This window comes from Olea europaea, chromosome 15 (genome assembly GCF_002742605.1).
Source record: "Olea europaea var. sylvestris chromosome 15, O_europaea_v1, whole genome shotgun sequence".
Taxonomy (NCBI): Eukaryota; Viridiplantae; Streptophyta; class Magnoliopsida; order Lamiales; family Oleaceae; genus Olea; species Olea europaea.
In genome coordinates, this window is record NC_036251.1 from 16,718,600 (window position 1) to 16,790,688 (window position 72,089).

Below are 72,089 nucleotides of genomic sequence, written 5' to 3' on the forward strand. Positions count from 1 at the left end.
GATAATTCTAGTCAAATATTTGAAGCATTGAGTGCACTGTATTTCCAAATCTGGTCACCTACAATGCACGACTACTGCATTTTTACCTTCAGATGAAGAGCGATTCTGACCAACTATTAGACAACTGTGATCAATAAAATAAATAAATATAATCAATAAATAATGTGGCTTAAAAATATGTGATTTGTAATTGTGATCTATAATTTGTATTTTTCGTGATCGATAAATAAATTGTGACCAATAAATTTTGATAATTTGTGAAGTTGAAATAAGTTGTAACCTATAATTTTTGTGATTTACAATCGAAAAATAACTTGCGACAAATTAATTTGGTAATTTGTTATTGTAATAAGTGTGACTTATAAATTTTGTAGGTTGCGATCGAAAAATAACTTGTGATCAATTAATTTGATAAATTGTGACCGTGAACTAATTTTCTGCCTATAAATTTTGTGATTTGTGACTGAGAATAAGTCGTAACAAACTAATTTGATAACTTATGACCGTGAAATAAATTAACACCTATGCATTTTGTAATTTGTGATCAAGAAGTTATGTGATTATATGTGACCAACTTTGTGTTAATAGTGACATGTGTAACCAAATATTTGTCAATCGTGGCTGTTTGTTACAAAACATGTTTACATTTAAAGTTTGTGACCATTTAGAGCATTTGTATCTAACTAAAATCACTGACTTGTGTTATCTATGTCTAATTATAACCATATTTGTATTCAATGTCACTGGTTGTGATCTTATCTATCTAATTTATGGCTGTATGTAACCAAGTCACTGTTAATTTGATCACATATAGTCACATTTAAGACGGATCGGGTCACATAGAGTCAAAAATAAAGATAAACTTGATCACAATCGATCACAATTAAGATAGATTTGACAATCACCACAAGACACATAGTCACATTTAACACAAAAGGTTTCGTTTGTACAATAAAATATCTGCTCATATATTCAAGATTTTTTTAATATATATTTTAAATAACGATTGTTAAACAAGAGTTAAAAAGGATCAAATCCAGATCAAAACCCACGTGAGCAAGAGTAAAGACCGGAACTACCAAAGGCGAATGAGAATCCACTGATCCCGGGTCGTCCTATCAAATACCAAAATCACGGTCAGCAATGGATTGGGTTGGTATAGGATCTCTAGGAAGTCAACATTATCTGACTATAAAATCCATTTCGTAGTGCTTGTTTGGATTAATTATAAGAAAAATAAGTAGTCGATATTACGAAATATAAAGATAATAAGTGTGTAGCTATTATGAATGCACGAGTGATATTAATGTTTAATTTTGACTTTATATTATAAATTAAATTTTAATTTGTAAGTGGATTTGTGTACATGCTTGTTACATAAAAAGGTTTCGTTTGTATATTTCAAATCCAGCTTTGTATTACCTCTTGTCCATCATTTGAGTGACGCCAATTTTGTCTTTCCATGACACACGAAAGACAATAATATTAATGTTATCTATGTTTCTTAAGGTACTTTAGATATACGATAATATCAAGAATAAATATGTGAATAAATAATTTTTAATTCATCATATATAGCTCCCTAGTACATCATCAAATTGACGAGAATCATAAAGCAAACTAGAAGGAAGAAAACCTCCAAACTGGTTATCCATTTGAGAGCTAAACACACTATCTATAGGCTCCAAAAATGAATCTGAACTTGTAGTTGTAGGAGATTCTCTACTATCCATGGAAGAAATCAAAGATGCATGTTCATCATCCACCGTAGACTTAGGTAGTACTCTATCATCTTCACAAACAATCTCATGAAAATCTGCATCAGCACCATTGGTCTCCATGTATCGCGATACATCGGAGTGTCTCCCCGTGAGTTCTTGCACAAGGGAACGAAACCTCGACGCGCAAGTCTTCACTTTCATGGGGCTAGATATGTACACGACTTTAAGAGAATTGCTTTTGTTATTCCTCCTAGTCTTCTTTTTGCTCTCCATCCCTCTCTGAACACTTGAAATATCCATTTCTACTTCTAGTCTCTAAACCGGGTCGGATAAAAATTTCACGCTATTTCTTTTGGGTGGCGGTGGGGTGAGAGAAACCCACAAGATGATGAAAGATTTATAAGGGTAGGGATGTGGAGATTCTTATGGTACAAGGGTGTTTCTTAGAAAGAGATAAGATTGAATGATTTGGTTGGAAAAAATGAGGGCTTGATAGAGAAATAGGAAGATTAAAGGAAATTCAGAGTAAAAGAAGATTACATAAAGGTGCTTGAATGACCCGTAAGCTCATAATTTTTCTTCGAGACCTTAGGCTAAAAAATTGACTTCTAGTGATGTTACAAGAAAAACCCATATTTTATATCACGTGCGCAGACAAAAATGACTTATAAGTTTTCTCCAAAAAGATTGTTTGTGTGCAAATGTTATTGGTGGATAGGAATAGGGTTTTTGGAATATCTTAGGTTAGAGGCGGTTAAGGATAGGAATAGAATTGGACGCTTACGGCTAATTATATTTTTTGAGGGTTTTTGTTTTTATTACAGTTTCTAGAGATGTTTAGTCAATTTTTTTCTAGAATTTCATTACATTAGATATTTAATATGTGGATGACTTTCATGGCGTTCTAAATTGTGATTTTAATTAATTAATATTCTGACTGAAGAAATTATATTAATATTTTTAGTTTGCAATGACAATTATTAGTAATCCAATGTTCTTTTTGCTAATCCAGGCAATAATATGTGTCTGTCTATCTGTCATCATTTGCGTGAAAACAAAGTTCAACAATTATTTTTATATTATTATTCTATGTATCAAATTAATTATCCATGACAATAATGGACCAAACACGTTTAATAGAGCAAGTGTTGTTATTATTGTTATTATTTTAAAGTAAAAGAGATATATTTGACCATCTATTTTCCTGTGTCAATTATTTTGGTAAGAAACCGTTAGAGATAAAATAAATCTTACCTGTGAGAGAAAAATTCAAAAATAACGACTGAAATTGTGAAATAACGGTTATTTAAATTGATTTTAATTGGCTTAAAATCTGTACCAAACAAGTGCTTAAAATTTGTTTTCCTACAAATCTCACTCAACAACAAAAGCCACTTGCATATGTCATCAACACAAAGAATTGTGTATTCTAAGAATTTCGTTTTTCTGAGAATGGTAATTTCTCTAGGACACTTATTGGAACGCCAAGAATTTGTCCTAAATCATATTTGCTTTTCCATTCATTATTCATTGCATTTTTTCTACTTTAATTGAAAGCATATCAGACTCTAAGTCAGATCTATGTCATTCTTGTTTATTTCCTTTTACTTGAAGTGTAGGATCATTTCTATGGAAGTAATAGGAGAGATCCTTTCTTTGTCTAAATTATCGTCTAGATTAGTAATGTACAATAGCTTTTTCCCATTATATTTTCACTTCACCCACCATCTAGAAGATCTTCGCCTAGCTACGATTTTGACTCTTGAATCACATAATGTAGACTTATAATAGACGGTCGATTACAATCAATTCTTAACAGACTATTGATAACACACATGAGTCGATCTATTAATTGATAAGATCGTATGTTTTTAGTCGATATTAGCATGGACAGTAGGTTAATAGACTAACGCTTAACGATGATCAATTAATTGACCGTCTATTAATAAATTGACTCTTAACAAATGGTCAATCGATCGCCTATCTCTTAAAATGTGGTCAATTAAGGGACCGTCTCTTTTACAAATCACATGATGTAAAGTTCTTTCCCATAAATTTACTCTAAAATTCAAAAATATGTCCAATAATTCACACTTACCTATCTAAAATGCTCTAAAATAAATCAGTTTAGCATTTAACAATTACAAACAAAAAACATGAAAGTGCAAATATTATTATCAATTTCAAATGTTAAAATGTGAGATGTTTGTATTGAGGTTTTGAAGACATATACTTGGAGATTAGAAATTAGTGAGGTTTTAGTTTTGGAAGAGAGATATTGGTGAATGAATAATTAAAGAGCTATTGATTTGTTTGAAATTAAATTGAATTTATTGTAATATGTTCTTATTTGTAATTAAAAGGATATTAATGTATATATTTTTAAAAGAATATATTTATTTTTATTTGTGAAGGATGCCTTTAACACTTGGCTGTTCTTGGTTAAGTTGGATCTCTGGATAGGCTCTTCAGCCTCTTTCGAGTAAGTGAAAATCACAGGATTCTCTACATTAAAAATCCACAATTCTAAAATGAGGTGGGTAGTTTCATTGTTCCAAAATATACTTCAAAAAACCCTAATTTATTCCCATTTTCATTTCCCCCCATCCTGATTCTCTCTCTCACGTCTCTCTTTCAACTGCCCAGCGACATACGATGGAGGAGCTGCACCATTGCAGCGTCACTGACCATGCTGCTGCGAAGGTCCTCATTGCAGCGTTGACATACTGATGGCGAGGGTGAGTAGATCGAGATGGAGGTGGATCTATAGTGTGCGTGCAGCGGTGGTTCAACAAACTGATGTGCGTGTGGCATGGTTGGATCTGTGGTTGGTGTGGAACGGTGGGTGTGGTGGTTACGTGTGGTGGCGCAAACTAGTGTGCGTGCCGCGGTCGATTTGTGGTGTGCGTGCGGCGGTGGTTTAACGAATTGGTGTGCGTGTGGATCTGTGGTGTGTGTGGTGGTCGTGGAATGGTGTGGGGTAGGTTTTGTTGGCTGTGGTGGCGATAGAGGAGGCGATGCTAGCTGTTGGGTGGATGCCGTGGTTGTGGAATGATTTGGGAGTGGTGCTGGCTGTGTTGGCGAAGCTGAAATTTGTTACCGTGACTGTGACTCACAATTGGATAGGTAATCTAAAAAATTGTGATCGAAGAATTAATCGTGACCAATAAATTCACTAATATTTGGATATGTGACCTAAAAATTGTGATTGTGACTCACAATTGATGAAGTTGTGATCGAAAAATTAATCATGACCAATATATCCAATAATTTACAATAAAAATAATCTATGACCTAAAAAATAATCGATTCTATGACCGATGAATAATTCGTGACCTGTAAAAAATTTTGATTTCGTGATCGATGAATAATTCGTGATCTATAAAACTTTTGGATTCGTGATCAAAAATATTTCTATGACCTATCGATTTGTGATCGAGAAATAAGATATGACCAAAAAATTTGATAAGTTGTGACTAAAATTTAATATGTGAATAATTAATGAGATAACCGTGACTAAAAATTGTGATCTCAATAGATTTAATTAATAAAATATATATTTAATAAATTAATTTATAAATAAAATTTAAAAAATCTGATTTTTGAAACTTTAATCCCTTGCTCTTAATTTTGAAAAGGGATATACTAATCTTCTTGGAATGATTTTTTCCCGTGAGTAATCCTATTACCTACTTTAATTTTTCAATTAACGGCTTCTCTTTCTTGCTCACTTAAACCTCTGCCTAAACCCTTGTCTCTCTAAAATGCCACTGACATCCATAATTTCCAAGTCCAGAAGCCCTCTCCTCGCCTGCTCATTTCTCCTTATCAAGCACCTTTCCTCTTCGAAATCTCTCATTTTGCCCAAATCATTCCTAGTTTTTCCTTCCACGACCAAGCCCACGATCGGAGATAATAATCCCCAACAATTTGGTTGCGAATGGGTTCGAGCATACCACGACGGCAGGCCCAGAGGGCCTCTGTGGAGGGGGAAGAAACTCATTGGAAAAGAGGCCCGTTTCGTTATATTGGGTTTGAAGCGATTCAAAGACGACAGCGAAAAGCTCCCGATATTCATTAAAACCCATGTGGCCAGGCTTCTTAAATTGGACATGATCGCTGTTCTCAGTGAACTCGAACGCCAACAGGAAGTTTCTCTTGCTGTTGAGGTAATTGATTAGTGGGTAAAATGGCGGAAAATAGGTTGTTGATTTTGTTTGTACCTTACTTTGCCTGTTTGATGATACTGACAATGTGATCTTGATCCAAAACAAGTGGCGCAATTGAGTGTTGGACCTTTTCCTGTAGTATCATACCTCATGTGGTGTTCTTAGCTGAATTGATGCATTTACTAGCGTATTCAATGTGTGAAATCATGTCTTTTCCCCTTAAGACTAGTGCGTATGGGTCTATTATACTACTGCATCATTCCGTGTTTCAGCAATAGTTGAGTTGTACTCTTTATGGTCAAGTGGAGATTCTACTATAGGGAATTCTGGGAATAGAGCTTGTTTAAATGTAAGCATTTTGTGCACGTAGTCATTATTTGGATTCTTGGAAGTAAACTAAAAAGGAAAGGAAGCTGTTCAATTTGAAATGAGAAAGAACATAATGTTTTTTAAGTCAATAACATCTAATGGCAATTTTTTCCTTTCTCTTTTCCCTTTTTTTTCCTTTTTTTTTTTTGGGTAAAACTCACTAATTAACGTAAAAGAATCCTCCCATAATTGAGATGTTTTGTAAATATCTTTGACGTTAAGTTTTAAGTTAGCAATTGGTCGTATAGTATATTGTTGGATTTTGATTTACGTTGATTTTGGGGGTCCAATTTATAGAGTTCGCTTCAAACTCCCACGATCACAGGACCGGCCCTGACTGTTCAGAAACCATTTCGTCCCACATTTTTGAAATGTTTGGAACAAATTTGCTACGATTTAAAGGTATCAGACCTATTTGCACTGCTTTGAAAGGTTTGGAACATTCACTATAAGTTTTCCCAGTAGAAATGTTTGTGGATTCATTCGGGTTGGATTTCAAGAACTATGGAGCGAGTCTTAGAAGAAAGTGGAACTTTCTCGAAACGATTCATTTTTTGCTTTTAAATTGACTAGAAAAAAATTAATTAATTCTGTAAAATTTTAATATAATTTACTAGTGCCTTCGTCGAATTCGAGTCCGGACTCTTCTTGTTCCTTTACTCCCAACTCAAAACTTCGCCCGCCCAAGAAGTACAGAGCTGATATGACAAAAAGGGAAGAAAATAAAAAGAAAAAAAATGAAAAAAAAAATGAAAAAAGAAAAAAGAATGAAAGGGACAGGCTTACGATGGATAATACTCAAGTATAAAATAGCAGCACTTTGCCTAGAAAGATGAATAAGGGGCAAACCCTGGCCAAGGCTTTGCAATTCTTCAAGAAAAATGTCCCCTTCACCTCAAAAAATGTGACCCACTAGACTCAAATCGGATAAATGGATTTCATTTATATTTTCTTTATATCTTTTTAATAGAATCATTTTAATTTTGTGAATTATAGTGCCATAATTAGAGAAAAATGAAATAAATAAAGTCCATGGCCACTGTTATATCTATAAGATACGTGGTATACGCGTAATGGAAGGGATCATATTGGTCGACTAGATATCGATTATTCAATTGAATTGAACCTATAAATTAAGCAATTTCGTCTTTAGCTTGAACTTGGTCCAATCTCACTAAAAATCCACTTGACTCATTTATATTTCTCTATATATATGTTAGTCCATTTCACAAAGGGGATGACATTTTAACCCTAGTCAAATCCCACTTCCGTTTTTTACACTCATTATCTCTCGTCCAATAGTTGATTTGACAATCGAAGTACAAATGATCATTGAACACTTTTCTCGATCGATAAATTTTGCCTCTTAACGAGGTGTTTCAATTTGCAGATAATACCTATGGGAAAAAGAGATTATCAAAATTCTATTGCCTGCACGTTTATGCAAAAATTAAGGTCAACAACACTCACAAATTCACAATAAATAAGAGAGATGATAAATATATATTGAACTCATACTATGCATTACAAAAACAAAATTTCGCGAGTCTACATAATTATATTTTTGAGATTGGCATTTTCTTATTTTTGAGCATATAGACGAGGGACGAGGATTACGAATAACGTGCACTTTCTAGATGTTGATGCGATTCGTGTTTAAATGCAAATTCTATTACCATTGACCAATTTTGTCTGGTCCACTTTTATTTACTATTTTCTAACCATTAAAGAATATAAAATCCACATCGAAATAAGGAAAAAAATGAAAATGACATGGACGGGGAAAAGTATAATTAAATATACTCCTTACAAGTTGCAATTTCCCAAAAAGCACCCTAATTTCCTAAAACATTTTTTTATTTGCTTATTTACATGGGGGAAAGAGTATAATCCAATGGAGTTGAACCTCATTCTAAATAGCGTTAGATGGTATATTAAATTAAATGTGAAATTAAATGAGTCTTCGATGGGGTTAAATAATATTAGGTAGTGTTTGATATGTGGTTTTTTTCCATGGATCCATTTTCCAACTTTATGGTGTTTGATAGAGTTTTATTTCCATGAAATTGCATTTTTTTGCTTGTCTTGGGAATTGATCTTTTCTTAGTTTTTAAGAAAAATCAATTCTCACCATTTCACCAAAATGGTGAGAATTGAAATTCCATGTTACTATAGCATTTTGTTTATTTTATTTTATTATTTTATTATTATTATTATTTGGTAATGAAAACAAATTCTAAGAATTATTGTAAAAAAATATTTCTCTTTAATTGACAATTTTCATGTAAAACAAAGCCAAACAAACATCAGAGATAGATGATTTTCTTGATTTTTTTTTTATTTTTTGGCAATGGAAAAAAATTTCATCTCCAATACTAGTATCTCTTTAATTTGCCAAATTTCATGTAAAATAAAATCAAACGAACACCAAAAAATCCTTTTATTTCAACATATTTCACGTGAAAAATTATATCAATCAAACACAATAATTTACAATTCTCAAGAAATCAATTTCTCATCAATTCAATTCTCTAAAATTCGTTTTCAATTTAATTCAATTCCATCTTTGCAATCAAACGGACCCTTAGTCAAAAAAAATTTGTTTTTAAACTTTTAATATTTTTTTTTCACATATTCTAATTTGCATGAATTTTTTCCCTTTAATTTTTTGTTACACATTTCTCTTGCGTCCTGAATCTCATTTTTCTTCCGATACTTAAGTTTGTCATTTTTATAAAATAATTGCCCCTTTTTACTCAGCTTATCTGTAGCAACTCGAGGATCGTCTATATTTTTCTCCACCTCAACACTAAATGCCTCTAGACCTTCAACCTACGATTTGAATCAAAACATTGGATTGGAGATTCAATGGTTGAATAATAATCTAATTGTGTATATTGATGAAAACATATGTAATAATATTGAAAGCAAAGTAATTAAACTACGACCCCAAAATATGAAAACGCGTATGCGATGTTTATAATAAGAGTATGAGTAATGATATTTTAGCCCTAATGGAGTTATAGCCAAATTCATGTGGTGTTAAGTAATAGGCTAAATAAAAAATTAAATTAAATGACTCTTTAATCATACTTATCATTTAGTGACACATTAATGCCACATAAACTGGGGTTATAACCCTGTGGGACTAAATAGAATTACTCTTATAATAAAGGTATTGAATTATTCTCATTAATATTATGTTGCTTGAGCCATTGTTTGGTCCCTATTAATTTCAAAATATATTATTTTCAATTATATATTTTTCATAAAATAATATTATACACAAATCTAAATTAGTAATCAAACTTACCTTTTGTGGAGTCTTTTTGTAGCAATAATTTTCAATCTACCATTGGCATATCATATGAATCTTTTTATGGTAGAAAGTACCAATCACCAATTCACAGGAATAAAGTTGGCGAGAAGAGGGTTTTAGGATCAGAAGTTATTGAATGGACAATTCAAGCAATAGATAAGATCAGTAATCGAATAAAAATGTTTATGTGTACAAAGACTTGATCATTGTAGTAGCTAGCAAAAAGATGATGGACGAAACGGAATTATGGGAAAATATGAGAAAGGAAGGTTTGTTCCCTGATTCTCAAACATATGCTGAAGTTATTCGTGGTTTCTTGGCATATGGGTCTCCTGCTGATGCCATGAATATTTTTGAGGACATGAAGAAGTCTCCAGATCCACCTGAGGACTTGCCATTCAGGATATTATTGAAGGGGCTACTGCCACATCCCTTGTTGAGGAATAGGGTGAAGCAGAATTTTGAGGAAATATTTCCCGATCAGCGTGTTTATGATCCTCCAGAAGAGATATTTGGATTACGATGAGAGACTGTTCTAATTATGTGGTTCCCATTGGGAAATAAACATGTCTTTCCTGGAGTAGTTAGTAGATTGTGTTTCAGCTTCGGAAAATTCTAATTTTGATGGAGAGAGAAGTTGTAATTCAATTGCTTCTAGCTGAGGTTCTCGGCTATTTAAACGAGATGAAGAAAGTTATTTCGTTAGTGAAGTTACTTCTGGAATTTTCCTTATCTGTTAGCAACACGAGCAGTTCACCATGATATTGGTTACTTGAAGAGCAGCTTTTGATCTCCCTTTTTACATTAGGTTGACACACTGCAGAAGAACTATGCACCTTTCGGGATGTGATATATTTTAGTCGTGCATTATTTACCCTTTGGAATTAGATTTGGACTTGGATAGTATAATTTTACCCGTTTGTGGGTATAGTGCATGATTTGCTATGTTTACATTTTCGCAATATGACCAATTATGATCATATTTTTTGGCTAGAGATATAAATTTGATTGAACCCCCCTCAGTGTTTACTATTTTTTATCTTTTTCATCTGCACGAACCGGATCTCATTTGGCCCGTTAGAAAAGCAAGTCGTGCAAGGCCGGTCCGGGTTGTACACCTCCAAAACTCGAGGAAATTGGCCGCCACACCCAATTCAAAATATTCTTGTTCTTCATCATTAACAGGAAATCAGAGAGAGAGAGAGAGAGAGAGAGAGAGAGTGGCGTCTACAGTGAAGTATGTTCGCGTCCCACCGAACTCGGCAAACATGGAGGCGGCGCGGAAGCGGGTGTTTGAGTTCTTCAAGACGGCGTGTAGATCCATCCCTACCTTCATGGATATCTACGTCCTCGACGACGTCGTCAAACCCTCCCAGCTTCGCTCCACCGTCGCCTCTGAGATCCGCAAGAACGCTCATGTCACTGAACCCAAGATGCCCTCCATCTAAATTACATTTCTAATATGCATGTTAAATTTACCTTTTCTTTTGGGTGTTCTTAATGTTCAATTCAGACGTTATACTTGTGTCTTTGAAAGAGATCAAACGCATCTGAATGAAGAATTCTTGGGGAGTTTTTATGAGTTGCACATTTAAATAAGATTGAATTATTTACTAGAGCTCTCATATATCTAGGTTGAGACAAGGTAAATCTTAGGAGAAAATGGCAGGCAGGATAATGGGATTTAGATGAACTGAGCTTCTTAAAGTATGGAAGACTCTACTCTTGGAACTTACCAAGCTAAAATTGAAAGAAAAGAGAAGCACATTTGCACTGTAGCAAACGATGCTGGTAAAATAACTCTAGTACCAGTGATATGTTCATTACTCAGATTTTTCGAAACAAGAAATCATAAAAGAAGTTTTGAACTAAAAATCTCTAGATGTAGAATGACTTATCTTTTGTAATCCACCCATGGCATTGAATACTTGAATGGAGGTTATAAATTGATTAATTTTACATTATTGTGGGGTTGGTTTTTCCTATAAAAGGGATGGTGATTTCATTGTTAGATAAATCACTAAAAGATACAACTTGAAAACATAAAAATAATTCGTTCATATTTCATACTATATTTCTATAGTTTTGGCAACTTGATGACAGGCTCGTTCTTTATCTCCGTATGGTCGTGCTCATAGAAGGAGAATCGACTTTGAGTCACATGAGTTTTATCATAGAGCAGTGTAGTGTCAAAAATAATAGCACGAAAGGAAGGCAAAACAACTTTAGGACGTATTCAACGTGACTCCCAAGATTTACTTTCTAAATCTCTTTTCTATTTTATGTTATATTATTGTTGAATTGTATTTGTTATTTTATTATGTTAATTGATATTTATTCTACACACAAATAATCCATTTTTTCCAACAATCTAAAGTCGTGTTGGAGTGATTTGTGCATAGAAAAAGACAGTGTTTGATCCTTTGCTCTGCTTTGAATTTTGGTTTAATAAGTGAACTACACACCGTGATGGCTTAGGAATGAGTTTCGTAATTGAAGTTAAAAGTGTTTGTACAATTCTTTGGTAAGTGTACATTGGAGTGTTCATTCTTTTGGAGTTGTATATTGGTATATTTCACGTGGCTGTAGTCAGGGGCGGAACTAGGGGGGGTTTTATAGGGGCAATTGACCCCCTAGATTTTGGGGGAAAAAAAATATTGCTTAGCTTTTTTTTTTTTTTTTTTCTTTTAGTTTTTTTGTTTTTTTTTTTTTTTTTTTTCCTTAGTTTTTTTTATTAGAAGATACCCTATAAATTTTATTTTTGCCCCCCTAAGCCAAGTTGTCTGGGTCCGCCCCTGGCTGTAGTCGATGGTGCTCGTCTTAAAATGATGATTTGACTAAATTATGTGATAACTCTATCCTTTTGGATTTCGTCGTTGATTATGAAAATGATATGGCATGCAAATACATAGTTTTAGTATCATAATTCGTTTCTATGATATTTATGTGATTATTTCTGTGGAAATGCTAAAACGTAGGGGAATAATGATTGCCTAAATGGTAAATTATATTCCCATTATACTATATTACTTGAAAACAGTGTGTGACATTTTTGTCTAATTAAAGTCAATATGAATTACTGTTAAAATGTCTTTTTAAGGGTCAAATTAGTGGTGTTTTGTTGTGTGTGAGCATCCTATTCAGTGGAGCTCAGTATAAAATTCTAATGGATGGAAGATAAAATAAGAATAAAGTTCCTTGTTTCATCTGTGTTTGCAGTAGGTGATGAGTTCTAAAAAGTGGAATTTATAATTAATGAGAACCTCATTTGTTGTTGTTAACTTTAACTAATTTCTCCCATACATGTATTATCTATGTTTACTTGTAGTAAGCTTCTTCTCTTTTGTTGATCCACCGAAATGCATTTAGCAGAAAACATGAGAGTATGTATCGAACACATATACTCCACTTGTGCTGCAGCAACCTGGTTTGCTGGACCATAATCAGATAAGATTGCCAATTTTTTGGCATTATCTCTAATTTTAATTTGGATAGTTATATTTTAGAGGTAAGACAAATTCTAGCCTATATGATGAGATATTATCACTGTATATTATAACCAAAACTAACATTTAGTCATGCTCATGAATTGGTTGAATTATATTGATTGCATGAGAATTCTATGAATTTTACTTAGAACGATTGGTTAAAAGAATTTAACCCTCAATAACGTATTTAATTAATATTTTAGAAAAGGTATATAATGATACTATCATGTAGTATGATTAATTTTTATTTAAGTTTGGAAAGCTTCAAATCTTAATGCTAAATTATTTTAAATTTTATATGATCCCCTCATAATTTTAAGTTATTAAAATGAATGAGGGTGAACGATGAATTTGGGCTATATTCTATATTTGCTAGAATTTCACGTGATTGTGTTTAATCTTCTTTTGCAATATATTTGATGTACTGTATTTGAAAATAAGTTTATGGTCTAATTAAATTATGACATGGTGTGTGAGCTAAATTGGAGTACAAAATTGTAAATATTTTGTATCTAAGGCTTATTTTATTAGTATGAAAGCATGTTTACTTAGATCAATATTGTTAAACCATATTTGATACTTTATGGTTATGTTAATTTCTTATTGGTTAATGTTTTGTGAAACATGAGCATCATTGTATTCGATCATATTATTCAAGTTGGATAATTAATGGTATATGTTTATATTTGGACTAATCACTAATCTCATAAAGTCTTGTCAAATAGATTAAGTGATAATCCATTTAATTAAATCATATTGGTTATATGGGACATTAATTTTGACCAATAATCATATACATTTAATTTTCATGTCATGCAATAGATGCCATCCTTTCTTGCTCCATGGTAAGTGACATCCTGCCTATAAGTACGAGGAAGGTAAGAAAAAAAAGGCAATTTTGGAATGTGGTAAAGAAGTTCCACAAGTTGAATATCTTTAGAGCGTGGGATGTCCGAATTTTGAGATAGATATGTTTTGAATTTTTATTATCCTTATTTGTAAAATGATTTTTGAAAAGTGTTTAAAATAAAATTGCAAAACTGCAGGCGAAATGCAAGAGTTTAATGGATGCATCAGCCCAAATGTGTTACTAAAAGTCAAAATTAGAAAGTTCACGTATTTATCTTATGTGATATTAATATTTTGAAAATTTCTTAGATAACTTTGCAAATGTGCAAGTGGAGAATAAGAGCTTGCAAATATTGATGGTACCAAATTATTTTTCAAGGACATAAAATAAATCATAGTTCGTAATGGACATAATAAATCATGAGGGGATGGGTTTAAGCACTAAGGAAGTCACATTCGGGAGTAATATAACCTATGATTGAAGATTCCATGAAGAAGGTTCAATGTAGTAAAAACAACCTGCACTGCGTGACTTGTAATCGCACTATTTTGTTTGTACTCATCCCTATAATAATATAGTGTTAATAAAATGTGATGTTAGTAATAATTTAACTCTGAATGAGTATCGAGGCAAGAATTCTCGCGAGGTGTAAGTCACACGCACCTTTGGAAGACTCACTTATGTAAGAGTTATCATGAAACCATGGCTATGGGATTGGACTATTTCCTAGACTCTTACTAGAATTAAGATTAGAGTGCATGACCATTAAGAGCGTTGCCTGCTATGAACTAGAGCCTAAATTAATACTGTGTGTGGAATGATTGCAATTTGGCCAAAGGGATCTAATTCAAGGCTTAGTCCATTATAACTTCCTCAAATGGAAATTGTTATTTCTAAGTGATGTTCAAATCCAAAAGACGCATACACCTATTACACAGTATAACGTTGCCACAATATAATATATATATTTCTTTATTTTGAAAGATTAAAACTTGTGGAGGATTGTTGGAAATTATATTAAGTTTTAACTTTCAATTATTACATTTTTAATTTTTAATTTTGGTTTATTTAAAATTTTAATGTACAATATATAATACACTTAAATATTTGAATGGAGGTTATGAATTGATTAATTTTACATTATTGTGGGGATCGGTTTTTCCTACAAAATGGATGGTGATTTCATTGTTATATGGATCATAAAAAGATACAACTTAAAAATATAAAAATAATTCCTTTATTTTTCATAGTATATGTTTTATAGTTTTCGCAATTCGATGAGAATCTCGTTCTTTATCTTTCTATGGTTGTGCCCATAGAACGAGAATTTGTTGTGTCACATGAATTTTATCTTGGAACCATGTAGTGTCGAAAGTACAAGTATGAAGGGAAGACAACATGACTTTGCGACGGCGTTTTCATCGTGACTCCCAAAGCTTGTCTTCTGAATCTCTTCTCTATTTTATGTTATATTATTGTTGAATTGTACTTGTTATTTTGTTGTGTTAATTGATAATCAATCTACACGCAAATCACCCATTTTTCCCAATAGTATTGTGGGTATAACTGTATTTTCTTTGTAAACGGGTGAAAAAGCGTTACTCTCTGTTTTGTTTCTGCGTTGTGACTCGGAGTACGACATTGAATAAGGGAGGAGCTAGCATCTAAAAACTGGAATCTGTATTGGACTAATATCCATGCCTTTTGATGTAAAAGTTCACATTATACATTCTATGAGATTGACCACCTTTGGTTCGAATCTGAAACAAGGATTAACAGAGATTAATGTTTACCTGAAACAAGGAAATGATAGTTACCAAAGTAAAAGTGTTTACAGATTCAAGCCTTACAGCAAACCAATAGTGTACTTCTAAGATAAGATTCAAATGAGGGCTATACTGCTCAGTGTCTTAGCTTTGGATACTTCTCAATTTTATCCGTTTAATCAGTTTCTGTTGAGACGAAATTAGAATTAGATTTTAAAGTAAATTAACATTTAGAGTATGACTGAACATGGATTATTGAAGTGAGCTAATTCTATGCACAGAAACTTCTACTTCTACGCTTGAATCCTTCTTTAAAACCTTGCACGATAGGTGGATGTCTTCACCTAATCCACTCCCTCGTGTGAAGGAGTATTTTACTCGAAGTTCAAAAGAAGGCATGTCCCAATTGACATTTCTCTAGATTTATTAGATAAATTTGCTTTGTGTAGTACATCGTTAATAATTACATGAGTCATGACTGTATTTAACAAGATGAAGCTCTCTCTAAAGTAAGCGATCTATTTTATCCCAAGCTAAAGACCGAAGATTGATATTCCTCAATGCAAGCTTCAAGTATTGTGTTTTTATGGAGATTGTAATCAAATCCTCTTAGGGTAGTCTTAGCATTCGAAATAGAACCAAAATTTATTTTTTCCGCTCTTCAAAAGATTCTCTACTGAAGGAGTGGAGTAAAATAGGTAATGATTTGTATATCCGTAACTCGAGAATACAATTTACCGAGAAATAGGTATCCAATGCGTAGAGTGAAAGTTATTAAGAATGTGTTTGATACTCATTTTTATGAAAAAATGAATATTAGAATAGTAAATTGATGGAGAATGTGTGGATGAAAAAATAAGAAAAAGTTTTTTATTTTCATGTAATATTATTTTAATAAAGAAAGAGTGGTTAAAAAGAATAGAAAATTTGTATTTTGATAAAAACGAGAATCAAATGGGCCTTTAGTTTGAATTTAGGGGGTGTATTCAATTGAGATTTTTGAATAATTTGATGAACTTTTTTTAAGTGATGATTTTTATGAATTTCGTGAATTTTTTAAAAATTTGTATGGAATTAGTGGAATTTTTTGTAGACTTCTATGAATTTTCATTTTAAAATTTTTATAGACTTTTGTGAAATTCAAAAGACTTTTGAAAACTTTTATTTGATATAGAATTCATATAGATTTGATGTGAAATTCTCACATACGAGGTTTTAGTTCCCATAATTCCCCTTTTCCATCCTCCTTCTTCTTCCCATATAACAAAAAAATTTTTTTGAAAAAATAAAAATTTAAGACCTTAATTAAATAATTAATAATCAAAATTATACATACATATATGATTCAATATTTTTAGAATAATATACTTTTAAAAATAAATAAAAATCAATATATTTAAATTTAGTTATAAATTTTTATAATTTACTAAAAAATAAATATTTTTCACAAAAATGAATAAAAAAGAAAAAATTTTATAAGAATTCAATTTAATTTTTTTAATAGAAAATAGAGATAAATAATAAGAAAGATAAAGAAAAATAAATGGAATATAATAAATAGAAAAAAAATTAATTTTATTTATACATGTCTATAGAAGGTTAAAGGAAAGAAAGATTGAAAAAAAAAATTTGGTGACAATTTCCCAAAATCTCATGATTAATGAGAAACAAATTTTAAGATATTATATGAGTACTTTCTGCTTAAAAGTTAGTACTCCAGAAAAAAAGTTTCTGGAAGTCATTAAAATTTGAATACTCCAAAATTTATAAAGATTTCTAAAAAGTTTTAATTGAATACATCGTAACTTTTAGAGACTTTTTAAAAGTTTATAAAAATCTTAATTGAATACACTGTGATTTTTAAAGAGTATCAAAAAGTTTCAATTGAACACTCTTAAACTTTTTAAATCCCAAAAAATTATTAAAAGTTTCAATTAAATACACCTCTTAATAAGCTTTTTTTATTTTTATTTTTTTCCCTTTGATTTAGTTAACAATTATGTTTTTAGTATATTTTTGAAAATGATTTTGAAGGGGAAAAAAAAAATCGACATCTTCGAATTTATTAACGTTTTAGGCGAGAGCCTGCACTTCTCCGAAATTCTCCCAGTGATTTCTAGAAGCAATAGCAGCAGTTCCCAAGTGATACATGGCGTCAGGCGTCGGAGCCAATGGCGGCGCGGTGGTGGACTGGCACCAGAGGCCACCCAGCCCCAAGAACCCTATTGTATTCTTCGACATCACTATTGGCAACATCCCCGCCGGCCGAATCAAAATGGAGCTCTTCGCCGATATTGCTCCTAAAACCGCCGAAAACTTCAGGTAATACCCCCATCTCGACTATCTCTATTTCCTAATGCATGTTTTAATGTTTCACATTCAAAACTTTAACAGATAATGGATTTCTAGCTTTCGAATATAGAATTTTTCAACACTGTAGCACGACGGTATCTGATTTTTCAGAACGACTCCAATTTCTGGTATTGGAGAAGTGTGGAAAAAAAAATTCTGTGTTGACAACATCCGTGCCAAAAAAGCACAATGATAATAGAAATTAAATAACCTTCAACTTACACAATCAACATAGTCAACTACACAAACATATATCTGTGTATTCTAATACTTATTCTCAATAAATATGAAACTTACGAAGCAAAGCAATTGGCGAGGAGTGCTGGAGCGGGAAAGAAGTTGTTGCTGGTGGGTATGTTGGCAGGGGTGGGGTTTGGAGGCGATATTTCCAGTCTAGTACCTAGAAAAATGATAGTTGGGCAAATTCCCTCAAAGAGATCTTATATTCTTGGTTTTGTTATCTTTCTTGGAAAGTTTTCATGTTTTATGTTGTGATCCTTTTACTTGTATAGGACTGTTTGCTCGAAGTTTTCTAAATATTTTCTCAGCTATACTGTACATTTCTCCTTTCCCCGTGTGTGGTGTATGGTATGACCTCGTTCTTTATTTCTTTTTTTGGCAGGCAGTTCTGCACAGGAGAATATAGGTATGTCAAATCTTATTCTCTAGTTCTGATTTCAAATCTGTTATTAGACTAAATTGTTTATATATTTCAGTACTTTAATCTGGCTTATCTCTGAGGAGCATGAATTATTTCGGATCAAGTTAAATAATCTTCATATAAAGAAGATATTATTGCTCTTTCAAAAACTGGGATCTAGAAGATAAGCTTGAAATGCCAATCTAAGTACTGCACTGATTCTTAGATACTGAATTAAGATGTGGAACAGCTCTGAGAAAAGCATAGCAGAAATAAAAGAGTATCAAATTATGTCCGTTAATCCGTTTGTCACTCACTTTTCTCCTCCTGGTCACTATACCTCATTTTTAAAAGTAGAGGCCTGCAACTTATCTTTCAGATAACGTTTAGAATTTTTTTAGTGTAATACTTCTATATATTTATTCAATTAGAAAGAATTCATATGGGGTTAGCAGCCATAATTCAAATTTACTTGGGTGGTTATGTTCCGCTAATTGAGATTGGATTTATGTATCCTATTTTGCCACAACTGTATTATGCTTTCTTTCAAAATGGAGAGAGTCAAACGGTATATTCTCTTTTGCTGTTTTAGACATTAATTTAGGTCCTCTTGTATCACCAATGTTTTTGAATACAGTTGAGCTATTTATCATATTATTTCTCTTTTAATTATTTTTAATCCATTGGATACTATTTCTTTTAACTCTGAAACATTTTGTTAAATTTCCTCTCTGGGGAGTGGATCTGTGTAAATTTAACAATTATTTGACAAATGTTATAAAAACCCTCCTGGATGTTTTCCAAATTTGATTTTATCTTTTATGTTTTGATGAAGTTTTTGCACAGTCTCTGAATTTTCAATGAACTGCTATCACAGTAATCTAAAATTTGTGAAACTCGATGCTTCAATTGAAAAAGATTTTATTGTGGCAGCTTGCTGGATGAGATGTTTGGGAGTAGGTTCTAAGCATGAACGTAGTGACTGATTCTTTATTATTCTGCTGTCTTTTGTCTTGCATACTTTGATGCTATTACTGGGTTGTTTTCTGTCTATTGTCATTTATTTTTTCCTGTTGCTGCTTGAGTAGTTGCTCTTACTATTCTATAAGCATATTTAGATTTTTACATCGCCCATATTCTGTGAAAAAATTGAGTTTAATCTATTCACGTTTCTTATCTTCTAGACGTTTTTCTTTGCCTATCTTCTTAACAACTTTTAGTCTGAATTAGCAGGAAAGGAGGATTACCTGTTGGTTACAAGGGATGCCAGTTCCACCGAGTGATTAAAGAATTTATGATACAAGCTGGTGATTTTTTGAAGGTCTATCTCTTTCTCTGTCTGTGCGTGTGTTTGTAAAGCAAACTAGGAGATCCTATGTATAAGTCCTATTTGTTTCAATATGACACTAAAGGGGTTAGACGTTCTCTCCGATCAATGTGTGTTATATCCTATTATTCCTATTGGATGACACCACCTAATAATGTGCACTTCAGTTATTGAGTAAAACCACTAATGGTGTTTCACATTGCAAAATATTTATTTAGAGAAACTGTAGCGCATCAACTTCATCATGTAGTCAACACAGTCATCTGATGGTTAGCCTCGCTATGCAGGGTGATGGTAGTGGATGCGTATCCATTTATGGAAGTAAGTTCGATGATGAAAATTTTACTGCAAAGCACACTGGTCCTGGCCTACTATCAATGGTATGTCATTTCGTTCTTAATTCGGCTGTCGTGCTGTATGCCTTCCCAGTTTTTGTAAAAATTCCGAGTTAATCTTAGGTGAACATTTCATTATATGACTTGCTGTATAATTTTGTAATTGTGCTCTTCTAAATTCAAGCATTCTCCATAATGTTACTTTTAACATTAGAGATTCTTTTGATGCTATATCACATGTAAAAAAATAGTATTACTGAAGCAATTTGTGATAGTCAAGCCAATCATATCTTGTCGAATTTTGCATGTTGAAACCCTTTTATCCCATTACTGCTATATTGCTTTGGAGTTTATAATTTTTTTATCATGTATAGGAAGGGACGCATTGGACTTATTTTGTCCACTGGAAAGTAAAACTTTTAGTAGAATCCTCTTAATAAATATTGTTCAGGGTTTTTGAGAGAATGCCCTAATTGGGCTCGATCCTTGTTCCTTCTGTAAACAAATAATATTTTTCAACTTATGCAAGTTTGGTTGTAAAACAACTCTTTGTACTATTCCTGCGGAAATAATTCATATATTGGATGAAAGTGTGTGAGAAAAGATGAGGGATATTAGTTCTGCATAGAAGTGGCATTTTAGTACTTGTGTGCGATGACTGGATATACCTTCTGAGCAGTGGCTTTAGTCCAACTACTTACGTGCTCGTGGGCTTGATTAACAAACTGGGTGTCCTCTAGCTCTGGATATGACATTATGTTACGACCTATGAGCAAGTCACAATGTTGGACCTGGGGAACTAAATGCTATGTGGCACAAAGTGCTACCAGCACAAAGGAGTTACCTCTTGAACCAGTAGGAGCCACTTTTAGAATCCCGCATGTCTGGTCTTGGTGTGTCTGTTTTACCTGAGGAGGACACGAGCAGGGAAAGAATTTTGTGATCTCACATCAGAAAGCTATGGCATTTTGTTCCGCATAGGTTGGTTTCTTAGGACTTGTGTGCAGTGATGTAGAAATCATCATGAGTTGCTTTAGACCAATTAGTATCATATCAGTTGTGGGCCCAATGGCTCAGGCCACAACCTAGAATCTCAACCACCCACCAGCTGTGTGACATGGTATCTCCAACAGTTATGGTGCTAATTAGCTAGATGCAAGTTCTTCTGTGTTTGCCAATGATCAAATCATCATAATCAAAATTCTGTGTATGATATAGCATCTAAGATGTTATGGAGATCTTGATTTTTATTCTAACAAGGGTATCTAATTGTTTTGGCAGGCAAACAGTGGGCCAAATTCTAATGGGTGTCAGGTAACAAATGAAAGTTTATTTCTTGTTTACATCATTGAATTCATTATTCAAGTGTGTTGGTTTATCTGCACGAGGAATTCAACGTCATTTCTTTTACCCGTGAGAGTAAATGTATGTAGATTAAGTCATGGATAAAGGAAATAATATAAGAATAAATTTGCCATTTTGCTTCACATATATGTTCTGTGGAGATGTTCATGTCACTGCCAAATTGTCTTTTTTATTTTTTTATTTTTTATTTTTACTTGAATCAGTGTAGATGTTACAAATTGTATTTATGTATGACTCTCTACCCAAAGACAATCATATTTAATGACTTTGTCAATTGCTTCAAATTTACATTTTTATGTATTGCAGTTCTTCATCACCTGTGCGAAGTGTGACTGGCTCGACAATAAGCATGTTGTTTTCGGGGTATGTATCAAGTGCTCTGTGGATTAAATCTATTAAATCTGTCAACTAAGTCTTTTACTTGAATAATAAATTGTTTAATGCATCTTCAAGATTGATAGATTGTTGGTACAGTTTTTATTGTTTAAGAACTTATGATGCCATATTCTGATCGGAAGATTCAAACTTACTTTTTTACTCGTCTTTAAACTAGAATTTAAATGAATATGATTATATCCTATTGCTACCTAAGGTTTAAATCGACAGGCATCTGCAGGTTCCTAGTTTTAATTATCTCGTGATAAACTAATTATCGTGTTGTTGATCTAATTATTCACGCCCCTCTTTCCAGCGAAAAACATTTATTTTAATCTTGGTAGTGAACCGTGTACTTTTCTGAAATATTCAAATTCTGTGCAGCGTGTGCTTGGAGATGGTCTTTTGGTTGTAAGGAAGATTGAGAATGTGGCAACGGGACCCAACAACAGGCCTAAATTGGCTTGTGTTATTGCTGAATGTGGAGAGATGTAAAACTTCATATGTTGCTGCAATTTTTACCAGATTTTAGGTGTTCAAAATCAAGTAATTAAATTTGCTTCTGAAGTTTTAAGATTGCGTGGATATTTAGAGAATTTCTGGTTTATCTTGTTGGTTAGTTTGTATCTGCCATCAACTATTAGGCTCCGTTTGATAGGCATCAATTTCCATGGAAAATGAAAATTAATTTCCATTTTGGCCAATTGTGGGTGAGTGATTGTAAAGAATTTCCATGGAAAGTGAATTCCACGGTGCCCTCTCACACGCCAGTTTTCCTTGATTTGAAGGAATTCATTTTCCCACCTATATGATGGGAAAGTGAATTTTTTTTATTTTTATTTATTTATTTATTTTTTTGCAATGGAAACAAATTTTAAGAATTATTGAAAAAAAAATACTTTTCTTTAATGAAAATTAAACGAAGTTAAGTGGATTTTTTTGAATTTTTTTTTTTTTTTTTTTGGGCAATGGCAACAAATTTTATTTCCAATAGCAGTAAATTTTATTTCTTTTATTGATAATTTTCATGTAAAATAAAGTCAAACGAACATTAAAAAATACTTTTATTTCAATATTTTTCATGTGAAAAATTATTTCAATCAAAAAAATAAATTAACAATTTCAAGAAAAATAATTTTTAGGCAATTTAATTTCCTATTATTCGTTTTTTTTCTAATATGAAAAAATGAGACTAATATTTTCATAATTTGATAGAACTTGAATTAAAGATCTTTCAATCTTGTGCTTATAAAAACAAAGCTACACAAAAATGATACCGGAAAACTTACATTTTATAAAAATACACGATTGATAAAATTGATGCTTGAACAATGGATAATGGCAGAGGAGGTTAAAACCTTCAAAAATATGCAGATTACAGCCAGACGCTTCAATTGTAGGAGCTGAGGTTTTATAACTTTGAAAACTATGTGGTGGAAGGATATTGAACGATTTTCATTCGCAAATATATTACCCATTTCCAACGCTCCACCCACTGGCAACCTTAGTTTTGGTTTTGAAGTAAATTTATCTATTTTCACTTGTTTCTTTTCAATTGTGTGAAGTAAAGATTATTAGTAGAAGGAGATGGTATGATATCGACGGAGGTGATACGATGGTGGCTGTATAGGTTAAATTGGTCGCAGTTTGAAGCCTCCCTTGCTATATAATTTGAAGTTTTGAAAGGTTTTGCAATTATCCATTTGAATGTTATAATAATAAATTGAGAGTTGTGATCAAATTTGAATAAACGAATTAATTATATGATTTCATCCCACGCACAAAAGGAAAAGAATAATGGATTACATTGGCAATCACTATTAGCATAAAGAAGGATAATACATAAAAGAGTGTTTGTTGTTAAGATCATCACACTAAGCTGCAGTAGATTTGGGGATCTTATATTGTTTCTTGAGGAACTGAGAAGCCTCCGAATCATTTCTATGACACAATACTCGTATGAGGGTCGGTATATCGGCCCCCAGTTTACTCCGACCGCCACCCTGCATTTCCATTTCACCACCAGATCCAGATTTCAAGTCGTCGATCAATTCCCGAGTCTGCATGGGAAAAATGATCGTCACCCAAATAATATTCACAATGAGCTGAGTAGCCACTTTCTTCAACTAACCTCGTATCCATGGAGCTTTATCACCTGTCGAACACGTGATACTTGATTCTCCACAACTCCACGAGGAAGTCCATCGCCTCCAGAAATGAAGAATTCCTATACATAAATATCGTTAAATAAGTACAAGATCATTACAAAAATATCACCTAATTCTTCTTAAAATTCAGATGCAATAGATGCCAAGTGAAGCAGCATACAAGCAAATGAATAGTGCCAACGTTACGCTGTATGTACCTTCAAGGTTTCCAAGTCTTCTTCTAGTAGCTTAGCATCGGCTGGGGTGAATACGCGTGAAGGACCTCCATCTAATATAACACGGAGAAAGCCATCCTGGAAGACAGAATATGTTTGTCAAATGAGCAAAAAGTCCATTTCACTTTTCCAACAATTCAAACACAAACCAGTGATGCTTGAAGAAGCCCTGTGACTACACGATCTCGGAGTGGCTCCACGATGATATCACACAATTGATTAAGCACCTGCAGGCATTTGTACAATTATTACAGCTAACGTATATACACACAAATGCCATGTTTGGCAAAGCTTAAAATATAATTGAAGATGGTCAAAATATACTCTTTATCCACTCAAAATATAGCTTAGAACAGAGATCAGGAAAAAGCTAACAGCAAAAGACAAAACTTAGAACGAAAATAATCCATACCGTATCAAGAGATTCAATCAGTGACTCCAACCTTGACTGAGCAACACTTGGTTTGTATAGATTATCAATAAAAGGCTCTCTCAGATCCCAGAAAATTGTTTTAGTTCCTAAAAAGTGAAGAGAGGACTCTTTTAAGTAAATAACCATACCCATTACAAACTTACAAAGAAATCCACATGCATTGCTCACCAGTAAATTCACAAATTTGATCAATAGCAGCGTTGATATCTTTTCTGCTCCCATCGAACGTGTCCTTCGTGGAACTTCTCAAGTTTTCTTCCACGGGTTTCTCTGCATACAAATACAAATAGCATTAACCATAGAGGTATATTAGTAAAAGGAAATAACAATTTTTGTTGCTATAATTTAAAAATCAGTACCCATATGAACTGTTGCATAAACGGAATTCACAAGGGTAACAAAGATTCTTACAAACAAAAATTACTTATATTGGGATAGTTTTTCAAAATGAATTATATAACGATGAACAAAACTTAACTAATAATTCAAAGGGAATTCATTCTGATTTTACAGGACAACAATGCAGTACTTACTTAACGACTGGTCATGGTTCCTTTTTCTTGTCCACCGTGACCAAATGCTATCTTCAAGTCTATTCAGTTGGCTAATTCCATACTAAGCTTGACCAAAAAGTTATGCATTAGATTTGGTGGCAACACGTGATCATAAGCAAAAAAGAATAAACCTAAAACCGTTGAAAGAATAAAATGAGTGCAAAAAAAAAAAAGAAACTGTAGGGATGCAAGTTCAAAGAATGTCATCGTAAAACTCTAAATATTTTTAAGTGACCCTGGAATATTTTCCCAAAGATCAATATCCAGGATATTAGCTCCACTGCATACCTCAGAAGACATCAAGAGGCACTTTTGTAAGTCCAAAAATATGCTGGAGACATCTTCCCAGTATCAAGCATTCTGTCTCAATCTTTTCCACTGGACATCCATGGAAAATAAAATACGTGCTTCCCAATAAGCTTTTAAGCACATCCAGTGAAAGTATCAACTAATTCTTTTGTCCAGAACTAGAAGAAACTACATGGATAGCACAAATTAAGGTTACAAAGTCGCTCAAATTTCTAAATTTAGTGAGGCTCTCTTGGGAACTTTACAAATAGGATCGGACTACGTTTAGGGATAACCTGGTTATATTTCAAGGTTTTTTTCCCCCTAAACCTGGTTTGTCATTGTCGAATCACAAACTAGTTTAAATTTCAAAACAAGTTTTTAGGATACTTTCTTGCTCACTTAAGAAGAAAACCCATATTACCTCAGCATGTTGTGTGATGTTGAAAATATAAATACCATGTCTTCTAGATCAAGAGAAAAATCTTACCTAAATCATTCTAAATTTAAGACAAGATTGGATCCTACTAAATCATTTACTAGATGATCGGACAAGTTGGAATACACTAGTTCCTATTGCATCTAAAATCAAGTGTAACGAAACACTACTAAGTCACAGAGCAATGCCACTTTTCCCTCCCCCACTACCCCCAAGAATATGCAAAAATAAGAAAAAGCAGACAATACATTTTGGTTTCTTGAATCTATTGTCATTTCATGTGCGTGAATGCATGTCTTGGATGGGGTAAAGGGGAAAAAGCTAACCACAGAAAGGAAATAACAAAGGTAGAATAAGTAAATTGCCAGAAAGGTGAAAATACAGAGTATTTTTACTTTGAACTCACATAAAGGGTATTTAATTGGACGCAGAGAGTTGGAGTTGCCAAAACTTGGATGTCACTCGATTTTCTAACTTCAGGTAACCTTGAATCTGTTAATTCCTTCTTTACAAAAGCTTTAATTCCGGATTCCTTCCTGTATCTCGTGAGAATTGGTACAGGTGGAATTATATCTTCCTTGTTAGCTGCACCAAGATTAACATGTCAATCAAAGGAGGGTAAAACTATGATACAATAACAAAGATGTGATTTTATAGGAATGCGTCCATGCCCTGCACAAACTAACTTCAATGAAGTGAGCAGGCCAAACACTTCAACCTACTGACCATCGGTAAGCTGAATCACTTCAGCATGAAGCAATAAGAGAGGAACGGCGGAGGAGGGAGTGGGGGGAATAGGGAATGGAAAAACAGGGACAGTTGGAAATACCAATTACCAGGCTCATATTGCAGTCAAGACTTATGGAGAGACAGTTGGCATAAAGAATTGTAGAATTCATGGCAAGACTTGATATGCAGGTACTTAATACAATGGTAGATATGATAGATTCTATTTAACAGATCAATGTGCAAGCAAGTGTAAAGTAAACGCAATCAAACAGGATATCAATACTTCACCATGTTTTTTGCATTTGTTAAGTAGATGCCACACATCGCTACCACATGACATTTGAAGATATGAAACAACAAAGTATCTGAAATTTGCACACCAAATAGTGGACATTTCTTCCATTCAAAAGTCACAAATAAAAGTGAACACTCAAGTACTAGTATTTACAGTATAAAAACATATTTATCTTGTAACTAGATCGAGTGGGACACACTCAGTAAGAATGATGAGTTTTTTTTTTTTTTTTTTTTTTTTTATAAGTAATCAAATGTTTTATTAATTAAAAGGTAATACACAGGAAGTGTATTATACACTTAAACAAGAAATTAACGTCATGAAATTAGGCAACCCATCTATATGACTAGAAGCTATAGCATTAAACCAATTAAACAATGTCAAATAAAATAATTCTCTAAATTGCTCTAAAGTCTTTATCTGATCATCAAAACAGTGTCCGTTTCTCTCTCCACACGCACCAAACAATGTAGCCTAGAATAAGGTCCCAAACGAGTTTACTGTCCTTGTCACGAAACTTTCTCCTCCAAGCCTTCAACAAATCTTCCATACGCCGTAGCATCACCCAATCCATATGTTGAGAAGCCAGAATATCATTCCACAGCAAACAGAAACATCACAATGCAGGAACAAATTGTCAACCGTTTCCCCATCCTTTCTGCACATATGACACCAATTTGTAATATAAAACCCCTCAATCGAAGATTGTTCGCGTTAAAACTTGTCCTCTCACTACCGTCCATAGAAAAAACGCCACCCTTGTAGGCAGTTTACACTTCCATACTATCTTCCAAAGGAATAAATTCTCCACAGATCCCAATAAGGATTTAAAATAAGTGCTAACTGAGAAAATGTCATCCCTTGTCGGCATCCACCTAATGCGGTCACTCTCTCCTACCCTGATATGCACTTCATACAAAGAGGTCAATAGCACTGCGTAATCATCCACTTCCCAATCTTGTAGTCCCCTCCCAAAAACAATGTTCCAACTGATGCTCCCGTTATGTGTATCTAATACATCATTCACCATAGCAGATAGCATCACGGCAATACGATACAAAGAAGGAAATCGCTCCCTTAACAGTTGATCAATACACCAACAATCATCCCAAAAGCTGATAGTATTGCCATTCCCCACACCGAAGGTCACTCTATTCCGAAAATCACTCCACTTTCGTCGAATATACCGCCATAAACTCACCCCGTAGGTACCACAACTCTCAACTGAACACCATCCACCCTCCAAAATGTCATATTTCTCTTCTGTAATTTCTCTCCAGAAACTCTCCTTCTTCACCCCAAACCGCCACAACCACTTACCCAACAAAGCCTTATTAAACAATACAAGGCTCCTCAATCCGAGTCCCTCAACCCTTGTGGGAGAACAAAATGCACCCCAATTTACTAAATGAAATTTCCTCTCCTCTCCTAACCCTCCCCAAAGAAACTCCATTTGGATCCTCTCTAGTCTCTTAGCCACTATAACAGGAATGAGAAATAAAGACAAGAAATAAGTGGGGAGATTCGAGAGAGTAGATTTAATAAGAGTAAGGCGACCTCCCTTTGAAAGGTACATACGCTTCCAACCTGCTAATCTCCTCTCCACCCTTTCCACTATACTATCCTAGATGTGTTTACTTTTGAACCTTGCTCCTAATGGGAGCCCAAGATATGTCATAGGCAACCGTGCAACCCTACAACCCAATGTAGCAGCCGTCCTTTCCACATTATCGACTTCTCCAACAGTGATGACCTCAGATTTCCCCAAATTTATCTTCATTCCAGATACGGCTTCGAAGCACAGAAGAAACGACGCAAATTCCTAAAGTGCTCAACGTCTGCGTCACAAAATATCAGAGTATCATCTGCAAATAGCAAATGAGATATCTGCAGTTGACCAATCCTAAAGCCCTTTAACAAACTTTGCCCCACAGCCTTTCCAACCATTTTATTGAATGCCTCCATTACATTAACAAACAGTAATGGAGACAAATGATCTCCTTGTCGCAATCCCCTATTACTCCGGAAATGGCCTTTAGGAGTGCCGTTTACCAAAACTGAAAAAGAGACAGTAGAAATACAAAATTGAATCCACTGGCACCACTTGGCCCCGAAACAACATCGCCTGAGCATATACAATAGGAAACCCCAGTTCACGTGATCATAGGCCTTTTGAATATCAAGTTTACATAGCATCCCTGGAGCCCCTTGACGTAGTCTTGAATCAATGCATTCATTTGCTATGAGAACGGAGTCCAAGATCTGTCGCCCTTTGACAAAAGCATTCTGATATTTAGACACCACTTTTCCCAGCACCTCCTTTAATCTATTAGCCAAAACCTTTGTAATAATCTTATACACCCCACTTACTAGATTGATAGGTCGAAAGTCCTTAATGTCTGTCACTCCTGGTTTTTTTGGGATCAGCACAATAAATGTGATATTAGAGTTTTTCAAGAATCTGCCATACTGAAAAAAGTAAGCAAAAACATCTACAATGTCTGATCATATCACATCCCAACAAGCCTTGTAGAATGCGAAGGAGAATCCGTTCGGTCCTGGGGCTTGTCATCATTCATACTGAACACCACCTCCCTAATCTCGTCCTCCCTAAATGATCTTTCTAACCAACTAACATCCTCCTCAGAAATAGTGGAAAACTCTAGCCCCTCATGCTCTGGCCTCCAATCAAACTGCTCCTTATAAAGGTTTTGGTAGAAACTCACCATTTGGGTACCAATATCCTGTGGTTCCTCATAAGTTACCCCATCCACCTCCAGCATAAAGATACGATTGTTGTACCTGTTGGAATTGGCCACCCTATGAAAAAACTGTGTACACTTATCTCCCTCTCTCAACCACTTGATCCTAAATTTTTGGCGCCAAGAAATCTCCTCCACCTCCACCAACCTCTCCAGCTCACCCCTTAATTCTTGACGTCGCTCCCTCTCGTCCCCTCCCAATCCTCGACTTTCCTCCTTCCTATCCAATTCCTCTATTTCTGAGGTGCATTGATTTTTACGCCAGTTAACATCCCCCACCTCCTCCTTATTCCACCTTTTGAGGTCTCCTTTTAAAACCTTTAATTTCTGGTCCAACACATAACTGGGGGACCTCGTGAACTTGTAAGAGGCCCACCAAGTCCGTACTCACTCACCAAAACCGTCTACTTTAAGCCACATCTTTCCAAACCTAAAAGGCCTTTTCCCGCTATATCCCACATCCCCAAATAATGAAATTGGAAAATGATCTGAATACACCCTCCCTAGTCTCCTCTGAGCGACGTCCGGGTACTTAGCCTCCCACTCCACACTAATCAAGAACCGATCTATTCTAGAATGAACAGGAAGCTCTCGATTAGATGACCAAGTAAAATCTCCCCCCATCAAAGGCATATCCACCAACATATTCTCCCTGATAAAATCTGAGAAGTCCTCCATAGCCCTTGTTAGTCTCCCGCCGCTAGACCTTTTGGTAGGAAAGCGGACCACATTAAAGTCACCCCCAATGCACGTTGGGAGGTTCCACCAAGCCATCATACCTGCCAATTCATCCCACAATCCGCCTCTACTTTCATCGACATTAGGCTCATAAACTCCTATGAACATTCAACGAAATCTATCCCCAATATTTGTAAATGAAAGGGATAGGGAAAATAGCCCTTCACCATCCTCTTCCAACTGAAAGACTCTAGTATCCCACATAATTAGCACCCCTCCTGAAGCCCCCATTGAGCCCACAAATTGATACCCAATATGTTGTCCCCCCCCCCCCCCATAAGCTACTTACAACAGCCCTCGAAACGGTCTCCAACTTTGTCTCCTGTAAGCAAACAATGTCAGCCTTCCAACCCCTTAAGAGATTTCGAACACCTAACCTTTTACCAGCTTCATTAAGCTCCCTCACATTCCAGCTAACTATTTTTGGGATCATCTTGACGCACCGTCATCCCTCCCCATCAATCCTCTTCTTGACTCACCACTCCTTATGTCATAATTAACCGAGCATTCAAGCCTTTTAAGCTCTCGATCACCCTTTCTTCTTGTCTTACCTCCTGGTGTATCCATCCCTTGTCCCTTGCTCACCTCCAACTCCTCAAATAGTTGCAAGAGCTTATGTTCATACCCATCGCAAGACACCCCCACCATTTTGCTGAAGTCCAAAATTTTTTGAAGAGCCCAGCTCGATGGTGGTGGTCTAATGTCAAGCTTACTCATTTCCACTATCTCCCCAGAGGAAAACTGATCATATTGTAAGTCCTCTTCTTCCACCCGACCTACATCCCTATTTATATCCTCCTTTTTGGCGCCCTCCACCCACACAACTAGCGCTTTATCAGTCCCTGATTCCCCCTCATTTATAGACTTAGAATATCTCCTACAGTAGGTATTCGTGGCCATCTTTGCCAAACTTGTTGCCCCTTGTTGTTTCTCAATTGCCACATCCGGTCTCTCCGACTCCAAATTCATCAAACTCGATTCCCCTTCCTTGTCCCTTACTTCCACCTCCGCCCCTCTACTTTGTACTTGGGCCTCGCCACTTGGCTCAACCATCACCTGTGTAGTGTGAGCCCTCTTCGATTTTCAAACCCTTAGACACCTCATTAGCTACTACATTTCCATTTGCTGTATAATCATCTGAGCCCACTTCACACGCATGACAATACATCTGCCTATAACCCATTGTCTTCCCGCTATCCAATAACCTCATTAGTTCATCCAATTCCCCTTTCAGTGCCTTTATGTGTGCCCTTATGTCAGCATAGTTTGCAGAAATATCAAACGTTCCTTTTGTAGTCTTATTATTGTCCTTATGCGCCGTTAAATGGCCTTCATTGTTTGGTCCCTAGTTTCGTGGATCACTCCTCTCATTTACCGATTTATCCTTCTGCGTCCGTACCCATTGATCAGCATTTTGAGAGGCTCGTGCCGTAACTACAGCATAGGTCATCCCTTGCAGGCTCTGATCTTCCACTACTCGATGCTTGGCCTTATCTTCAACAACAAATGATTCTATAACTGCTTGAAACATGCGAGAGATCGTTGCCCATCCCTCTCCATTACGCCCTTCAAGTACCATCACTACACCCTTTCGACGTCGCTCCCCATACTGCGCTATTATGAGATACCTTCCACAACTGTTAGTACATCGTTGTGCCAAAAACGCTCGGGGGGTCTCATTAAATTTTGCTACAAAATCCTCCGACACACTAGCCATCCTTAACTTATCCATCATATTAACCATCCAAATAGCTCCAAATCTTCCCATGTGAATAGCACTAGAGATCTTAGCTCCCCATTTTGATATCTTAACCATGCCTGAATCAGTGAGAGACACAACAAATTGTTTTGCCTCAAATTTGAAACTGGAGCTGAAGATCAACATGCCATTAGGAACCCTCTGTCTCCCTAGATTCCGTGCAACCGAAGCATCATACGAAGAAACAGGATAGTTATTTGTCCCCGGCGAAGTTTGCACGATCTGAGCCCTTATTTGGGGCGGCGCGGGGGCGCCACACTCCGGCTTAGGCAAGCGCATGACCAGATCGGCGCGTCCATCGCACCGCCTCTCCCCTGTGGTCGGATCTTGAGGCATCTGGGCTCGAATCCCCGGCCGATTTCTACCTGTGAACACTCGCCATCCGCCCAAGTCGCCGTCGCCTGCTTCAAAGGTGGCTGGGTCGTCGGGCAAAATAGTAGATCGGGCGATGGTGCTAGGGTTTACACCCAGGGCCGTCGCCTGCGATTGTGGCTCGTTATGTGGTGTGAGGCCGGTTTTGTTGGGTCCACTGGGCGCCTGCGATGTTGCCGTTATGGTGGATTTGGATATTAGGGAGGGATGCTCCATCACACAAGAGCGGGTTCTTCAGAGATGATAAAACCCAGAAGCTGTAATTCAATGTCAGTAAGAATGATAAGTTACAACAACAATATCAAGCGGAAAAGATACCACCACTTGCCAATTGGTTTTACACTAACAAGAAATGTCATCAGTGATTGTGAATGACTAATCTTTCAATCTTGTAGACCTAGGTTCCATGGGGGCGAGTATGAATTTCTACTATTTATTAAAGAAAATTGGTGAACAATCCATTAGCTACATGAATCCCTTTCCACCACTCTGTGTGATCTATTACTAAATATATTGGAAGTTAATACAAATCTAATTCTTTCTACATCCGATAATTTTAATATTTTGGTCCCCCCCCCCTCCCCGACCTATCCTAGTGGGCTCACTTTGCTCTATTTTATAATAAGGAACATAATTTTATTAATCATGATAAAAACGTCCATGCATCAAGAGAAAAAGAGATAGCTTAAAATGTAAGAAATCAAATTTAAACTAAAAATACAAATTACATCACATTCTTCCGACCGAGAACAACTTAAAAACAAAGGGAAGTGCATGAACTCCTTACAGAAATACTATTGAATAAAAAAATGTAAAGGTAACATTGTTATGCCTATGCTGCCTCAACATGTATCACCTCCACTTGTTCGTATATTCTCATTCTTATTTCATCCTCTCTACTAAGGTCACACGCATGAAATGAAAAAATGCACGTATGGAACCCCTCTTTAATTAATTAATTTCAGAATTTTAATTTTGTAATATGATCCATAAATTTCCATGTCTTCAGCGGAGACACATATTTCCCAGCAAAACAAGCATGACCATTAATTTCTAAAATGCCATCATAGAAACAAAAATTATCATTTTGTCTTCATTTCAAACATGTATTCTTTTTGGGTGAGTTTTGAAACACAATCGATGGATGGTTTAAGTTTCTTCCAAGTTTATTCACAATAAATTAATCAAAATTGATAGTTAATAGACGAAAAAACATTTGGCATCACATCTCCAAGTAATGGTATACCTAGGCTGTCAGCCACATGTTTGGCATATACTTGAAAAGCATTATCAATGCCACGAACAAGGCTACTCAATTCTCCAGGTCTCATTGGAACATTAAGAGCAAAGAACTGATCAACTGTCTGTAAAGAAAGATGAAATGATAATCATCAGATTAAGTTCACATGATGCATAGTAGATGGTAATTATCAGAATAAGTACGCTTTCTCTTGGTAAAAGATTAAATTAAGATGAACAGATATGTTAAATTTAAGTCAGTACAGCCATACGAAATGCCTCCTCTTCTTCTACATCACAAGTTCTTCTTATCTAGATGGTTTCTGCCTTCAACAGCCCCTCAAAATGCCCCGTATGATTCATTTCATAGAGAATTTTCTGCTTCTCAGTAGCCACTCAAAGTCCCCCAACACAATATTTTTTAATTTACATCAACAATAAAAATGGCACAAGCGGAAAGCTTGGGAGCAATGTAACATCACACGTTTAATGGACTAAACAATATCACGTGTTTTTTTCTCTGTCATTATACCACACTACAACAATTTTCAATTCTTTCGAGAATTCACAGTAAGATAACTGAAGATATTCATATACCAAAATATGCACGACTGAAAATATTTCAAAGAAAATTCCTAAAACAGGCCATAAACGGGTGATAAAATGCAAACCTCTTCAACAATTCTGTAAACTTCAACAATTGAACTTCCATGTCTTTGTTGAGTAGACACTGGGGCCCACCGCTGAAAGAATTTATGTACAGTTAGTTACAAGACAGGCCAATGAAGAAAATAAACCATTCAGATAGTCCAAAAAGATAAATGTAAATATTACAACAATGAAGCAGTACGATGATCCAATCATCCAGAAAATGCTAAAAAGAGAAGACTGGGATTCCAGTAGACTTATTACTTGATAATACCATTGATATGTGTGTTTTTGCACACTTATTTAATACTTAAATAAGCTTAAATATTGATAAAATGAACGAATTTCTACTCACAATTATATAATTATTGTTTTTGTAAGTAAAAATCATCTAAGAAAAGACAACAAGGTAAAAGGAAGTGAAAAGGGAGCAAAAGTGTACAAAATTGTGAAGTTGGGGACCAAAATGCTTAAGTACCAAAAGTTCAAGGACTTGGGATTGCAATTTTTGAAGGGCGTAATTGAAAGAAAAGTCAAAATCCAAGGACCAAATTGGATAAAACCAAAATTGAAGGACCTGACGTGCAGCTCTTTGAGGACTAAACTAAAGTAAGGAAAAAAAGACAAAGGTGCACGCCTTAGACCCAATTTTGGGCAACTGGGAGCAATCAAAAGGCTAAGGTGCGCACCTCATTTTGTACTAGGCACGCGCCTTAAGTTGAAAATCAGGACTTATGCGCACATTTTAATTTTTTAGAGGCTCTTCTTGCAATTTGATTGGGACGATTTTTATCATTTTTAAACACCCTTTCCCAACCATTATTCTTCATCTTAAAATAAACCCCTAGCCTTCTTCTCTTTCTTTTTTACTTTACTTTTCATTTTCTTTCTTTTCTTTTCTTCTTCCTTTTTTTTTTTTTTTTTCCCCTCCTTTTCCTTGGTTAGTTTGGTCAAGGAGAAAATTATCAATTCAGAACCAAATTCATTTTTCCACATGAAAGAGGATCATTTTCCATCCTCAAGATATTTTACAAAAGCTAAAGGGGGCTTATATATAATTTAATTCTAGAATACGACCCAGACATAGCTTAATCCTGGAATATATGCTTTATATTTTAAAAGTTACTGTTGATATATTCAGTCTGTTCTCTTATTTTATTTGGTCTGAGTGTTTATGGTAATTTCAAGTTCCACGTCATTGTTATCTCTTCACTATGTCTTTCTCTCAGTTTTCCAAACTCTTTCACCATGATGTTCTCTCTATCTTATCCTCTCACTTCTCCTCTTCATTACTGCACTTAGCTAACGCAAAGTAATTAAACTCAAGTTTTAGGTTCAATAAAGTTCTTCACTACGTCTTTCTCTCAGTTTTCCAAACTCTTTCACCATGATGTTCTCTCTATCTTATCCTCTCACTTCTCCTCTTCGTTACTACACTTTGCTAACGCAAAGTAATTAAACTCAAGTTTTAGGTTCAATAAAGTTCTTCACTACGTCTTTCTCTCAGTTTTCCAAACTCTTTCATCATGATGTTCTCTCTATCTTATCCTCTCACTTCTCCTCTTCGTTACTACACTTTGCTAACGCAAAGTAATTAAACTCAAGTTTTAGGCTCTATAAAGTTCCATTTAAACCTATTGAGTTCCTCCATCCCACCAAGATTGAGTACAACCTTATCAGTGTCAGAAACTTAGACCTTACTTGACTCTTTACATGGACAACTTTTCTTACATCTTAAACTGATCTGGGTCAATTTTATGTTGCTGACATTAAGTTTTATGTATATATCTAATATCTGACGTTCCTCACTGTGCATTTTTAGTTATCATTGGTTTTGACACACATCTCTATATTTGCTCAATTTTGAAGTCTACTTGTAAATTTTATGGTTTTCCGAGTCAAAAATTCTCACAAGCCTATCCTTCACCCAAGATTGGATCAGATTCTTCTTCTTAAAGCATTTGAGAAATTATGATGGGTGAGTTCAAAGAAAGTACTATACCTAATGTGTAAGTTAAGTATTCCTCCCAGGATACGTTCATAGGGATGGAAATTAAAGGAGTTCTTCTTCTTCTTCTTTTTTTGGTTGGGGTTGGGTGGGTGGGCAAAGCAAAAGGGGTACTGATCTACAATCAATTTCATAATCTATATCTACAGAATTACATTTTTGTGATCTGTCCCATTTTTGGGGTTACATGAAGAGGCTATGTTGAAATTTTTATTTTTGAGACTAGGATCTCATTATGTCATTTTTTTTTTTTTTTTTTCATTATGGCATTAAGATTCCAAGGTTTAGACAAGGCTTAGCTCTAGACCTACCCACATGACTTCGAGAACCATGATGAAATTACTGAAGAATGTCTTCATCAGAACTCTTGGGTCCATTGGAATTCATAGGTACGCCAAACAATATAGATGCAAATCCACAGATATATGAATGTACATAGAGATGTACATGTAATTATATAACACAGCATTTGTAACTATTACTTTCTACGAACACCCCAACATTAAAGGATTGATATCCAACCATACGAGTCATTACCTCCTGTTGAATAGCCCGCTCAACCCAAGCCTGAAGTCTTCCAAGCTGTGAATTGACCCAGCGCAGCACCAATGTTCCAGATATGGTCTCAATCTGATACGAAAACAGCACAAGTGTGAACTTCTCCAGTAAGAAATATAAGAGGATAAACCAATGAAGTTACAGATATGGAAAATTTTGATCCCAAATAATAGGTTAGTGCCTCCATAACTGATGTAATTAGGGCATGCTAAAGTACAAATATGCTTCAAGTTGACACTACTATAAGAGTCCTAAGAAACAAGAACTGAAGGTCTTCACTCATGCTAGCATACAACAAAATTCTATCTCACACGAGTATATATCAAATATACAGGCACGAATTTTAAAGTGGTAGACAGTAATAAATTATATATAAATCAAGTCATATATGTACAAAGTATCATAATATCCAGTATATATATATATATATATATATATTTCCTGTTATCTGTCATAAATTCCCCATGTCCTTTATGCTCTAAACTGAATTCAACATCTGGACGTCAGGGAAGCAAATTAATCATATGTATGCAGCTGATACTTAGTCATTATACAATGGTCATTCTTCGATTTAAGAATCCTCAGAAGCAAACCAGGAAATGAGTTTGTTAAAGAAAATTCCTCACCTTGTATAAATTTAGTTTCTTGCAGTAAGACTCCGCAGCTCCATCTTCGCAAGTAGATGTGATGATTGTTAAAACATATTGCTCAAGACTATCAGCAGCCGGAAACACAGATACAACATCCTCTGTAAGATGCTCGGCACTATCAAGGAAGGGTTTCTGAGGAAGAAATGTCAATTAGATCTCCATGTTATTCGATTTGAACAAAAGAATTATTATGTAAGCAGACTTACTAGTCTGACACCATAAAGCCTGTGAACAAGAGATGCCAAAACAGCACTGGCATTGCGATGCCGCTGAGATAGGATAGGCATATACATTGTTGTATCTTTTCTCAAAAGTTTCTTTGTCTGTTCTGCAAGCATTGCTAAAGGATGTTCATTTGCTACATCTGACATTGTTTCAACATCCCCTAAAATCTGTGCAAAAAGAAATCAAAATAAAAAGAGAAATTCTCGATATTTCTAATCCATGGCAAGAATCAAGGGAAGTGTGCAATAGAGATAAATATTTTGATGGACTAAAATAATCATATACCAGAGAAATTGATAAAATATTATAAACTAATATAATATTCTTGTAAATATTACAATATAGAAGACCCTATTTATAGGGTTGTAATTAACTCTAAAAGGAAATAAACCAAAAAAGAAATAACTCAAAAGGAAAGATTGTGTAATAATTACACAATCAACTAATAAGGAAAATAATCCTACACGATTGAAAATTATTCTAAACAATATTTTCCTATCTTTAACCCCCCCCCCCCCCTCTTAAATTGATGCTGCTATAAGCATCAATTTGCAAACTTGAACTGCAACGGTGACAATGCCTGCGTTCACGAAGAAGAAATCCAAACCAGAGCAACCAACTATGAAAATTAGTGATGATGAGATACCAAAAACAAAAAAATAGTACAGAAACAACCAAGAACAACTCCAAACCCAAGAACTGATTCAAAACTTGATATGATTCTCGGCAAAAAATCAATGTCCGACCAGAAACTGATGACGCTAACAAATCATCACCAAAACATCGAATACTCGCACCACACTTGATGCAACGCCGAATACTCGCACCACACTTGAAGCACTGAAGAGTCACACGTTAACAAAAATTCTGTCAACTGTGGACAACCACAAGAAGCCCACATCTAAAAGATTGAGTTATGACCAAAGAGAATCGAAGATTCAACCACTCCAAAGATACTCCAGAGAACTCAATCCCCAAGAAGAATTCCCAAAAGAAATTCACGAAATGTGCCGACACACACGGTGAGCTCTATCTGTCGGGAGAACTTATTCGAACACATAATTCGTGTTCCAAAAAATATTGTAACACCAATACACCGGCCAAGATTCCAGCAATATAATGCTGGCCAAAATGCTATAGTTGGGAGAAATCCCACAAAACAGCCCACACCATAAAATTCAAAGTTGACCCTCCTCTGAGAATCCAAAATCACACGAGGATAATCTTCCTTCGAGAATTCAAAACTCTAGCTCATTACCCAAGCAACCAAAATCAACGATCTGCACTCCCATGTCTTCACTCACCTTCACGTTCTTATATAAAATTGTACTTTGTCACATGTTACCCGAGTAAGAAATTTCAATCCACGATAAACTTAATCAACCAATTTATCTAGAGTCACCCAAATTATGCTAATAAATCAGCCCAGATAATGCACCCCAATAATCATTGAACTTATGTTAATAAAGCATTCCAAAAGTTGGCCAAGTAATGTAGCCCAACTATGATAAAACCTAATAAAAATTAGCCAAACAAACAGCACAACTTAAGGAATTTAGATCCCAAACCTAATCAACCGCAAAAGAAATTAGATTGCAGCCTAAACAAATTACCACTCAAAAGCAGCCCACTTCAAAATCAGGCCCACTTCAAATATACGGTTCACATGCATAAAAGTATAATGAAGCAGCCCAAAGGAATTTTGGAAAACATCAAACTGTAGCCCAAACTTTCTTCTCAGAGAACGCCGCTGCCTCTGTACTCTTTACGTCGCCGACTGCTGCTGACTGAAATGGGGAACAGAGACCGTTGAAAAATCAAGCCAACCAGACCTGTTATTTATATTCAAAGAAGATGGACAAGATACACTCAAGTATTTAAGAGGAAATGACCGTTGTGAAGCCATTTGCATCGATGGTATCAAGAGTCTCTGCCATATACATGGTAAAATGCATAAAAAGGTCTAAGTCGCCGCCGTTGATATCATCCTTGTCGGTTTCCATGACTATTGCTTTCCTTATAGCACTCTGATGAAAGACCCATCCAAAAACTGGCTCTAAAAAAAAAACAATAGCCCACAACTGCAGTCCAATACAGCAGACCCATCGACCCTAAGCTGCCGCCTCCACTACCACATCATCGACCTCGTTCCGTCGCTGGATTCTCTTCAAGACCACCTTGCCAAACCCTATCACTACATTGAAGGGACGAATCTCTACCTTCATCCCCCATCTTCAAACCCACCAACTCAAAATACACTACTACTAATAAACCATTATTGATTCTGGGTATAATAGAAATAAGAGAAAATTTAAGGAAAATTGCAGTCTGATTCTACATTCAGAATTTAGTTGGGAAGACAATAATATGATTCAAATTGCTGTTAATTACACTACAACTACTGCTATACTATTCTGCATGGGAAAATTTGAAGAAAGCAAGAGAGGAAGAACACTGGACTGGAACAAGAAAATTTGACCGGACGAGCAGCATGAGGCCGCTTGCCGGAGAACAAAAGCTTACAAGTTTAACCCAAAATGAAGTTAAATCGGCTCTGATACCATGATAAAATATTATAAACTAATATAATAAAGTCTTGTAAATATTATAATGTAGAAGACCCTATTTATAGGGTTGTAATTAACTCTAAAAGGAAATAAACCAAAAATAAAATAACTCAAAAGAAAAGATTGTGAAATAATTACACATCAACTAATAAGGAAAATAATCCTACACGATTGGAAATTATTCTAAATAATATTTTCCTATCTTTAACAGAAATGTCCTAAGCAACTTAGCTTCATAACCTATAATAATGTTAGACATGAAATAAATGGTAAAGAAAGTAATTTCCGGTTCTCCTTCTCCTCCCTTCAATTTTTCAAGCAAGAAATTGAAACAATGCCAGTATAGTTTCTCGTGTGGGATCATATCTTTATGTTTCCTACAATATCTGCATATTTAGAGATTATTTTGGAACATTTTATATTTAATTTTATGTTTGCTGTCATATGGAACCACATAACGGAAAACCGAGAATGCACTTGCATGGCATATTTACATGAGTATTTTTAGAAGACAAAATATGAATTATTTTAAACCCCTGTTTGATGGGGATTAAAATAAGATTTTTAATAGATTTTGATAAAAACTAATGAAATGTGTAGTTGAAAAGCTGTGGATCCCATGAAATATGTGATTAGAATTAATTGTTGACTTCGACTTACATTAAAATCTACTAAACAGGCGCTAATTATGAAACACAGATTTTATGTTTACAATATTTTCATAAAATTGAAAACATTTTCAAAACGAGGCAAGAAGACATGTTTCTAGCTTATCAACATATAGGCCCATGTGCAGCTTCGGAAAATAGTCTAGCATCTAATTGAATGCCAAGAATTATATAGTTATAATTGTTTCTTTGAAAAAATAAAGTAGGTAGAAATGAAGATCAAAACTAACACATTTATATCCACTCCATTTCTTCCTCAACCTTCAATCTTCTGTATCTCTCCCTCTCTATCAGTTATGCTTCACAGTATTGCGCTTATATGTCTTTCTTATTGCATCTTGGAATCTCAATGAGATCACTTGTAAGTGTATCGGAGACTTCAAATGAAATCAACATCATATATAGTCATATAAAGACTACTTGTTTTTGGTCCTATTATAAATTGCAAAGCCAGTAATGGTGACGTCTTTCCTAAGCTCAGCATGGACAACAGTAAATGAAGATCCTTTACAAAGGGGGTTGAAGAAAAAAAAATCACAGTACTGCTTGACCGATTATCCAACAGCATAAATGTTCTAAATTATTGCAATAAGATTGCAATTAGATTAAAACACTTACCCTAGAAAATGCATTTTTAATTGAAGATGACACGTAAGACTCTATTTGCTCAGCATCTGTGACAGGTAAAGAATAAATTGCCTGCAAGAGATGACAAGACCATAAGTGGATTCATTTTATGTAAGCAATAGAGAAATGATAGAAAATCATCACAAGTGTCTAAGATGCCCAGTGACGACTATGATAGAAGAAACCACAATACCAGTTCTGGTTCTTCAAGAAGAAGCCTCCGAACAACCATTGCAACCACCACGGCATTCTCCATCAATTTCAATCCCTACAAAGGACAAGAGAAGCAAATAAAAAAGTCAATATTAAGAGAAGATTAGTTTGACCACTGTTAATTATATTCTCAGCAGGACATGGTCATCAATCAATACATAGGATTGAGAATTTCAAATTTTATTGCAATTATATACAGGGATCTAATTAACTGAGATTCGAAATAAGATGCCCTGTCCCAAATTCAGTGTCTATTATTTCCTATGAATCTCCAAAAACTAAATGGCTACTTCCCAAAATAAACTCTAATCTGGCTACACTATTCCTGAATAAATCATCTCTCTCCTGTGCTATTAGCATACTTAAAAAGCGTAGGATCAAATATTTTCCACACGTTACCGCATCACAATTTTGGGGACATAACATGAAAACATGCACAGAGTATGAACTACCTAAATAATCCAGCAGTATTAATCTAAGACATGCAATTAAGAATGGAAGAGCTTGCATCCATTTCTGATTTGGAAAACAGATTCTCACGCCGGTAAAACTATTTCTGGGTGCAAATGACTTGAGTGCTCACCACAGTCATCACAGGTTTTGTATTAATACTAAGAAATCCCATATCATTTTGATACCTTCAAACAAATCGGCAACTTAGAACGTGCAACGGTGGAAGTCATGAAACTTGTTACTATATTTTTATGTGAAACTGTGATTGTACAATACAGCTTGTAAGACATTTAAATACTAAAAAGTTTAATTACATGGTAACAAAAAAAACATGTATACAAATTTGTTTAAAATGATACAAAAAAATATAAGAAAAAAGAAAATTTTCAAGAACGCCCTATATTGACAAGTGATAGATATATTGGTGCACAAATTTTTCAAAACTCATGAGCATAATCAATCAACTTCAAGAGAAGTGTTAATATGCATTCATTTATAGACCTCTGCAAAATGGAGATGGTAGTCCGCCAGCTGCTTGTCAGCCCATTTTTGGATAGGTAATAGAAATGACTGCAAGAAAGTTAATTCCTCAAATCCCTTCTCACTCTCAACTCTGCAAGTCAAGCTTTTTAAGTGCAATCTCTCCTGTGGACCCCGTTGCTCCTTTAAAGGTATTTTCTTCAACTGCTCAATAGCATGCTGCAGGATTCCTTGCTCACCAGTGATGACAAACTGTATTACATATTAAAAATGAATCAAATGACAAAAACCATGTTCGCGATATGACTATACAGTATAAAAATTTATTTATAGGATTCATTGAACTTCATCTGCAACAAGCAAAAACAGGAGCACACCATGAGGCAATTACGCAAATGAAGAGAATTGTACTACATAAATTCCGTGTAGAGGTCATGCACAATTGCAAAAAATGCAAATTGAGATAAATTCTATTTCTCATCCGGATTAAATAATGCTCTATTTTCTAATTGACCTCAGAGTCAAAAAAAGGGTTCAACTGTAAACTCAGCGGGGTTAAGATCAATGTATTGATTAGCTTATTACCAATTCGCTTTTTCAAATTGGGGTAAGCAAGTTCAAGTTACAGCGTAAAAAAGTAAGATGAATGTCTCTTTTCTACACAGAAATGAACAAGTTTTACATCCTTTTTTTATCTCGGCCTAATATGGCAAGCAACAGTTCACCCTTTGTGCTAATAGGGCGTTCAAACCTTGCATCAGAAGAACTAAACCAAAAGTTAACAACCAGAAAACATACAATAGAAGCTGCCAACAATGCACTAGCTATTTGGCTAGTGATCCATTACGGTATCAAATTTACTGCCTCCCATTCCTTCCAAATACCACTACCATCCTTTCCCAAATTTAAAGTTTAAGAGGGTGTCTGATGGGAATTAAAATTAGATTTTTTAGTAGATTGTGATAGAAGTTTTTGAAATGTGTGGTTGAAAAGTTGTGGGACTAATGAAAGATGTAGTTAATATTGATTGTTTGATTTTGACTTACATTAAAATCAGATATTTTTAATCTGAACCAAAGAAGCTCTAAATATCGTAGCAGGTTCAAGTGCTTCTACAAGCGTGCATTGCTCATCTTTGATGCACTTTCTTATCACAACTTCCAGAGATCCTATTCCATGCAACCAGTGAATTTATCATTAGAAGATCCTCTCAAAAAATTTCCTATCCTCGTCCAAATAGGATCAATCTCTTGCGCTCTTTTTGTTGTGATAATCACACAGAATCAGAGCTTTACTTCCCCAGGCAAAGTTTTGCTGCCTTTGTTCTGTTCCCCCTTCTTCCTAAATTATTCTTCATTACTCAAACATAGAAGCCGAAAGGACATTTACATCTTTCACGAAATTCTACAGCTGTTCCACCATCAAGACCCAACCATGGTGATATGCAATTTCCAGTAGTAACCTCAATGATTTTACCACCCACCAGTTAATAAACAAGCAAAACCAACCCAATGTATTTATAAAATTAGCTCCCGTAACTCTTCATTTTCCTCAATTTTTTTGAATACTTGCTCCATTTCCACCTCCAAACACCAATAGAAAAATAATAATAATAATAATAATATTAATAGTAGTAGTAGTAGTAGTAGTAGTAGTAGTAGTAATCGTAGAAAAAGAAAAGAAAAAACTCAATCCTATGAAGCCTGTGGTGCCCTCAAAGAGCCCTCCACCCTCTGAATTAGAAAGTTCATAGCATGTGTGGAGACTGGATATTTCCATTTCATTTCTGGTGTTTGAGAAACCAAAAAGCAAACTCAAGACTGACAAGGTTCAGAAAGGACGGAAAATCAAGAATGCTAAGAAAAAGCAAAAAGGGAAGAAGAGCAGAGTTGGTTCGTTCTTTTCTTTTTCTAGGCGAGAAAGATAGAGAGAGAAGATCAAAGAAATATTAGTGTGCCCATCAACATTCACATTAAAATTTATGCATTTCTTTTAAGAAATTTACAATGTAAATTACACTTATGAACTCTCTTGATCACAAAATCTTCAGGTCAGATACCTGCCGAAATAACACCCATGCATAGCAAGTGTAATGAATGGTCTCTGTGATTCCCAAGATACGCCAGGCTGACTTAAACAGCTCCAACATTTCTTCCACTTCCTGCACATTATGTTGTCTATTCAGAGTGAGTTAACAAAATAAATTTAGGTTTCTTAATCCTGTACTCCCAAGGGCAATATAAACAGCACTAAAACAAGAAAAAAAAGTCAGAAAGTGTACAATACAGTTCCACTCCACACATCCAACATTTTCCCCAAACCACTGGAATTATAAACTGAAGTGCTGTCTATTAGAAGGCAGAAGATTCTAAGTTAGTGATGTAAGAGACACTAATATAAGTATCCATAGCCCTAGAAAGTAAGTTCTGTAGAATTAAACACATCTGAAAACCAGAACTTAACCCCCGACAGAAATTGTTGCAAACAAGAATATAGACAGAATTCGTACTATACTATGACCTTGGGTGCAGTTCCAATAACCTCTGTTCCTTCGTCCAAAACATCAACAATACTAGGAAATCGTTACAAACAAGAATATCGATTGAGATATATAATATTATGAATTTGGCGCAGTTCCACTAACCTCTGTAAGTTTTCCTTCGTCCAAAACATCAAAGACACTGAGTAATAGTTTCTCGTATAATCTAACGTTTAAGTGATATCCGTCTGCCCAGTGGCATATTTCACCAGTTAAGTCTCCTCTCGCTGGCCTCTCTGCAAGCGGATTGGCAATATCTCTGAGAGATCTTAAACATTCTGTCCGCTGAAGCTCACCAGTAGAGGATGGAAGAGACTGACACAACAGATATGATTACAATCAGTGCACAAGAAAATAAGAGGCTGTCACTGGCTCTTGCAGCCTGGAGGAATCTTTCTAATGTTTTATACTGAACATATACACAAATCATGAGAACTGAGAGGACATCTGAAAACTGAACAGTAGGGTATTATGAGTTCATAAACTACTGATCAAATCACGTATAGCTTTCTCCAAATAAAACTACTGATCAAATCACAGATAGCTTTCTCCAAATAATAGGACACTATAGAGCAAAGAGGCTGTGTTGAAGTTACTTCCTGGAGATTATAATCAAACTCATTGGATAAAACATTAATAAGTAGGATGAAGGATTCAGCAAATAATCGTTATGCAATTAAATGTTCTTAAAGGTGACTACATTGCACTCACACGTGTAGTTTACAATAAGAAATCAGATTTTTAAAAAAGAGTACAAACTTTCATGCATGGCAACAGAAATACCAAATGAAACAATTTTTTTCAAAAATGGTAAATAAATATCAAAAACAGACTAAGGAAAATGAATGTGCCATACCTCAGACTCTTCAATCTTCGCCAGAAGGGCCCTTAAATCACTCATTTTTCGCCCAGATTCTCCGAATCCTACAGCAGGTTGATTTACAAGCCCTTCCTCCAACATGTTTAACTGAATTGGCACAAAATTGTACACATTTTGAATGGGAACGGAAATGACGTGCTATTGATATTAAACTTATAGAGAGCGAACACACACACTCTTTACCACCACCACTTTCAATGAGAGAATTACAAACAAATTCCCCAAAAGGGCTTGTTTGCAGGACAAATGCCACAGATGGTAGCAAAGCAAGAAAGGAACGAAGAACTCTTCAGGCAAGAAGGGAGACAAAATGAAAAAGGAGAGAGAGAGAGTTCTCACTTGTCTCTTTTGCCACCTTATATATGACTTCTTGTCAGAAAACTCCGTACGTGAAATACAACACAGCAATTCCAATGGGATCAAGAGAGTATCCATTCTTTTTCCAACTTTTCCCACCATGGCATTAAGAAGCCCTCTTCTTGTTCTGATGTCCATGTCCTCAGAAATCTATGTTGAACTCATCAGAATTGGTGAAATATACATAAACAGCAAACAAAACCAACAACTTCGGAAACTATGGAAAGTTTTTTGATACAGGACCAACTTCATAATATCTTTTGTGGATTAAGCAGTGATGATTTTTCAGATAAGAGTAGAAATGTAACACAGTAGAGAAAAATAAATCTTTAGTTTAAAGGTTTATTATGACCTAGATGAGATTCTACCATACTTACAGAACAAATAATAAAATCAGATAAAGATCATCAAAGTTTGCCAATATATTAAGCCCATGTTTGAGCCCTATTTTTTACAAACTCATTTTTCCCCCCAAACTCATTTTCAACCAACCAATCTCCCAATAAAATAATTTACACATAAACCCAAAACTTTTGCCTACTTTTTAATCACAAATCCTCCAAAAAAATCACTATTAAAAAACCTATTTTCCCATAAAACGGGGCTTAAACGCACCCTAAATGTGTTCTGGTCTCCATGATCAAAGTTGCAAAGTAAAGGACTTTCCCCCTTTCTTGTTGGTACCAGAGACTGTGTGTTTGAGTAAAACTAGTCTGACTTTGGCCATTGTCTTTCCAGTAGCTAACATAAAATCTGCTTCATGGCATACTAGCAAGTTCACAAGACTGATTTTCAACACATTATGACTCCCATGGCAATAGAAACTTAGCAGCTAGAAGGATCATATCACAAGCAATAGACAATGCACCACATTACATGAAAGTGAACCCGGAGTATGTCTCTGAACATGAGATGTGGACAGTTTCAAATAACAATTAGGAATGCAATTCCAATGAAAATTTTCCAAAAGATGATTAAAAGCTATCAAGAAACTAAGCTATTGCTTGTTCTTAGAGAGGGCCACATGTATATTGCTTCAATCTAGTCTTCAACACACAACCTCACATGTAGGCAGGTCTAATGTATCCCATTAAAGCCTGATACATGAACAATTTCATTATATGAATGGCAGCAAGACTCGAATCTGAGACCTTCGCCTCATACCAGGTTGAACCACTTGACTAGATCGGGTCTTCTACACTTCAACAAAACTACCACCAATATGTTGCTTCTTTTGATCTTTGTTGTTTTTCTCATATGTAAGAAATCCCAGTGATAAGGAACATGGAGGTACACCCATGTAAAATAGTTGAACGACCCAAGAGATGGGAAAAGAGCGTAACAAATTAATATAAGTATTTAACTTTCACGTTCTCTTCCTTGCACCACAAAACAAACCTATATAGGGTAAATATATTTCACCCATAAAAGTTGACTTCATTTCTATACAATTTGTTCAACACAAAAGCTTATGCAACACTCAAAACTACATCGTCAACCAGATATCAATCTGGAATGGGAAACATCCACCCTCTTCTACCAAAAATACTGAAAATATCATTTTCCATATTCTCTACTGTCACTCCATAGCACACAAAAGGTTCTTATACCCCACCCCAACCCCCAGTAACTTAGAAAAACAAAAAAGCGACAATTAAACTCTAACCACAATGTTTTTCAGAATTCTACAAAGATAATACTAGTTTTATCTTGATAAATTCACTGGTTTTCAAAGGGAAAACAGAAGTAATTATTGTTGGTCTGAATTTTTCATAGAGCACAACCCATTAAAGTTTAGTGGCATATTAATGGCTCAAACTTCAACAAGATGAAGGTTTTGAAATGTATTTCATGTAAGTAGAAGAAATAAGGACCCAAAACTATCAGGAAAATGTTTGCGAGAATAAGTATAGTTTACCTCCATCTGAACACGCATCGTCTCCAATAGACCAACCAAACCAGGAGAATTCTGGGATTGCATCACATGTTCACTCTTACTTCGTCCTAGCTTCCTCATCAATCGAGACTTCTTTTCTTTTTTTTTCTCCTTAGACGGAACAATAAGGCCCCTGTTTGTGCATATAAACATATGAAATGGAAAATCATCCATTATTAAGATGGCAACAAATGTGCAAACCAAGATGCAAAAAGATAAATACCCTGAAGCTCCAGCTGCAGCAAGGAGGATCTCATATGCAGTTTCGCGGAGGTCGTCGTCTGTAATACCTGTATTGAAGCAAACCAACAAGAACCTAAGTTTGAAAATATCATAGCAAGTCTGCCAAGTCCACTAATAAAACCTCTGTTACTCATGTAACAGTGATCAGTTGGAAAATCTCACATAGATCAGATGGCATTTGTCAAAAGTTCAAAATTATTTAAATACGCAACATAGAATATGAGGACAACTACACTCCAGCTTATCCATTTATAAGATGAATGTCTAGGTTGAGGCGAGGCCCCTGTCCCAATACGCTACTAGAAATAGAACTTCAAGTCTACTCCCCATTTCCATACCAACTCCATTGATGCTTCAGTGATGTAACTTATATGAGATTGGCAAACTTGCATGATTGAGAAAGGAAACTAAAGGTCGTCAGGAATGAGGTTTTATCTCTTGTCAGCAGGGATTATTTATTGATTTATTCTAACAATTTACTTTAAGTTTTTGACATGCATGGATGCTACTGGATGTAACCTCAGTAAATAGAAAAAGGCATTGCCACATTAGTAGTAAAAGCTGTTCCCCAAAAAAAAAAAAATATAAATAAAGATAATTTCACCGGTCAAAATGAACAAAAAGCGAGAGAATTGGCTCTGGTTATGATGCCAATTACCTGAAACACGTCCTTGAAAGTCTATATCCCAATTGCTCAATCTAGTACTTACATTTATGAGATATTAGAACCCAAACTTAGTATACTCGCAGAAGATCTTTCTCTTAAATATATCTCAAAACAAGGCAACATAAATGAGTTTATACGTCTGATTGTTCATAAAGTTAACTAATGTTTTTAAACCCTAACAGATTTTATCTCTGAAAATAATTGTTTTGACTAAGAAACTGAAAGAACTAAAACCACCCCATCTTTTTAGTTAATTAGGTTGTAAATAAACTAAAATAAGAACATTAATTGTACTTCTCTGGTAAAGCTATGAGACATAAGAACCACAGGAACAATACTTGAAATAAGACGAAGACATTAAGACTCCATGCAGACCATCATAAACCATATTTACCAGTAGCAAAGGAAGACAATCCCAGGGCCACATCAGAGGCATCATTTAGAACTCTTCTGGAGTACCTACGACTGTCAACCTCCTCCAGATCGTCGTCATCAAAATCATCAATGTCATCTACAGTTAATTCTTGAACTTGAGAGGAGTTAAGAGACTGAGATTTTGACAAACTCGATACTTCATCAACTTCTTCAGTGTCGAGAGGCTCCGAAATTGAAAGGCCAGGTAAAATAGGTGATGGAACCACAACTGGGACATGTGGGGGTGCCCTTCTGGGAGGGGAACCTGAAGATTCGGGATTGGTAACCAGAAAGAATTCATCGGCTGAACCTGCATTATTCTTTTCGAACCCAATAACAATGGTAATGAGGACAAAGGTATTCAGATACACTCATATATGATTTTAAGTAAACAATTGGAAGAAGAAAATTGAAAGAATAAATGAAGTGCAAGGGAACAATTAGTCCAAATAATATAACAGAGTAAAATATAGTTAAATAGCTACTTAAAATGTCCCAATTTATGAGACATGCAGAGAGTATTCAATGAGGACAGCTGAAGCATGCAAAAAAAGAAGTTCTTGAATGTCGAATTAATAGCTCAATGGGCCGTCAATTACCATGTTAGGGAATAAAGTGCTATCATGGTATTCTCTTATAGCTTCCGAGAGTTCAAGCATGTGACCTACATTAATTAACCAAGAGAAGAAAAGAAAAACCACAAGTTATGTATACAACTCCATCTCTTTCCTAGTGAAAACACGGAACAAAAAGATAAGTGAACAAAACATAGTTTCAAATACATAACCTTTCTTTGCACAATTAAGAACATAATCCACACTGACTTGATCCAGATCCACATCATCCAATGTTACTGCTCCTGGTGGCATTATCACCTTCTTTATTAAGCTACCAGCAAGTATAAAATCTAGAAGTACCCGCCTGTCCCGACGATATCTTTGTAAAAGTTCGACTTCATTCTCCCTAACGAGGAAAGGTTAAAAAATCAATTAGTACTCACTGAAAGAAAACAACTATTTACACGTATATCACTCATTACAAGATTTCCTATCAATAATCAAAGAGATAATAATTATACAGTATCTATGTAAGATTGCTTCAAAATCTGAGTTACTTGTTCCAATGATCACTAAACTTAGATCCATGTTTTAGTTTGCTCACTAAAATTTAAAATGTCGAGTTTTGGTCAATAAACTTAAGTACGTGTCTTCAATTGATCACTGAAATTTAAAATGTCGAGTTTTGGTAACAAAACTTAGATCCATGTCTTCGGTTGCTCGCTAAAGTTTACCATGTCGAGTTTTGGCAACTAAGTTTTGGAAAATGTTATACGTTACTCATTAGCATAACTTCCATCTCAAACCTCCAGCGGAACTGGTGACGTGAATGACTAAATGCACGCGTTAAGCCCCCATCACACTATAAAACTTTGAGATGGTCGAATTTTGGTCACTAAATTTTGAAAAATGTCTCTTTTATTGCTCACTGAAATTTCAAAAAGTCGAACTTTGGCCACTAAACTTTGAAAACGTCTTCCATTGCTCAATATAGATTTGGTTTTAACCATACATCTATACAATAAAATATTTTACATGTAAACTTACATTTTTTCCTAACTTTTTAATCATACATTCTCCAAAAATCACTATTTAAAAACTCGATCATCTCAAATTTTAGTGGCCAAAATTCAACTATCTGAAAGTTCAATGGCCAAAATTCGACCACTTCAAAATTGAGTGATTATAGTAGAGTTTTTGCTACAAAACTCTTAAAAATGGCTTATATGGATCACAATAAATTTGGGCTTAATTAAAATTCGTTGTTAAAATTTGGATTTGATTTTATTTAATAAAAAATAAGTTCATTGTGTGTTTCATTGCAAAATTCAAATCTGAATTTTAGCCGCCCATGTTTAATGGCTATTATTTAAAAAAAAAAAAAAAAAGAGTTCTAAAAATAGTGATTTTTGGGAGAATGTATGGTTAAAAAGTTGAAAAAAAATTGAGTTTAAGTGTAAAATATTTTATTGTATAAATATATGGTTAAATTCAAATTTATAGTGAGCAATAGAATACGCTTTCCAAAGTTTAGCGACCAAAGTTCGACGTTTTTCAAAGTTCGGTGGCAAAAATTCGATCACCTCAAAATTCAGCGAGCATTAGAAGATATTTTTCAAAATTTAACGACTAAAATTCAACCATCTCAATAAGGGTATAATGGGAAGCCACGTGTGCATTCATCAGCCACGTCACCAATTTTGATAACATGGACCCTAGGTGACCAAAACTAGACATTTCGAACTTCAACGAGAGCAATAGACGAGTTCAGTAACCATTGGAACAATTAACTCTCAAAATTTATCCAAAGCGAGGAATCTGTAATTTGGGAATCCAAAAACCATCACGTGTAAACAAACAATGTAGATTGAAGGACAATAGTGGTATTCTGTGATTCCAAAAATTAGAGGGAATCCAATATCTGGGGACTGCCGTACTGGGAAATGCTTCCTTTTTCTATATAACAGTAGAAAACAATGCCTAATTGGGTGAAGAATGTAAATTGACAAGAAAGGGGAAAAAATCAGAAGCTAAGAAGGGTACATACTCGTCCATCGTGTCTTCAATGTGGTGGCTTGATAAATTCAGTAACTATACTTACTTTAGCACCGAAACGAGATTCCGCAAAACAAAAAGGAATCTTTACAATTGATGACCCACTTATCAGTAAATTCACAAGATTTACTTCAAGATTTGTTGGCCTCTTAGGTTTAAGAGTAAATTTGGATGTATTTCAACAGCTCAAAAGATGAAGACGGAGAGGCAGAATGGCGGATTGGTGTGGTGAAAATGGATTAAATGGAAAATGGGATCTTGAAGAGAATGCCACCTGAAGTGAAAATGGATTACATGGAACTTCAGAGATCAACTGTAATTAAAGAGATAAAGAGAGATTTGGGCTCGAAATGGGGAAAATCAGATAGAAACGCGGTGAAACTGGGGACGATGAATTTATGCGTAAGACAGTGAAGTAAGTGGTTGAGATCTGTACTGCCCGCTGTCTTCCCTTCGATATTAATAAATAATTTGGAGTAAATTTAACCAATAATCACTGAACTTTACACTTGATTACTACTTGCTCACTCATCTTTCACATATTACTGAATGCTCACTCATCTTTTCATATAATTACTCATTCATCACCCGTCTCTTCAAATAATTGGGCGACTTTTATGGCAAATTTTCGACAACTTCCGACCACAAAGAATGTCAAATTTTGATACCGTTGGAAAGCCCACGACGTCCTCTTCAATTACCATCCAAAATCTCATTATAACTCCAAGGGATTCGATCAAAAAATTGCCTTAAAAGTTGCCCAAAAATTTTGAAAATCTGCCCAGATTTTCAAAATTTTTGGGTGACTTTTAAGGCAATTTTTCGGCAACTTTCGACCATCAAAACTATTGAATTTTGATACCATTGAAAAGCCCACAATGTCCTCTTCAATTACCATCCAAAATTTCCTCTTAACTCCAAAGGATTCGATCGGAATAAACCCACAAAATCAGCATCCCGAACTTTGTCCAGATTTTCGCCTTTTCAAGATGCTGATTTTGTAGGTTTATTCCGACCAAATCCTTTGGAGTTATGGAGAAATTTTGGATGGTAATTGAAGAGGACATTGTGGGCTTTCCAATGGTATCAAAATTCGATAGTTTTGATGGTCAAAAGTTGCCGAAAAATTGCCTTAAAAGTCGCCCAAAAATTTTGAAAATCTGGGCAGATTTTCAAAATTTTTGGGCGACTTTTAAGGCAATTTTTCGATCGAATCCCTTGGAGTTATAATGAGATTTTGGGTGATAATTGAAGAGGACATCGTGGGCTTTCCAACGGTATCAAAATTCGACATTCTTTGTGGTCGAAAGTTGTCGAAAATTTGCCGTAAAAGTCGCCCAATTATTTTAAGAGACGAATGATGAATGAGTAATTATATGAAAAGATGAGTGAGCATTCAGTAATATGTGAAAGATGAGTGAGCAAGTAGTAATCAAGTGTAAAGTTCAGTGATTATTGGTTAAATTTACTCAAATAATTTGAGACAGATTTTAATAAATTTAAGGACTTTTCATATATTTCATTAATATGGATGAAATTCTACGAAATTTATGATGGATATACTTTTAAATTCAAGTATTTAAAATGTTAAAATCAATTTTTTAAACTTTTGAACTTATTAAATTTATATGAATATAATGTTTATATTTGAAACTAAACTAAACTAAACTAAACATGATAAATCATTACATTTCAATATATCTTAAAGAACATTTAATGCCCTCGTTTGAGCCTCATTTTTCAACCAAAATATATTTTTCAACAGTAATTTGATATTATTTCAACTACACATTCTACAATAAAATAATATTATACGCAATCAAAAAAATTTCCTTATTTTTTAACCACACATTTTTCATTAATATACTATTCAAAAATTCATTTTCTTCATAAAAATGGGGCTCAAACAAGGGCAATTTTTAATTATTGTTTATATAAATCAAATTGTTGTATAACATGTACATGTGGTCTTATTACTTTGACTACTCTTGGTGCACAAATTGAATATAAATTTTTAAAGGAAAAAAATATAGGTTTGAAATCTATTAAAATTTGAGGGGTTAGGTTATAAATTTAAAAAATTTAATACTTATATTTATAAAAAAAATTCAGTCATTTTTAGGATTTTTTTTATTATTGTTACTTTTTCCTCTTAATCAATTAAAATTTTTTTTAATAATTTCATAAATTTCCTAATAAAATTTTTGATGTCATTTGAAAAAAAAAAAATTAATTGAGTGGAAAATGTAACAATAATAAAAAAATCCTAAAAATAATTAAATTTTTTCAGATATAAAAATAGTCAAGATGAAAAAGTAGTATAACAATTTAAACTACTTTATTAAAAATTTTATTAAGAATTTTTACGTCAAAAAAATTAAAATTTGACATCTTACCACATAAAATTTTCTAATAAAATGATGTAAATTATATTGAGAAATTTGTTGCGCAAAAATAATAAGCATTAATAAAATAATTGATTTTTTTTAAAAGACGAGTTATATGTATCAGAGCGTTGGACTCAAGAGGAGTATCAGCAATTTTAGTATCGGTACGGCGAGCACGCTCAATAACATCCATAGTATACTTAGACTGAGAGAGAAGATTACCTATAGGAGAAGAAGCAACTTCGATTCCTCAAAAATAAGATAACGCACCTAAGTCTTTCATTTTAAAAAGACGAGTCAATTCTAATTTCAAATCTGTAATTCAATCAACATCATCACCAGTAAAATTCATATCAACATACAATAAAAATATAATGCAACCAGCTGAAGTACATCTAGCGAATGGGGCTGGGTCATGATGAATGGATATAAAACCAAAGAGGTAACCACAATGAAACATTTCTCAAATCAGGCACGAGGTGCTTATGAAACCTAAGAATGCTGCTACGAATTATGTGATAAAGATAGATAATTGGGAGTCAAACAATGCAAAAAATTTCACGTGGATTCATAATTCTGTTGAACAATCTAATCTATTAATACATAGTTAGTGAAGTTTGAAACAGCGAAAAAATTTTGAGATCACCTTCAAAAGTTATACACAAAGTCTAACTTTACAAAATGGTATCTGATGAGTGAATTTCACTCATTGATTTAATGTCTCTTAAGCTTAAAATATTTGGCTGCTTTCGAAAAATTTAGAACGTTTTGATGTGGGTATTTGTGTTGTTTTATAGGTAAACCAATTTGGTGAAATGGTGAGTTTGAAGGGTGGAAAAGAGTCAAAGTTACATAGAAGTGAATGGACAAGAAGAAGCATCAAGATGCACGTGAAAGACGATGGAAGAAAGAAGGAAGAAAACCAACAAAAAAAATGCCACAGTTGCAGCGCCTAGGCGCCACAAAAGGAGCAGAAACTCAGCGCCCAGGCGCTGTACACGCACACAGGAAGTAGAACCGCAGCGCCTAGGCGCCACAGTGCAGTGCCCAGGCACTGCACACGCTGAAACAGGATAGAGACGCAGCGCTTAGGCTCTACTTTTGTAGTGCCCAGGTGCCGCATGCCGAGAAAGGAAAAACGCGATTTTTCCAAATATTTTCGACCCGGCCCTACTCCAACTCGTAATGCAAATTAAGGGGATTATAAATACATATTACAGACCTAAGAAAAGGTTTTTGGACGGCTGAAGAAGCGAGGCAAGGAGATATACTAATTGAGAGAAGAATAACTGGATTTTGGAGAAGAAATCAAGCTACAACATGAGTTTTCCTTATCTTTCTCTTCTCCATGCGATTTAATTTGTACTTTTTTGTGTTATTCTTTTCAATCATGAACTAATTTATTAAATCTAGGGTTTGATGTAACCTATTTGAGACATGATTCAATTTCTTTATAGTATTTTCATTTAATTTTCTAGAATTGATTTGCATTGTTCTTGTTTAATGCTTTCAGTTGGTTGATCACCAATTGAATAATTGATGCTCTAAATTTAATGCTCGGGAGAGGGAAATTTAGGTATGATCTAAGAACAATATAACCTAGATTTACAATTTTCGAGAGAAAGTGTGATTCTTTGAGGATTAAAACAAGAACAAGTGCGTGATAATCTTTATAAATTTAACTCGGAATAGAGATATTGGGGTTGAAATATAGAGATAGGATCTATTTGACGCTCAAGAGGGGGAAATAGAATTAATTTAGGATTCTTGCCTATGAATTCGAAAAATAATTAATGGAAATATCTATAAGGATTGAAAATTATGTTGAGAATACGGTGAAATCACTCCCTAGACATTACGTAATTTTGATTTAATCTTTAGAAATTACCTCACTTTTATTGCATTATTTAATTCATTGACATTAGTTTAGTATTCAACATCAATTTAACACCCAATTGTCTAGATAAAGTAAACGCGGACACAATTATAGTACTCAGTGGAAGTCGAATATCAATCCCTGTGGGTTCGACACTTTTCAATTCTTTAATATACTACGAAACTTGACACCGTGCACTTGCGGTATAAACTCACATTATATAAAACGCGTGACAAGATTTTGGCACCGTTGCCGGGGATTGATTCATTCGAATTCAATTGATATTATTACCAATCAGCGTTCATTTTACCTTAGATTTTTATTTCTATCGTAATATTTAATTTAATTTTATTCTTTTTGTGTCTATCTTTAAAAGCTTCCTTGTAATTATTTTAATCTGTTTATGCGAACGGCGAGAAATCTAGATCTACTACGTGTTGATCCGAACCAGAACGCACATTTCGCATTCTCAGAGGCATACAAAGAAACAAAAGGAAAGCAATGGCAGAACATGATGCTAGAGCAGCCAATGAGGATAACCAACAAAGGGTTATTCGGGACTACATAAGGCCGATTGTCAATGACAACTATTCCGACATCGCACGCCCAATAATTGCTGCAAACAATTTCGAATTAAAGCCAGGGTTGATACATATGGTGCAGCAAAATCAATTTGAGGGTGCTACAATAGAAGATCTAAATGCTCGTCTTGGATCCTTTTTGGAAATTTGTGACACGGTGAAGATGAATGGGGTTACTGAAGATGCATTTAGACTCCGCCTACTCTCATTCTCTTTAAGGGATAAAGCAAAGGCTTGGTTCCAATCATTACCGTATGACTCAATTACAACTTGGGATGATTTGGCTCAGAAATTCCTCACCAAGTACTTTCCACCTTCTAAATCAGCTCAACTTCACGGTGAAATTAGCCAATTCAAACAACTCGACTTCGACCCATTTTATGAAGCCTGGGAAAGATTTAAAGATTTGCTTAAGAGATGACCTTAACATGGGTTCCAGAAATGGGTGCAAATTGAGATATTTTTTAATGGGATAAATGGGCAGACAAGGACTACGGTAGATGCAACTGCGGGAGGCATTTTAATAGCTAAAACAGCAGAGGTTGCATATGCTTTATTGGATGACATAGCCACCAACAGTTACCAATGGCCAAGTGAGAGATCGGGTGTAAAGAAAGTAGCAGGACTTCATGAAGTGGATCCCATCACTGCACTAGCAGCCCAGGTTGCATCACTCACAAATAAGATAGTCACGCTTACCACTCAAGGAAATCAACAGAAGGTAGATTCAGTCATGAGTACTTCTTCTTCACACGAGCAGGTCCAATACGTCAACAGTAGAAACTACAATCAAAGAGGAAGCTACCAAGCTAATCACTATCATCCAGGGCTGAGGAATCACAAGAACTTGTCATATGGCAACAATAGAAACACACTTCAACCTCCACCCAGATTCAACACTTAGAATTCTGATGGGAAACCACCATTGGAAGACATCCTTGGGACGTTCATTTCTGAGACAAGATCACGCTTCAACAAAGATGAATCACGTTTGGATAATATTGAAACACATGTGTCCAACATGGGAGCCACAATGAAGAATCTTGAAGTGCAAATTGGCCAATTGGCTACCTTAATAAAGTCTCAACAAAAAGGAAAATTTCCAAGTGATACAGAGGTCAATCCAAAGGAGCACTGTAAAGTTGTTGTATTAAGGAGTGGCAAGCAAGTTGGAAAAAGTGAACTCACTGAAGATAGCAACCCCACACCTGATAAGGAGAAAGAACAAGTAGTAGATGAGCAAGAGAAGCAGGCCAAGGGAACAAATAAGGCCCATAGACCTTACTCCATATCCTTCCCTGACAACCCACCAATTCTCACACCACCACTTCCATTTCCACAGCGTTTTCAAAAGAAAAAATTGATAATCAATTTGCAAAATTTTTAGAAATTTTCAAGAAAATTCACATTAATATTCCTTTTGCAGATGCTTTGGAACAAATGCCAAATTACACAATGTTTATGAAGGAAGTGATGTCAAAGAAGCAAAAATTGGAGGAATATGAAACAGTAAAATTGATAGAAGAATGCAGTGTTATTTTTCAAAAGAAACTTCCTTAGAAGAGAAAAGATCTGGGCAGCTTCACTATTCCATGCACCATTGGAAGCTCTTCCTTTGAAAAGGCCCTCTGTGATCTAAGAGCAAGCATCAACCTAATGCCGTTATCAGTATTCAAGAAATTAGGCCTCGGGGAGGTCGAGCCAATAACAGTGACTCTACAACTAGCTGATAAGTCCCTCACCTACCCACGAGGGATTATTGAAGACGTGTTGGTAAAGGTCGACAAATTCATCTTCCCAGCTGATTTTATGGTATTAGATATGGAAGAAGATCAGGAAATTCCACTGATTTTAGGCAGGCCATTCTTAGCAACTGGAAGGGCATTAATTGATGTACAAGGGGACAATTGACATTGAGAGTGAATGAAGAAGGGGTGAGGTTCAACATTTACCAAGCAATGAAGTACTCAGATGACAATGACACTTGCCACAGGATTGACTTCATTGATTCTACTGTGAGAGATAAGAAATTATATATTAAAGATCCTCTAGAGCAATGTATGATGTTTAGCACAACAAAGGATGATATTAGCACTTTTGGAGAGTACATAGGGAGCAAGGATTTGGTTGATTACATATTGGCTCTTGAGTCTACATCAGTTGTGGAAAACCCATCACAATGTGAGGATAGTCAACAGCAAGAGGAAGCAAATAACAAAGAAAGCAATGAAAACAGTAAGATTGAACTGAAGCAATTACCAGATCATCTTCGCTATGCATTTCTGGGGGATAATTCTGCATTTCCAGTGATTATTTCTTCATTACTCACCAGAGACGAAGAGGATAGATTATTGAAAGTGTTGAGGGATTATAAGGCCGCTTTGGGATGGTCGATAGCTAACATCAAGGGAATAAGTCCTACAATATGCATGCATAAAATCCTCATGGAAGAGTCTTACAAGCCATCCATTGAACATCAAAGAAGGTTAAACCCAGCAATGAAAGAAGTGGTTCGAGCGGAGATTCTAAAGCTATTGAAGGCAGGAATCATTTTTGCCATTTCAGACAGTGAATGGGTCAGCTCAGTACAAGTGGTACCAAAGAAAGGAGGGATGACTGTAGTTAAGAACGACAACAATGAGCTAATTCCAACAAGAACAGTAACTGGCTGGAGGCTGTGCATTGACTACAGGAAACTGAACAAGGCAACTAGAAAGGACCATTTCCCACTGCCGTTCATAGATCAAATGTTGGACAGATTAGCTGGCTACTCTTACTATTGCTTCTTTGATGGATATTCGGGCTACAACCAGATTTGCTATAGCACCAGAAGATCAGGAAAAGACAACCTTCACCTGTCCCTATGGAACTTTTACCTACAGATGGATGCCATTCGGGTTATGCAATGGACCGGCCACTTTTCAGAGATGCATGATGGCAATCTTTGCAGACATGGTTGAAGACATCATGGAGGTATTTATGGATGACTTCTCGATGTTTGGTACTTCTTTTGATAACTGCCTTCACAATCTCTCCTTAGTGCTGCAACGCTATGAGGAAAGGAATTTAGTTCTCAATTGGGAAAAGTGCCACTTCATTGTACAAGAAGGTATTGTGCTAGGCTATCATGTTTCAGCGAGGGGATTGAAAGTGGACAGAGCAAAAATTGATACAATTGCAAAGCTACCACCACCCATTAATGTCAAAGGCATTCAAAGTTTCTTAGGGCACCCTGGATTCTACAGGAGATTTATCAAAGACTTCTCAAAAGTGGCAAAATCCCTATGTAGCCTTTTGGAGAAGGACACAACTTTCGTAATTGATGAAGACTGCTTACGGGCTTTTGAAACCATAAAGGCAAAATTAGTCACCGCCCCAGTGATAGTAGTACCCGATTGGGATCAGCCATTTGAGGTTATGTGTGATGCTAGTGACTACGCAGTAGGGACAGTTTTGGGACAAAGGCGTGATAAGATTTTTAGGGCAATCCACTATGCCATCAAAACTCTTAATGGAGCTCAACTAAATTACACAACAACAAAGAAGGAAGTGCTAGCAGTAGTGTTTGTACGTGACAAATTCAGATCTTACCTCATTGGCACCAAAGTGATAATTTACACAGACCATGCTGCAATCCGTTATCTCTTTCAAAAGAAGGATGCCAAGCCACGCCTAATTCAATGGATACTGTTACTACAGGAATTTGATGTAGAGATTCGAGATAAGAAAGGCAGTGAGAATGTCGTTGCAGACCATCTTTCACGACTGGAGAATGAAAAGGTGGTGGATGACAGTCAAATTCGAGAAACATTCCCTGACGAGATCTTACTAGCTATATCAACAAAGATCTCATGGTATGCCGATTTTGTTAACTATTGAGTGTCTGGAAGATTGCCACCTGACTTGACGTTTCATCAAAAGAAGAAATTCATATATGATGTCAAGTCAAATCTGTGGGATGATCCAATCTTGTTCAAAAGGTGTGCTGATAGAATAATCAGGCAGTGTGTCCCTGTGGAAGAAACGCGATCAATCATGCAGCATTGTCACTGCTCACCTTATGGAGGTCATTTCGGTCCTACACGTACTGCTGCAAAGGTATTGCAATCTGGTTTCTATTGGCCAAATCTGTTCAAAGACTGCTATGCTTTTGTGAAGACATGTGACCGCTGTCGGCGCACTGGAAACATTTCAAGACATCATGAGCTACCATTAACCAGTATGTTTGAGGTGGAATTATTTGATGTGTGGGGTATTGATTTCATGGGTCCGTTTCCACCTTCCTTTGGTCAAGAGTATATTCTTCTCGCAGTGGATTATGTGTCTAAGTGGGTTGAAGCCATTGCCGTACCAACAAATGATGCAAAGGTGGTGTTGAAATTTTTACAGAGAAATATCTTCACTCGGTTTGACACGCCTAGGGCAATCGTAAGCGACGGGGTACACATTTCTGTAACAAGCTGTTCAATTCTCTTCTAGCTAAGTATGATGTCAAGCACAAGTTGGCACTGGGTTATCATCCACAGTCAAATGGGCAAGCAGAGGTGTCTAACAGAGAGATTAAACAGATTTTGGAAAAGACAGTGAATACCAATCGGAAGGACTAGTCTCTTAAACTAGATGACGCTCTTTGGGCATACCGAACAACATTTAAAACTCCAATTGGAATGTCACCCTATCGTCTGGTATTCGGGAAAGCTTGTCATCTACCGGTAGAATTGGAGCATCGAGCTTATTGGGCGGTGAAGAAATTGAAACTAGACATGAGATTGGCCGGTCCACAACGCTTGTTGCAACTTGATGAATTGGAGAAATTTCGAAACGATGCATATGAAAATGCAAAGATAAATAAAGAACGGACAAAGATGTGGCATGACAAGAGAATACTAAGGAGGGATTTCAAGACAGGAAAATCGGTTCTCCTATTCAATTCTCGCTTGAAACTCTTTCCAGGCAAGCTCAAATCCCGGTGGTCAGGACCATTTGTAATCCGTAAGGTGTTCCCTTATGGTGCAGTGGAATTAGTAGGCAAGGATGGGTCTACCTTTCAGGCAAATGAGCAACGCCTCAAACATTACTATGGAAAGGAAAACTAGGATGTGGAAGAAATTACCCTTGATGAACCAACTTGAAACCACATCCACGTCCAGCTAAAAACGTAAAAGAAGCGCTTCTTGGGAGGCAACCCAAGCTCTATCCTTAAGTTTTCATAAAGTTCATTTATTTCAATTTTCGTTATTTTACCTATTTAAGTGATTTCATTTTCATCTTGTTTTTATAGGTGCATGCTCGAATTGGAAGCATCGAACCAAGAAAGGAAATAGGGAAGGACTACATTGAAAGACTACATGGAAGGTATTAAAAAAAATCAGAAACTCAATGCCTAGGCACCAAAACCCAGCGCCCGGGCGCTGTAATCCCCAACCGGGGTAGAAAGTCAGCGCCTAGGCCCTGTCTTTTTTTTTAAAAAAAAAATTTAATTTTATATAAAAACCTACCTTCCCCCCTAATTGACTTATTTCTTCCCTTCCTTTTTCTTTTTCTTCTCTCCCCCCTCTCCCATACGAATTGCCCCCTCTTCTCTTTTACCATTTAAATTTTCTTTTGAAACATAATCAATACATTTTCTTGCATTTCATACTCTACAATTAGTAAAGGGGTCACTTGCTTGATCTTTGGGATCACCATCTTTCCACTTGTAAGTCATCTTACCTTCAATTTTTATTTTGGCACTTCAACTTCGTTATTGATTGGATATATTTGGATTCTTGGATTTTGGAGTTGTAGTGATTGAATTTCTGATGGGATAAATTTATTGCTGGGATAGTATGCAAAGTGTGATGAAATAGCCTTGCTTCCAAGGTGTTTGATTAAATTCCTAGGAGAATTTTTCTTGTTGTAGTAACCTCAAGTTAATTGCTGACTTTTGCACTTTGCTCAGGTTTGTTCATAATTCAGTATGCCTCCCAAGCGGGCTCGCAACACTACATCTTCTTCCTCTGCTTCTTTTGACAGAACCTAATTTATCAGTGAAGCAGCTGCTGAACGGTACAACACTTCGGTGGTGCATAAGAACTGTATTTAGGAGAGAGGTTTTGACAAATATATGACTACACAAATCCAACAGAGGGGATGGAAACTATTTGCTCAATAGCCGTAACCAGTCCTTATTCCTGTTGTTCGGGAGTTCTATGCTAACGCAAAGGAACACAGAAATTTTCGGGCATTTGTGAGGGGCAAATGGATTGCTTTTGACAGAACCTCCATCAATCAATTTTACAATCTTCCGGATGTGGATAACAATGACTACTCTATGTTACGTGAAGAAGGAGTAGATCTTGGTGAACTATTACGAGTGTTAGCTCGTCCGGGCACTACATGGAAATGGGCTGGCGACGACGTGCTACATTTTCCTGCCACTGGGATGATTGTTGAACATAAAGCGTGGCATCATTTCATCTCAGCCAAATTCCTCCCGATTAGCAACCTTAGTGAAGTCACGAAGGAGCGTGCACTCCTCAATTATGCTATTCAGTGTGATAAGTCGATAGATGTTGGCCAGGTTATTCACAATAGTATTTTGCATACCCTGAAAGGTTCAACGACTGGCGGTCTTGGGCACCCGTGTTTGATTTATGAATTGTGCAGAAAGGGGGGTGTTATAACATTCTCATCGAAAGAGATGGTGCATCCCAACACACCCATCACTAGGAGTTGGGCTTGGAAGTTCATGAGCCGGTAAGGCTCCACCAGTACTATACCCTCGGGAGCGGAGACAAGACCAGCTCAGTCACGTAGACCCCGCTCATCCAGTGACCCGAGCAATGACCTCGCTGCCCAGTTACGCGGGATGCAATTGCAAATGAATACACTGTAGAATGTCATGTATGAGCAGTTCCGTTACCAAAATGAGTTTAATGCAGTTTTAGGATCTATCTACTCGGATAGGACTTTCCCTCAACCACCGTTACTTCTCGATCGCAACTCCGACCCACCTCACCTTGACATTGACAGCGACGGAGACACTTGATATCTCCACTCAGTTACGTCATCTTCCTTTCTCTTTTTCTTAACATTTGGGACAATGTTTAGTTCAAATTTGGGGGGAGCAGTTAACTTGTCCACTTGTTTAAATTTTTGGTGAAATTTTCTTTTTTAATTGTGTGTAAATTTTTTTAATTTCTAATTTGCGTGATTAAAAAAAATTTATTATTTCGTATTTTTGCATGCCTGTGTGAGTTAGATATCCCTGCCGGCGATGATATATATTATTGAGATCATGCGTTGATTCTTGGATTATGAATGAATTATGTGTTTTGGTTAAATTTTTTATTAATCTTGTGAAACGGAAACTATTTTTGCACGTGAGTTGATTGTGGCGTTGTGCATGAGTAGGTTGATTCATGTTTATAGGTTAGATTAGAGAATTTAGTTGCAAAACCCAAACAACCATTAAACATCACACTACCCTTAAACCAAATATAGGCGGTTTGGTAGATTAAGTTGATGTAGGGAAACTTGGAGAGAAATGTGGACTTCGTGCGTGCTAAATGTTGTATGGATTGTTTGAGACTAATAGGATGAAAATTGCGTGAAAACCTTAAGTTAGAGATCGATTCTCGAGAATTGGTGTTTAATAAAGGGCATTGCACTAATCATTGCAAAAAAAAAAACTCAATGAGGACAACTTTAATAATCTCATTGTGAATCGTCTCTTCGTAGACTTTATGAATCAAGTGATTAAACCTATAAGGGTTTAAAATCTGGTGCCTTAAAGTCATCTGATTTGGGATTTATCGGCCTAAAGCTCGCTACAAGGGTCATTTAGAAAGTTTAAGGGAGAGACGTCTGCACAAAGAGTGATAAAAAATAAAAATGTGGAAATCAAGTACCTTGATTAAGCCCCGAACGCTTGTTTTAGAGGATTGGACTTTTGATAAGAGGTTGCTAACTTGGTTGATTCCTAGAAGTTGAAGCAGTAAAAAATAAGGAGAGTTCTCAGTTGTTGATATGTTGAACTGCAATCAGTGAAATCTAACCAAACTTAAGTTGTGTAAGATATTAGTATTGAAAAGTAATTTTAGAATCCACTTTGAGAAGTGAAAAGAGAACAAGTTTGGGGGTGTGTGAATCCCACGAGCGAGGCAAGAAAATATTTGACTTTTAAGGTTGGGAATTGGGTCAACTTATTATGGCACAGCGTTGCACTTAACTCTCCACAGACACACCCGTTTGCATTGATTAGGCGGGAATTTGACTTATGCACTATAGTTTTGAAGTAATTCTTGCAGTCGACGCTATGTTTTTAATCTTGAGCCATGAAGGTAAGGCATCTAACGAAATTTATTCTTAAGTGATCGTGCATGATTTTAATTGTGCTTGTGTGTTTGTCAATGATTTTCTTTGGTCTAGTATTTGCTCGATGACTAGCAAAATCTTAAGTTTGGGGGTGTTTGATGAGTGAATTTCACTTATTGATTTAATGTCTCTTAAGCTTGAAATATTTGGCTGTTTTCGAGAAATTCACAACGTTTTGATGCGGGTATTTGTGTTGTTTTATAGGTAAACCAATTTGGTGAAATGGTGAGTTTGAAGGGTGGAAAAGAGTCAAAGCTACATAGAAGTGAATGGACAAGAAGAAGCATCAAGATGCATGTGAAAGACGATGAAAGAAAGAAGGAAGAAAACCAACAAAAAAACATGCCACTGTTGCAGCGCCTAGGCGCCACAAAAAGAGCAGAAACGCAGCGCCTAGGCACCACAAAGCAGTGCCCAGGCACTGTACACGCACACAGGAAGTAGATCCGCAGTGCCTAGGCACCACAGTACAGCGCCCAGGTGTTGCACACACTGAAACAGGACAGAAACGCAACGCCCAGGCGCTGCATGCCGAGAAAGGAAAAAACGCAATTTTTCCAAATATTTTCGACCCAGCCCAACTCCAACTCGTAATGCAAATTAAGGGGATTATAAATACATATTACAGACCTAAGAAAAGGTTTTTGGACGGCTGAAGAAGCGAGGAAAGGAGATACACTACTTGAGAGAAGAATCACCGGATTTTGGAGAAGAAATCAAGCTGCAACATGAGTTTTTCTTATCTTTCTCTTCTCCATGCGATTTAATTTGTATTTTTTTGTGTTATTCTTCTCAATCATGAACTAATTTATTAAATCTAGGGTTTGATGTAACCTATTTAAGACATGATTCAATTTCTTTATAGTATTTCCATTTAATTTTCTAGAATTGATTTGTATTGTTCTTGCTTAATGCTTTCTGTTGGTTGATCACCAATTGAATGAATTGATGCTCTAAATTTAACGCTCGAGAGAGAGAAATTTAGGCATGATCTAAGAACAATATAACCTAGATTTGCAAGTTTCGAGAGAAAGTGTGATTCTTTGAGGGTAAAACAAGAACAAGTGCGTGATAATCTTTATAAATTTAACTCGAAATAGAGATATTGGGGTTGAAATATAGAGATAGGATCTATTTGACGCTCGAGAGGGGGAAATAGAATTAATTTAGGACTCTTGTCTATGAATTCGGAAAATAATTAATGAAAATATCTATAGGGATTGAGAATTATGTTGAGAATACGGTGAAATCACTCCCTAGACATTACGTAATTTTGATTTAATCTTTAGAAATTACCTCACTATTATTGCATTATTTAATTCATTGACTCAACATCAATTTAACACCCAATTGTCTAGATAAAGTAAACGTGGACACAATTATAATACTCAGTGGAAGTCGAATATCAATCCCTGTGAGTTCGACGCTTTTCAATTCTTTAATATACTATGAAACTTAACACCGTGCGCATGCGGTATAAAATCACATTATATAAAACGCGTGATAGTATCAATTGGATATTGATGTACGGGCTTTACAACAGAAAAATATGCGTATTCTCGAGTTTTACGCTACTATGAACTCAATTTGGGATGAGTTGTCTCTTACAGAATCAATAGGATTGAAAGCACGTGAGGAATGTATTATTTTTAGAGATAAGCAGTGATTAGTTCAACTTTTTATGGCACTTCGCAGTGATTTGAGGGACTTAGAGGCTCTATATTTTGTGCCGCACTCCACTTTCCTTAATTGATTCGGTGGTTATATAATTGAAGAAACACATTTGAAATCTCTTGCAAGAGAAGTATCTCTTCTTCCATTTAGCACCTCACTATTGGCTGTACCTTCTTGATCATCCATAAAGAATCAAAACAAAGCTATGTGCGAGTTACTAGTGATAAGTGTAACTTTTGCGAACAAAACGGACACTGGAAGTCTCAATGTCCTAAACTATTGAAGAAGCAGCAGCCACAACCACAAAATCGATCATATCGTCCTATGCTAACATAACTGACACCATACCATATGGTGACTCGTCTATACTTGGAGCACCATCTTCCTCCAATCCCATGTTGACTGATTTAGTAGAGCAGTTTCAGAAATTCTTAGATACACAGCAACAGGCTATGTCAATCTCTACTCATATAGGTTTGTCTTCTCAGAGTCACTTAGGTATTTCTTCCTCACGAATATTTGACTCCGGTGCTTCCAAATACATGTCATCTAACTCAAAACTCTTTAATGACTTGCGTCCTCCTAACTCATCTATGTCTATTATGATTATTGATGGCACAACATTGCCTTTAATAGGTGTTGGTTCCTTTAATATACAATTTATCGCTTTTAGACATCTATTGTATTCCAGCTCTTACTTTGAATCTTATTTCTATTGGTCAATTATATGATTTTGGATATTTAGTTTAATTTTCTTCTACTACTTGTCATATGTAGGATCCTCGATGTCAGAAGTTGATTGAGATATGTCACAGACAGAAGGGTTATATGTTCTGGATAATCTGAAACCACCCCACGTTATAGCCTCTGGTGTTGACTTTTCATCTTTCTCTCTGAACTCATCGTCTTCTAGTTTTTACTTGTAGCATTCTTACCTTGGACATGTTTCCGTTAGTAGTTTGAAAATTTTAGTTTCTAAAGATCTATTGGGAGATTTCCAAACTCATGATATTTTCTTATTATAGTGGTTACAAATTAGTTAAATTTTCTGCTTTACATTTTCCTCGAAGTATTTCTCATTTTGTTGCACCATTTGATCTTGTTCACTATTATATGTGGGAACATACTCATTTTACTACAAAAGAAAGGTCCATATATTATGTGTCCTTTATTGATGATTATAGTTGTTATTGTTGGATTGATCTTATGAAAATGACGTTCTGACTTTCTTTCTATTTATCGTTCTTTTAGAGCACTTATTAAAACTCAACATTCTACTGTAATTAAGTAATTTAGATGTGAATTGGGTGGAGAGTACACTTCAACTGATTTCTCTAAATTGCTTGCTCTTGATGGCACAATTCATTAAACTTCATGTATTAATACTCGAACAACAAAATGTTTTTGCTGAACAAAAGCATATGCATATTGTAGAAATTGCTCATTCCCTTCTTTTGTCTGTCAAAGTTCTCAATGAATTTTGGGGAAAAATAGTTGTTACTGTTATCTCTTTAATTAATAAGATTCCTTCTTTCCCACAATTCTTGTTTTATTTCCTTTGAAACATTGTATGAGCATCTTCCTAATTACTCTTTATTAAGAGTCTTTAGTTGTACTTGTTTTGTTTTTCATCCTTAAATCGAACATAGTAAGTTAACATCTCGCTCTACTATCCGTGTTTTCTTAGGTTATGGATAAGGACAAAAGGGTTATCGCTATTTTGATCCCGTTAATAAGAAATTATATGTTTTTCGTTATGTCGTGTTTGTTGAGCACATTCCATTTTTTTTATTCTTCATATTACTCATAACTTGACTAAAATTGACCTAATTCGTATTGATCCATTTTTTGATGATATTGACGGACCACCTTTCCATAACCCATGTACTATTGATTCTTCACGTCCTACAAGTACACAAGCGCCAGCTCATGATACCTCTTCTCCTTTTATGGCTCCTCAAGCACCGCCTAATAGCTCCTGCTTCTTCTATTCCTCTATATTCTCAACGAATTCGCAAGTCTATTATTGGTTTTTGCATATTTTTGGGTGATTCTCTTATCTTTTGGAAAAGTAAGAAATAGACAGCTATTTCCATTCCTTTACTACGGTGGAGTATCGAGCCAAGTCATCCACCACTACTGAGATTGTGAGGTTACGTTGGTTACTTGCAAACATGGGTGTTTCTTCATCTTCTCCATCTTCTATGTATTGTGATAATCAAAGTGCTACTCAAATCTTTCACAACTCTATGTTCCATAATCACACGAAGTGATGTGAACCCACATTGCGCGATCACTACCAAACCCACAACAAATTGAGAATCAAATCCAAGAAAGCTAAAGACAAGGTTTTAGATTAAACCCAATAAACTGGAACCAAGCAACCCGAATCGTCGACAATATGTGAACCTCTTGATTACGCAATTTAAATTAATCTCACCCGATTGATTTGAACGCCACAAGATTAATCTTGATAAGTTCACAAGTTATTCAACGAAGAACGAAAGAAAGCAATTAATGCCTCACGAATAATATTCAATAATATGAGAATTGTAATATTTTATAATAAGGAAAAAAGTATTTATACTATTCTAGATAATCCTAAGTAAACTAGGAAAAATATCTAAGAATAATGCAAAATGCGTCCACAATAGCCTAATTATGGTAAAATTCTACTAATAATGAAATTCTATTAAAATAAGGAAAAAAACGCGAAATTTGGAAAAATTCGCCTCGGATTTGGCCTATCGGCCTCATAACTTTAGAGCATGCGGTTGCATAGTGCAATTGGTCTGCGACTTTGGGCTTCTGCTAGGTGTATGCGATCGCATGACTTTATACCTGTGCGACCGCATGGTTTAATGCTCGAGCTCCGTTTTCTTCAGGTTTAAACACGTTGATCCAATACTCTTCGCTCTTCGTCCCCAACACGAGACTTGCTCCATTTTGCATCCCGAACATTGTTTCATCAACCGTTGCTTCGATGAGTAGTCCCATCGCCTCTTTCACGCGCTTGGCTCTCGATCACGTCATCGACCCCTCAACTATCAACGGATCTTTCCTCGGGCTCGACTCTGGACTTGACTTTAGTACTTGTGCTTCCTGAATCACATCATCCCCGCCCTCTTCGAAAGGATTTGAACTCGAGTCTGCACCTGCATCGAAAAGAAATAAATCAGAAACATTGAAAGTTGCAGAAACATAATACTCACCTGGAAGATCTATCTTATAAGCGTAGTTGTTGATCTTCTCAATCACTTGGAACAGTTCATCTCCTCGTGGCAATAACTTTGATTTTCTTTTCTCTGGAAATCGCTCTTTCGTGAAATGCACCCAAACCCAATCTCCCGGTTCGAAAGTGACATATTTTCGGCCTTTGTTTGCTTATGTTGTGCGTTGATTGTTCTTCCTTTTTATTTACTCCCTTACCTTTTCATGGAGTGTCTTCACCAATTCGATTTTCCCAATTCTTTAGATTTTTATTAACCATAATGCGCAATAGTTGTGTCATTGTTCTATTCACCACTTCAGTTTGACCATCGGTTTGTGGGTGACAAGTTGTAGAAAACAATAATTTCGTGCCTAACTTATTCCACAAGACCCGTCAAAAGTGACTAAGAAACTTAACATCCCTACCGGATGCAATACTTTTGGGAACACCATGCAAACACACTACTTCTTTGAAAAATAAGTCTTCAATGTTAGTGGCATCATGGTTTTGTGACATGGTATAAAGTGTGCCATTTTACTAAACATATCCACCACAACAAAAATTGAATCACGCCCCTTTTTATTCCTAGACAAACCTAACACAAAATCCATTGAAATGTCAACCTAAGGTTTGCTAGGTACACGTAAAGATGTATAAAGTCCATGAGGTAAAACCTTTGATTTAATCTTTTTACAAGTTATGCAACGACTACAAATTTGTTCTACGTCAATCTTCATTTTAGGCCAATAAAAGTGTTCATTTAACATGTCTAAGTCTTTGCTATCCCAAAGTGACCTATTAAACCCCCACTATGTGCCTCCCTAACCAACAATTCACGCATTGAGCAATTAGGAACACATAGTTTATTTTCTCAAAACAAATACCCCTCATGCTTAAAGAACTTGTCAATAGCCCCTTATTACATGAATTGTGGATGCTAGAAAAATCAAGATCCTCTCATACATGTCCTTAACATACTCAAAACCAAGTAATTTCACACTTAAAGAAGTGAGAAGCACATACCTTCACGACAATGCATCGGCTACTATGTTTTCCTTACCTTGTTTGTATCGAATGACATATGAAAAAGTCTCTATGAATTCCATCCAACGTGCATGTCGTTTGTTCAACTTACTTTAACCCCGTAAATGTTTCAATGATTCATGGATGTGAATAACAAACTCCTTCGG

The 72,089-nt window shown here is 35.5% G+C and overlaps 6 protein-coding genes across 6 annotated transcripts; 4 read left to right on the plus strand and 2 right to left on the minus strand.

Moving 5' to 3' along the window:
- Positions 1–1,568: 1,568 nt before the first annotated feature.
- On the minus strand, positions 1,569–2,021 carry LOC111411300 (sigma factor binding protein 1, chloroplastic-like). Its single transcript, XM_023041843.1, has one exon. It carries the CDS (start codon positions 2,019–2,021, stop codon positions 1,569–1,571), a length of 453 nt encoding a protein of 150 aa, XP_022897611.1.
- A 3,389-nt stretch (positions 2,022–5,410) lies between these two features.
- On the plus strand, positions 5,411–6,357 carry LOC111410303 (protein THYLAKOID ASSEMBLY 8-like, chloroplastic). The gene has a single exon (XM_023040570.1). It carries the CDS (start codon positions 5,486–5,488, stop codon positions 5,900–5,902), a length of 417 nt encoding a protein of 138 aa, XP_022896338.1. The 5' UTR covers positions 5,411–5,485; the 3' UTR covers positions 5,903–6,357.
- LOC111411301 lies at positions 6,085–11,196 on the plus strand. Its single transcript, XM_023041844.1, has 5 exons — positions 6,085–6,118; positions 6,163–6,239; positions 7,650–7,714; positions 9,595–9,743; positions 9,791–11,196. The coding sequence occupies exons 1-5, from the start codon at positions 6,085–6,087 to the stop codon at positions 10,102–10,104; spliced, it is 639 nt and encodes a 212-aa protein (XP_022897612.1). The 3' UTR covers positions 10,105–11,196.
- Positions 11,197–17,710: 6,514 nt separating this feature from the next.
- LOC111410302 (peptidyl-prolyl cis-trans isomerase CYP22) lies at positions 17,711–22,841 on the plus strand. The gene is made up of 7 exons (XM_023040569.1): positions 17,711–18,004; positions 18,657–18,680; positions 19,908–19,995; positions 20,289–20,381; positions 21,618–21,650; positions 22,008–22,064; positions 22,461–22,841. The coding sequence occupies exons 1-7, from the start codon at positions 17,832–17,834 to the stop codon at positions 22,569–22,571; spliced, it is 579 nt and encodes a 192-aa protein (XP_022896337.1). The 5' UTR covers positions 17,711–17,831; the 3' UTR covers positions 22,572–22,841.
- Positions 22,842–23,814: 973 nt separating this feature from the next.
- LOC111410304 lies at positions 23,815–53,253 on the minus strand. Its single transcript, XM_023040571.1, has 26 exons — positions 52,805–53,253; positions 50,988–51,163; positions 50,800–50,864; positions 50,181–50,520; positions 49,100–49,166; positions 48,859–49,009; positions 46,923–47,090; positions 46,560–46,670; positions 45,809–46,018; positions 45,224–45,325; positions 43,186–43,416; positions 42,212–42,286; positions 42,010–42,090; positions 38,138–38,323; positions 37,908–38,063; positions 37,261–37,353; positions 34,739–34,810; positions 34,075–34,192; positions 26,580–26,758; positions 25,426–25,507; positions 25,061–25,162; positions 24,872–24,978; positions 24,609–24,686; positions 24,442–24,537; positions 24,208–24,303; positions 23,815–24,136 (listed from the first exon to the last, which is right to left on the minus strand). Exons 1-26 carry the CDS (start codon positions 52,810–52,812, stop codon positions 23,951–23,953), a joined length of 3,336 nt encoding a protein of 1,111 aa, XP_022896339.1. The 5' UTR covers positions 52,813–53,253; the 3' UTR covers positions 23,815–23,950.
- A 5,424-nt stretch (positions 53,254–58,677) lies between these two features.
- LOC111411302 lies at positions 58,678–59,567 on the plus strand. The gene is made up of 3 exons (XM_023041845.1): positions 58,678–58,999; positions 59,083–59,165; positions 59,217–59,567. Exons 1-3 carry the CDS (start codon positions 58,678–58,680, stop codon positions 59,565–59,567), a joined length of 756 nt encoding a protein of 251 aa, XP_022897613.1.
- Positions 59,568–72,089: the final 12,522 nt, after the last annotated feature.

Excerpts from the sequence above, each read along its gene's own strand:
- LOC111410302 (XM_023040569.1), top strand. The coding sequence starts at position 17,832 with ATGGCGTCAGGCGTCGGAGCCAATGGCGGCGCGGTGGTGGACTGGCAC. Across the intron at positions 20,382-21,617 it reads GTCCTGGCCTACTATCAATG|GCAAACAGTGGGCCAAATTC; the intron begins GTATGTCATTTC and ends TTGTTTTGGCAG. Across the intron at positions 22,065-22,460 it reads ATAAGCATGTTGTTTTCGGG|CGTGTGCTTGGAGATGGTCT; the intron begins GTATGTATCAAG and ends AATTCTGTGCAG.
- LOC111411301 (XM_023041844.1), top strand. The coding sequence starts at position 6,085 with ATGTGTGAAATCATGTCTTTTCCCCTTAAGACTA. Across the intron at positions 6,119-6,162 it reads GTCTTTTCCCCTTAAGACTA|CAATAGTTGAGTTGTACTCT; the intron begins GTGCGTATGGGT and ends TCCGTGTTTCAG. Across the intron at positions 7,715-9,594 it reads ACGTTTATGCAAAAATTAAG|CAATAATTTTCAATCTACCA; the intron begins GTCAACAACACT and ends GTCTTTTTGTAG.
- LOC111410303 (XM_023040570.1), top strand. The coding sequence starts at position 5,486 with ATGCCACTGACATCCATAATTTCCAAGTCCAGAAGCCCTCTCCTCGCC.
- LOC111411300 (XM_023041843.1), bottom strand. The coding sequence starts at position 2,021 with ATGGATATTTCAAGTGTTCAGAGAGGGATGGAGAGCAAAAAGAAGACT.
- LOC111410304 (XM_023040571.1), bottom strand. Across the intron at positions 50,865-50,987 it reads TCTTAATTGTGCAAAGAAAG|GTCACATGCTTGAACTCTCG; the intron begins GTTATGTATTTG and ends TAATTAATGTAG. Across the intron at positions 24,979-25,060 it reads TCAAATTTGTGAATTTACTG|GAACTAAAACAATTTTCTGG; the intron begins GTGAGCAATGCA and ends TTCACTTTTTAG.
- LOC111411302 (XM_023041845.1), top strand. The coding sequence starts at position 58,678 with ATGGGAGCCACAATGAAGAATCTTGAAGTGCAAATTGGCCAATTGGCT. Across the intron at positions 59,000-59,082 it reads ACCACTTCCATTTCCACAGC|ATGCTTTGGAACAAATGCCA; the intron begins GTTTTCAAAAGA and ends TTCCTTTTGCAG. Across the intron at positions 59,166-59,216 it reads AATTGGAGGAATATGAAACA|AAGAGAAAAGATCTGGGCAG; the intron begins GTAAAATTGATA and ends AAACTTCCTTAG.